General features: G+C 42.8%; 2 protein-coding genes across 3 annotated transcripts; both read left to right on the top strand.

Annotated features, from left to right (window-relative positions):
* The first annotated feature begins 761 nt into the window (after nucleotides 1–761).
* On the top strand, nucleotides 762–5785 carry nkx3-2 (NK3 homeobox 2). Its single transcript, XM_061290732.1, has 2 exons — nucleotides 762–1405; nucleotides 4967–5785. The coding sequence occupies exons 1-2, from the start codon at nucleotides 1048–1050 to the stop codon at nucleotides 5389–5391; spliced, it is 783 nt and encodes a 260-aa protein (XP_061146716.1). The 5' UTR covers nucleotides 762–1047; the 3' UTR covers nucleotides 5392–5785.
* Nucleotides 5786–9479: 3694 nt separating this feature from the next.
* Nucleotides 9480–34480, top strand: rab28 (RAB28, member RAS oncogene family). 2 transcript variants are annotated; one of them, XM_061289344.1, is made up of 7 exons: nucleotides 9480–9766; nucleotides 13525–13621; nucleotides 17108–17196; nucleotides 18642–18771; nucleotides 30847–30950; nucleotides 31032–31109; nucleotides 33309–33620. In XM_061289344.1, exons 1-7 carry the CDS (start codon nucleotides 9692–9694, stop codon nucleotides 33402–33404), a joined length of 669 nt encoding a protein of 222 aa, XP_061145328.1. In that variant the 5' UTR covers nucleotides 9480–9691; the 3' UTR covers nucleotides 33405–33620. The 2 variants fall into 2 exon arrangements, with proteins under 2 accessions (XP_061145328.1, XP_061145319.1); XM_061289335.1 differs by lacking the exon at nucleotides 33309–33620 and adding an exon at nucleotides 33671–34480 and having other exon boundaries at nucleotides 9500–9766.
* The last annotated feature ends 32926 nt before the right edge of the window (nucleotides 34481–67406 follow it).

Genomic DNA, 67406 nt, shown 5'->3' with positions numbered 1-67406 from the left:
TGTATAATCGTTCTATTTTTTTTTTTGTTACGTGTCGTTGTTTTTAATACACTGTCTTTTATCATGGACGAGATTCCACTCAGGTATACGGGACGAGGTGACAAAACGTGGAAAACAAAGTAACACAGCCAAGTGTCAACAGAAAAGTGGTTGTTGTTTTTTAAACTTAATTACTTAGACGGCCGTACATCTTTTGATTTTCTATGTTAGTAGGAAACCTCGTAATATAAAGCAGATTAACTTTAAACGGTGTATTTCTTTGAATACATTTGTGGTTGGTGAGGTGAGGCGTCCGCATTCCACTCAACCAATGGGAGGCGGCACTGGGAGACCGTCACTCACAGGTGAGTCCCGGCCAACAAACAAAACGTCATTTTGGCGACAATTATGATAAGATGCGGATTACTAAAACATAAAAGAGTGCGATTTGTGCATGCATGCACAAGTGCAGGCAAAAGAAACACATCTGGGTTTTACACAGTTGACGGATCTGAAAATTGGTTTAGGTGGTGTGGGTATTGTGTCCCAATACAATGTTGAAAAGTCGAAATCTTAGGTCGATGCGATTGATTACACTACCATTTATTCAAATATTGTTCATTTATGTTAGTAAGTAAAGGTTAAAGTTTTAAAATACGTTCGATAAAATGCAACAGCTGAGTAGATAGTTCTGATTCGTCCGAGTATCTTGAAAGCAGCGTGACGTCGCTGACGATCGCCAATCCGGAAGTGGTTTACCCTCGGCTTTCGACCAATGGTAGGCGGCGCTGGGACGCTGTCAGTCACAGGTAAAGCAGGGCAAAAAAAAAAAGAAAAAAGTTGTCTGAAAAGCAACGCAGCTCATAGAGAGCCTGAGCTGATGGCACAGCTATGCGGAGGGACAGCATCGCGCCAGCGGATTTAGCAGCGACTTGTTTCCGCGGGGATGCGAGCGAGAACGCGGCACTCAAGCGGAGCTCAAAGTTCATCCACGGATGATCTGACACCCATCTTCTCTTCCCGACCCGCCTCAAGCCGTCACTTTGTTGAAACTTTCGCAACCTGAACATGGCCGTTCGTGGCAACTCGCTCATGCCCTTCTCTATCCAGGCCATCCTGAACAAGAAGGACGACGGCAGACACTTGCCCGATTTGGACGTGTGCTTCTCTAAGACTACGTGCTGGAAAATATTCGGGGACGTGCACGCCGCTTCCGGGGAGCCGCCCGAGAAGGGCTACGACTCGGACTCGGGGTTGAGCGAGGACAACGAGGGTAAAGCGCTCAGGGTCGCGCACGGCCTGCAGCCAGAGAAAGACACCGGGACCGCATCGGATGTGCCCGAGGAGAGCCCGCAGGAGGAGACCGACCAGGAATCCGCAGCCGTGGACAACACCAAGAGTGACAGTGAGCTCAATAACGCAGCGGGTAAGAGCGCAAATGCCTCGAAATACAAGCAAACAAGATTAGATTCATTAACATGTGCATTTTTAATATAAGTGCAGGATAAGGCAGTAAACATGACGAGGTGTTCGTTCTAAATGATTTTTCTTGGGTTAATTAAAGAATAATGACGTGACAGTGTGGTGATTAATTTCCACGCAGAAAACATGATGAGACTAAAGATTTTTTCAAGTGTTCGTTAGAATTGTTTTTTGTTGTTGTTGTTTTATTTAAAAAAATAAATACTGACGTGATACTGTGGTGATTAATTTACGTACAGTCGAAGAATTCTGTATCTTGCCTAAAACGGCTTCTAACGATACATATCAGGCTTAATACTGAACAATGAGTGATTGACGTTATGCATATTTATTCTCAAAGCCTTTTTCACTTTAAAATTACGTTAATCTAGTAGATGTTTTTATTTATATACTTGATAAGAAATTAAAGTGCAGATTAAGCACATTCCCCAAATAAATGCGCTTGAAAAAGTCATTCACCTCCCCGACGCTCCGCATCATTAATTTTTTTTCAATGAGTATTAAGTAATCTGGCCTTGGAAGGATGCCACTATAGTACCACTATTTGCGTTCTAAACGACTTTATGCGTATTTATTATGGCTAACTACACTTTACTCTAGGTTTTACGCATGAGTCACGCAGATCCCCCCCCCCCCCCCCCCAGGTCATATTTGCTTTTCTTTCAAATTCTGCTGATGATTTTGTTGCTCTGCGTCGTATGACCTTCCTACAGGGTCCAGCCTGTGCATGCAACCCTAACTTTTAATCGTACTCCTCGGATGGTAATAAAGTTTAGAATTATTTTTTTATTAGATTTAAATAACGCAAACGTGATAAAATGAAAATGTGTTTCATAACAGTTTCAACAATTATCTTATTTAAAGTGAATAAAAACAACTTTTGATAGAATGTCTCTTTCAGTGATAAAGACCGTTTGTGATGTATGCCACATTAGCTCATTAATCTGATTTAAATGTAAAAAATAAAGAATTTAAAAAAAGGAATGAATGGCTGTGCACATGTATTTTCTAATTTATTTAAGACTACAAAAACAAAAAATTCAGTTCCATTTAAGTAATAATAATAATCGTGGTAAATGAAAAAGAATATACTTTTCCAAATAGATGACTTTTACAAATGCGTGTGTCCGCATGAGAAATAGTGATGAACTTGCTTATGATGAAAATGCTTATCTATTTTCTGTTATCCTCTATGAAGAAAGTGATTTTATTTCAATAATAATGACATTGAATGTATACCGTATTTTGCAATGTCAAGTTTTTTTTAGGGCGGTGGGGGGGTCACTGATTGTAACAGTAAAAATATTATTGATCGTCAAACAATATTTCGGCAAAAGTCATAAGTCACATAACCTATTGTTTCCTATGATACCAGTTTAGTGTATTTACCGTATTTTGGTAATAATATTGTTTGTTCCAAATTTTAGTCTCGAGGTTAAAAAAAAGTATCCATCCATCCATTATCTGAACCGCTGCTCCTCACGAGGGTCTCGCATGCGCCGGAGCCTTTCCCAGCTGACTTTGGGCAGCAGGCGGGGGACACCCTGAACTGGTTGCCAGCCAATCGCAGACCCTGAAAGACATGAGTCAGTAAATATTTGGACTTTGTTTGTTGTTCCCTAACTAACAACACTTGCTTTAACTTTGCTAAACTGAATTGAATGTTAGAAAATAAAAATATACGTAAAAATAAGCACAAATAAGTAATCTCATTGAGGTTTGTGGTCATATAGTGGAAAAGTGGCATGATTGTTGATGGGGACACATTCATTTCTAAAAGTGTATGGGTTTTCGAATGCATAAAAAAAGGGGTGATTATGTGATTATTCTGGGTACCACTAGAGAACAGGTGACTAACTCAAAGTCCGAGCCATGTCATTTTTTTGTGGCTCTCTAAAGTAAATAAGTTTCTTCATACTTCCTGTTTCTTACTAAATGCATTTTAGTTTGCATTGCATTTCAGCTAAAAGTCTGTATAGAACTTTTTTTTTTTTCTTCACTTTCAACAGATATTGCAAGGATGTTTTTCACCACGTCCCTTTTGAACTTAAGTCCAACAATAGTTATCCTTAAAGACATTGGTGCCTTGAGATATGAGTGACCTGACTGAATAGTTTTTCAAGATGTTGTGACTATTTATTTATTTCTTTATTTCTTTATTTATTTGAGCAAAAAAAAAATTGATATTACCCTCAACATATTTTTACACTGATATCAAAAGTGTTTACTAGTTCTCTAGAACACCAGCTTTTTTAGATATCTAATTTTTTTGTTTTTAAGTTTGACCAAAAAAGCTTGCAAAATGTAGATTTTACCATACGTTGTAATTTATAGCAATTATGTATCAGAGGGGGAAAAAAAAATTGATGGCACAATGGTGCATTGGTTAGCAGGTCGCCTCATAGTTCAGATGTGCAGGATTTGATCTGCCCTTCCTGTGTGGAGTTTGCATGTTCTCCCCGTGCCTGCTTGGGTTTCCTCCGGGTACTCCGGTTTCCTCCCACTTTCCAAAATCATGCACGGTAGGCTGGTTGACAACTCTAAATTGTCCGTAGGTGTGATTGTGAGTGTGAATGGTTGTTCGTCTTCATGTACCCTGCGATTGGCTGGCAACCAGTTCAGGGTGTCCCCCCGCCTACTGCCCAAAAGACTGCTGGGATAGCCTCCAGCTCGCCCTCGATCCTTGCGAGAACAAGTAGTTTGGAAGATGAAGATGAGGAATGAAAAAAAAATCCACCATGTGTTAGAGAAAAACAAGGGCACATTTGGAGTCAGCTCAAAACTATAATATGGAATAGTTTGCCTGCATCTCTCATTAAAAAATGTAAACATTTGTTGACCAGGCGTTTCCATTTAACCAGTCTGAAGTCATGACAACCAATCTATGGAAATCTTATCTATACCAAATTGAGTTTGACACCCCTACACAAGAAGAAGCACTTTGAAAATCACAGCCGTCCCAAATATGGAAAAAAACGGGAAAAATCTAAAATCTGGAAACATTTATATGTGGATGCCAAGCTGCATAATGCGGGGGCGACTGAAGTTTTAAGTTGCAATATCACCTAGCACCACTAGATAGCAGAGATGTCTTAGTTGCACTTAAATGTGTGTCTATTATACTGCCCTACTGTGAGTAGACCTAATATTTGTTTGCACATTTGGAATAATTTGCGGGACGAACGTAGTACCTCAATATTATTAAAAAAAATCCTCACTATTGAAATTTTGAGTGAGTTTTTTTTTGTGAAAGAATGCACAAAATGAGTTCTTGCACTTCACTTTGGTTTGCCGTTTTTAGAGGGTTTGCCGTCCTTGAATTTTTTGTTGTATGCAACAGAGCCTTCTTCTATTGGGGGAAAAATATTGTTTGATGACGTGTGTGATTTTCTTCAAAACCTCTTTAATACAGCAACAAAAAATGTATTATCAAAAATGCATGCTCTTGCACGTGGCGAGCATTCCAACAAAACTGTTCCTAAAGTGTGTATATGACATATTTTAGATTGTGGCTGCGTCGCCGACGAGAAGACCGCCGAGCAGCCCAAGGCGAGGAAGAAGCGCTCGCGGGCAGCCTTTTCCCACGCGCAGGTCTTCGAGCTGGAGCGCCGCTTCAACCACCAGCGGTACCTCTCTGGACCCGAGCGTGCCGACTTGGCTGCCTCCCTCAAGTTGACAGAGACTCAGGTCAAGATCTGGTTCCAGAACCGCCGCTACAAGACCAAGCGCCGTCAAATGGCCGCCGACCTGATGGCGTCCACGCCGGCTGTCAAGAAGGTAGCTGTCAAAGTGCTGGTGCGTGACGACCAGAGACAATACGGCCCCGGGGAGGTGCTGCGGCCCCCACTGCTCTCCCTGCAGCCCTCCTACTACTACCCGTACGCGTACTGCCTACCCGCGTGGACACTCTCGTGTACGGGGAATCCGTGAAAACACGGCGGACTTTATTTATTTGCAGACTTTATTTTGGGGCGGTGGGGGGGTGCATGAGGAATTTTGACAGCCCATTTTTCCACCCCCAAACGGAAACCGAAGCGGAAGTCAATTACAGGACCTAATTGGACATTTGTTGGTTTATATATTTACATCCTACCTCTGCAGTGATTGACAGGTGTTGTTTTTTGACTTTTCATTAAGTTGCAGACTGTGTGTTTACTCCCCCACTCCCCTCTCTTATTTTCTTGCTGTATTTGTAAAGGTAAGATATTTTCAGCACTTTTTTGAAAGCATTTACAAAGCAAAAATCCATCCTTAAAATGTAACCTGTGCTTTGTCTTGTGTTTTGAATGGTACAAAAATATTAAAACATATCAGTTTACTATCATCTGATGCAATTTCGTTTTGAGCTTTTGTTTGCTCTGTCGAAATAGAATCTGGATTCAAGGAAATTAGGAGACAAATGTCAAAGAAAAATAAGCATCATATCGCAAAAACAATTGGCAAGAAAATAACACAAAATGAGTAGAGAATGAAAGAAATATGTGGCTTTTTATGGCATGGATCCAACTTTGATCTGCTGGTTCCGTTCATAGTGTTACATCAAACAAAAAGTTTTTTTTTTTCTTTTCAATCTTGCATTAACCCAATGATGTGCCTGCCTTTTTATTTTTGGTTAAAAATGTATTTGATAAATGAGTCTTCATTTGGGAACAGAAGACAATCACCACTTAAAATTCTTATGGAGGACCAAAACTGCAAAAAATTTCAAAAAATCAAGAGAACAATATTAAGGATTTAACTTTTAATTTTGACAGTTTGGTTTGAAATATGGTTGGAAATATGGGATTAAAAAATAGTTGTGGTGCTTCATGCACCTTTGTGTTTTTTTATGATGATAGGAATATTGCTAATCACTAAATAAAATCTAACGCGCACTGCTAATTTATAGCATCAAATGTATACAAGTTGAAGAGTATAATTGTCTTCAATGGCCACTATTCACAAATAATGGCCTTTACAGCCTGGTTAATAACTTTTTTCTATTCCTGCACGACCAGTTATAATTCCTTGATCTTCTCCTTTTCCTGAGTGTTTGCTGTGGGATTTTAGGTTTTAAATCCATCAAATGTTGGATGACCAACATCTAAAAAAAACTAAATGATTAATTTTCAACATCAAAACAAGTGACATTTACCATCCAAACAAACATGGTCTGAAATGAATCTATTTTGACCCACTTTCTGACTATATTTTCTAATGTATTACTTTTGCCGTATTGCTGAAACTCGCCATCAAGCACATGCCATCTTGTGTCATAAAAAAAAAAAAGACAACAAATATACATACACAGAGGACTGTTTGTCAGGTTAAGTCATTTGCTTCTCTAAATGACAGCTATACATGTTCTTATTTGAACATATGCCCTGTGCCTCAAAATATTAAGCACAGGGCATATATTCATGTTTCCTCACGGGTTTAAATGGTTTGAATAGCATCCATTATGCTTGAATGTACGGCACCACACTCCAAATATTCTGAATCTGACATCTTCTATCCCCTCCCCAAAAATTTTGCAGAGACTCACTTTGTCATCTGAGTAGTGCAGGTGCAGAATCACCATCATTCATCCTGATGAGAGGAGAAAAGTGTTGAAGTGGGGGAGACCTAACCCTCAACCAGCACAAATGAAAAACAGTTCAATATTGCAGTATCTTGTTGCCTTCCCAGTGGTCTAATTGCAATACCCCCCCCCCCCCCCCTCAATACTGTGACTATGATTTAATATGGAATTCTTTTTTCAAGATCTTTTTCACATGAGTTAAAACAATACAAGGAATAACAAATAAAGGCAAATGTAGCATAAATTAATATGAAAGACAGTTTATTTATCCACTTCCATTTGAGTTAACAGACCAAACACTTTTTAAACTTTTTCCATGGCAGTTTCACAAAATGTTCCCAAACAAGTGTCTCATAAACATGAGTCAGTACGCCATAAATCAGACAACAATAATGTAAACAAATCTTTGGGTTTAACACTTTTCATTTTTTCATGAAACAATGATATGTAAACAGTATTTCATTATGATTTTTGATTTGATTAATTGTTTATCTCCACTTCCCAGTCATCAATATAAAAAGGAAAACTGGTTTCTCTTTCTCCATGAAATTAAGGAGCTCATAGAACTCTACTGAACAACAAGAGGCACAAAGCTGATAGAATTTATGCCTGTGAGTATTGTTGCATGCTCCATTTGTATGTGTTGCTGCTCTAGGTGTGTTAAACTAGAAGTTTGTTGAAGGCTTATAATTGCCACAACGTCTATGCTAAGTTCCTTTAGCCTGCCAATAGCGTTTCACATTATATGTCAGCATTAACCATCGGAATGTCATGAAATAAAATGGTATGGTTTGGTTTGGTTGAACACTCTGGTGTTTACAAATACAAGGATTGATTGTCTTTTGTATCATGTGTCATTGTTATAATAAACTTTAACTGCGAATGACTTATGACTTGAAGCATGCATACTTGCCATCTCATTTTAACAACGGTGATTTTATACAAAAATCTCCTCTTTCTTGATAGCGAGTGAGTGACAACAGAGGCTAAGAATAGTCTCGAAAATGGGCTTTAATAAGTTTGAAAGTGTGTTTAATGCATTTAAAGTGTGTTTTTATCATAAATCTTGTCATGGGTAAAATTATTAACATGATTTTATGGTTTCTCTAAATCGCGGAATTTGACCTCTTGCAGGTGGGTTTAAACGTAACATCGCGATAAACGAGGGTTTAGAAGTGGTTTAAAACACTCAAAAAGCTCATACACGTCCAAGAATATGCCACAATATTCATCCGGCATTCATGATAAAATATGAAACGTATGGAAGTTTATCTGTGCCATCGGATTTTGAATTCGAATTTGTAGCACTGAATTTTTTTACATCCAATTTTTAACACTGAATTTTTTTTTGCATCTAAATCAGACTTTGAATTTTAAAAGCCATCGAATTTCTAGCACTGAATTTTTTTTTCCTAAGACTTTTTTTTCAATGTCTAAAAAAATCCAGTGTCAAAAAATTCAATGTCTTAAAAAATTCAGTGTAAAAAAATTCGACATCTCAAAAAATTCAATGTAAAAAAATTCAATGTCTAAAAAAATTCAGTGTAAAAAAATTCGATGTCTCCAAAAATTCAGTGTAAAAATATTCAGCGCGGACATCCGGGGTAACCAAGGGAGAAGTAATCGATCCCTGTATCAAATCATCCAACGTTCAGCCAATCAAGTTACGCTCCATTGGTCATGTGACGTCGAAACAGGAACGTCGTGAAGTTCAAGTTCATTACAGTATTACAGTATTAACTGTTACTGTTACCTTTGAACTTCACGACGTTCCTGTTTCGACGTCACATGACCAATGGAGTTTAACTTGATTGGCTGAACGTTGGATGATTTGATACAGGGATCGATTACTTCTCCCTTGGTTACCCCGGATGTCCGCGCTGAATATTTTTACACTGAATTTTTGGAGACATCGAATTTTTTTACACTGAATTTTTTTAGACATTGAATTTTTTTACATTGATTTTTTTGAGATGTCGAATTTTTTTACACTGAATTTTTTAAGACATTGAATTTTTTGACACTGGATTTTTTGAGACATTGAAAAAAAAGTCTTAGGAAAAAAAAATTCAGTGCTAGAAATTCGATGGCTTTTAAAATTCAAAGTCTGATTTAGATGCAAAAAAAAATTCAGTGTTAAAAATTGGATGTAAAAAAATTCAGTGCTACAAATTCGAATTCAAAATCCGATGGCACAGATAAACTTCCATAGAAACGCGAGACAACGCAGAAATTTGCATCCTTTAATATTTTCTTCGATTCAAGTCGAGTTTTGTTACCATAGTAACGTAGTAGCGCGTCACATTGGACGCAACCATTCTGAAGGCTCGTTGTTGTGATTACGCTTCTCAAGCACTCTGACGCGGTTGTGACGATAACTACCGACGCAACTGTCTGTCCGAGAGCTTTAGTGTGTGCTCATTTTTCCTTTTTGAACGGACTATTCTGTTTTTTTTTTTTACCTGTGTGAGTGTTTGAGCGACTGAACCCTGCATGGCGACGGAGTTGGTACAGTCAAAATGGCGTCCGCTTGTTTTTTCTACACCGTGCTAATCCGTCAGTGATATCAGTCGGCGAGTTTATATTTTAATCCTTGTATTGAAGTATCTCTTCGCTTGGAGGTGGGTCTCGATCTTTCTGGCAGACACTGGCCGAGCACACGGCTGCGTCATGTCGGACTCGGAGGAGGACAGCCAGGACCGACAGCTAAAAATGGTGGTAATCGGTGACGGCGCTTGTGGGAAGGTGAGCGTCACATCACGCACACTTCACTACACTTCACAATAATCGGGTCAATTTTGTCCACACGTCACGGGCGTGTTAATTATTCCATGTAATGTCATGATTCCGATGTCTGTCGGGCTCCTCGGGGCTCTGCTCCCGACTGCAGTGCCTCCGTGGGTTACCATGGCGACAGACGCCAACCGACGCATGAGTTGACAACGCGAATGAGACGTGATCGTTTCCTTCAAATACAGTGATATCATTTTTTTGAAGCTATATCGTCCACCCGTAGAGCACACAGACTATTAGTTTACAAAATGTTTCAATACAGACGTTTGAATTTTGAAATCTTAACAAAAAAGTACATTAACCCGAATAGCCAGAGTTTTGGAAGATAATGAATGTTTTCAATTTTTTGGGTGGGCGCTGAAAAGGTGTGGTGTTACGATCAGACAGGATTCAGTTCCCAGCAGATAGGCTACATTAAATCCCCCCCCCCTGCTCCCCTCCTGTCCGCTCATCACTGACTTACCTGCTTGTGTGTTGGGCTCAGGAAACACCATACCTTGCACCCCCCTTTTGGATTCAACACTGCTGACTGACATCTTGAATGCCACCCCACACCTCCCTCCTCTTATTAATGTCAATTTGCCCGGCAAATTGCAATCGGATCGGTTTATTTTGGATGCCATTCTCCGGTGGTATTTTGGCCTGCGGTCGGATCGTCCATTCAGAAAAATAGCGAAATGTGGGAAGGCTTGTCCATCTGAACGGGATGTTTTTGACATTTTCAGGACTCTCCTGTGGAGTCAGAGTCTTAATATGCCGGGCTTAACTTACACACACGTCTATTTTTCCACCTGAGTGCTCAGGGTTTTCTTCAATATTTGCTGTTCCCTTTAGAAAGAAACCAGCTTTGAATGCAATGTTGAACAGGAGGAGTTCAAACATTTATAGTGGAACCTCCATCGTCGCACATGTCTCAAAGCTCATCAAATATAGAACAAAATATTTGGGAAAATGTTCCTAAAATACTGCATGTATAAATAATCATAATGCATAGTCCTAAATTCAAGCCGGATCGAAATGATCGGCTCTGCTCATTTGATCAATCGATTAATTTGGCAGTGAATCGGATGTCTTTATTTGAAAACAGGGACATTGTTTCAAATAGGTGGTGCAAAAAAATACCCAGATTCAGTTAGGAGTTAGGTCTTTGAAATGGCATAGAATTAGCATAAAATTTGATTGTTGGTTTCCAAAGTAAAATCAGAAGTATGCAAATAGTTGCTAATGTGTTATTTCAGACTACAGAAATCTGAGATTAGTTACAATTGAGGAGTTGCATTGCATGGTCGTCGCGACCGTGTTGTTTTTCTCTGCTCTCCAAGTTTCTTCTTTCAGTGGAACCTCCCCCCTATTTCCCGGCATTGGGATCACTGGTGACCCTGTGCTGGAGTGTCAGGATTACGCCAGCGTTCAAATTCACTCTTCCAATTGTACGCTCGGAAAAGAAAACTACAAAGGCCCTCCGTTTAAAGGAGGAAAGCCAAGCTACTGGGACGCCAAGACAAATGTCCGAGCGGGCCAGCACGAGCATGAGGGATTCATTTTTGCTGTCCAAGCTCGTTATTCCGGTGTTGCGGCTGATTGTTTGGGCTACCTAAATGAGCCGTAGTCTCCTTGTTGCTGTCATTATTCAGTCACTCTTGAGGGCGCGACAAGCTGAGACTGAAACAATCTGGAGGTCGGATCAATGAATGTCCAGAGGAATTAAGTTGGCGGCACAGAGAACACACCCACCTCCCAGTGCTGAGGGTGGGGGTTCAAATCCATCCTCCGGAGTTCCCGTGTGGAGTTCTTTTTCTTTGGGTTCTTCCTACATCCCAAAAACATGTAAAAAAAAAAAAAAAGTTGGCTGCTTGTCTAATCACATTCAAACATTCAACAGTAATTCTCAAGTTTGATTGGTACCGTCACTGAGGTATTGAATGATCAATATGATTGTAGTTGTACAACTGCCCTGCGGCCGACTGAGCGCTGCTTCTAATATTTTGATGGTCATGTAACTAAATAAGCGAGCATTAGAAACAACCCCGATGTTGCAGTTCAATTCCTTGAAAATGTATTTGTTGCAGCACAAGTGCTCAGATGTTGCATTGACGTTGAGGCAAGCTAATAGACATCCAATGCTTCCTGTTTCCTTCCCGCCACACATCCATCAAAATGAATTCATGTTGGCCGCGTCAAAGCCGCAGATGGGCTATTTTCTCCCTCTTGCAACGGTGACAGTGATGGAGATTTCCTAATTTGTGGCAATTATTTGGTTTGCAGTCCGGAGACATGACACGCACGCGCACATATATATATATATATATTTGGGTACCCACACCTGTTTTTGTCATTCTCACTTGACAGTTCCATCCGCACGGCGTTCCCTCAGTTGTTTGCTTTTTTAACGAGTCTGTGAAAAGGATTTAAAAATAAAGTCAACGTCATACTTTGTTGCACGGTCTCATGGACGCATGGCAGATACGCTGCGGAAAATGACTTGATATGATGAATTACATCAGACTAGTAGTTCATAAGGGAAATCATAAGGGAATGAAACTTGGTTTCCCAAATTTATGGTCAGGAGTCCTCAGAACCCAAAATTGGTTGTGTGGAGGATCACATAAAATAGGTAGTTTTAGCCAACATTTTGAATATATCATGGAATAACTTGTTAAATAGTTCATGGAATAGCTAGTTAAAATCTATCAAATATACAAATGGAAAGCCTTCTACTAACTGATCATTCATACATTTTTATATAGTAAACATACCGTATGAATTCTTTTGAAACATTTTGGTACTTTTTTGTTTTATTCAATTGCATTGTTCAAGTCAGGATTGTCGATCATTTTTGTTCCCTTTGAGGGCCACATGCAAAAACATCAACGGATGCAAGGGCCACTTTGACATTAACTTTATTAAATCCACTAAAACCAGTCACCCAAGTGATTATGTATTATAGTCATATTGTTTTTTTTTGTAGTTATTTTCAACATCTGTTAAAGGTGAGAGGGTAGTTTAGGGGTTTTCATGATTTGGGGTTGGCCCACAGTCCTGTATCCCACTGAAATAGATCCACCACTGCCCTGAGTAGATCTCCAGTCCACATCGAACCAAAGTAGTCGTTAATAAGATGATGTTACTTGAGGGTCTCAGTTAATGTGATCTTTTCACAAATGAGACAGACAGCAGAAGGTGGAGGAAAACAAATGTTGCTTCCAATTTAGTTGTTTAACGGCCTCACAGAATATTGCCATGTACGACCCTTCTTCCAATTTTGTTACCGTATTTTTTTCTTTTTAATTGTTTACAGTTCTTACCCTTTGTTTTTTATTGTGAATTTGTACTTTCTTGTGGTTGCGGTATTACTTCTTGGGCTTTGGCCAGGACTCCCCTGAAAAAAGACATCTGCGGATCTCGATGGGATTTTTCTGGTCAAATAAAGGTAAAGTAAAAATGAATCAAATAAATGATGGGAACATGACGTTACTTTGGGAGATTCATGGCTTTCCATCGCAACTGACATATAATGGCAGTGCCATTTCCAGTATTTAAAACCAAAAAATCACTTTTCATATGTATCAGGAGAATAAATGAGTTTTAATGTTCTGCACGGCCAATGGGAGTTTCTCCGAGCCAAAAAGAAAAAAAACTAACGTCTTCCAGTGACATGTTGTCGCTCCCTGCTGACTGCGGCGTCTCCCCTTTTTGCCGCTGTGTTCCAGACTTCACTCGCCACCAGGTTTGCTCAGGAGGCCTTTGGGAAGCAGTACAAACAAACCATCGGCCTGGATTTCTTTCTGAAGAGAATAAGCCTTCCAGGTGAGACACCTAACAACAATCATCTGGGAGTGTTCGCTCCCTCACTCAGGGACCGAGCTGGCACACGCGTTTTGCGCACGTTCAGTACCGACTATAGTACGTATCATCTTAATAGGCAAACATGTTAAAAACACACACTTTGTTGCTATGTAATATAAAAAAAAAAAAAATAACATAAAAAGGAAAGAATAGAAACTAGAGGTTAAGTCAAGTTTTTTTTTTTTTTTATCAAATTTCAGGTAATTGAGGACGATTTATTTTAGAGTTAAAGTAGTAAACATCATTTGACATTTTAATGCAAATAACCATCGTTTTCTTTGACAAAATGTAACTTTGTCATGTTGTCTGCATCATGACGAGCAAAAATGCATTTGATGCTTTTATGGTTGCATTGCTCTGCTTCAAAATTCAAACAGCAGAACATTGTGAACTCCGGTCAGCCCTGGTTCATTTTCACAAGACAACAGACTGAAGCTTTTTTATTCTTAACCCTTGAGGTGTTTTGACCAAATCGTATCACCGACGTGGTATTAAGACACCTTAAAAGCGTTTTAATTTGTGGATGAATTGCACAGTGTCTTCTTTAGCAAATCAAGAGGAAGGCAGCATCTTGGAACAGATTGTGTTTGACCTTAGAGGTCCCACTGTATTTTATATTTACATTTCCCATCATTTTTTGGACCTCTCTATATTTTCGTGTCCCAGCGTTTCTCGCCAGAGGTTCGGGTTAATTCTTCCCATCAACCGATCCCAGCTGAATGTGTCTTTTCTGGTGGCGCCTCATTGTAGCGCGTCTGCCACTTCTCAGACTTATTCGCTGTGAAGGCTCTTCCCTCCAGAGCAAACAGTCCACAAGGCCGGTGGACGGCTCACGTCCCGGCCAGGCCAGCCTGGGCTCATAATCCTGTGGGCACGGTGCAGAGTAAATACATGAACAGGTTTATGTTCCTGTCGTGGATCCCCAGGTTCAACCGATCTTTGTCCTGTGCCATATAAAACATTCGTGTTCTTATTTGTTAATGCCCGACTTATGGAATACTGCGCTCTGTGGCCTCATTAGATCTTTAAAATAAAACATTTATTTGCCCTGTTCTATATTTAGACATTTAGACATGACTTGCCACCATGTGAAATAGAGATATATTTTTTTGTCAGCGTCTAAAATGTCAGTTTATACTCTCTGCCAAGGCCCGAACGGCACTAGTCTGCAAAGTTTCTGTATTCTTTCATTACTAATAAAACAACATTAAGTAAAGTTGTGTGCGCAAAGTAGAGGTTATGCTGATTTGCGAGTTGGACGAAGGATTGTGTTTTGATTGTGTGTCTGTTTCGCCTTATGAGACGCGGGAGAACTGAACCCCCAAAAATGTTGCGGTAGAGCCCGAACGAAAAGAGCCGACCGTAAGCACCGTCCCGGCTCAGCTGGACTTAATATGAACTTCGACTTAATCCCACGGCAACCCCCGTTGTACGCTTCTTACTGAACCTTTGAGTGCTAAACTGCACACCTTCATGTCAACACCGTGCACATTTATCTGTATCACTGGAGCGGCAACAACACTGGCTCAACACTTGAGTTGTTAAAGGGCCCATTTTCTGGGGAATTGGGTGTTGATGAGCTGAGGAAGAGGAGTATGACTCGTCGATCTGGGTGGTCCCGAACTTCGTTAGGACCATCACCCGGCCTTTAGTTGGAGCGGTCGTTTGGGTCTCCACGGAGCCGTAACCATCCTTTGCCGCAGTGTTTGTGTGCGTGTGTGCGGCGGGGGAGTCGAGGGGTTAGCCTTTAAGCCCTCTCACCATGAAGGCCCAGCTTGTCAAATTTAATGTACATTTTCCAAGGCAAGGAGAGGTGAGTCGAGGCCGACTGGCACATAACAGCCTCCCCTGTGAGGGGACTTTAGAACAATACGTTGAACACCAGATGTGAAGGGTGGGGCAATAAGGTTGGAATTTTAAAAGCCTCTTTTAAATGGGACATACCAATAGATACAGCCATGTGTGCCTTTTAATTTAGAACCAAGCGGATATTGCCCTAAAGGTGCGATTAAAGTGGCCCAAGAATGTCATTTCTTTTGCCGTTAGAAATTACACAAAGTTGAGATTGACTTTTTTTTTTCTTTTCGAGAAATGAACAACAAATACCTACACTATAAATCATTGTACTTCTGGGAAAGGTTTGTCATCTTGTCAACTTTGGTTTTCCTGCACCAAAAGGCACATTAACACCTTTGCTACAATGCGATGTGGTACTCTGGATGAGGTAAACCAATTAAACAAATAAAATAAAAATAATGTAGCCACTAAGCCTCTATAACTGAACCACAAATTAGTGATCATTGTGTGCAAATGTTTTGTCCACATTTACTGCGCTTTTGCATCCTACGTTCCATTGCTGAGTCACAATGGTTATCGTGTTTATGCAGGCCCGTATATTGTCATCGTGTACATTTCCTCATCCGTGTGCACTTTTGCACAACCTTATTTGAGGTTTATCTGTCAGTCTGCGATGTTTCCTCCCAAGGCATAAGCAGAAAAATGCCAGTGGCGTTGAGTCAGTGTGAACCTTTTAGAACACAAATAAAGCGAGTGTCCGAGGGCGCTGGATGGGCGGGGATGGCGCGCCCCGCCGCCAAAGAGCAATTATTCATCGCCCTTCTCAATGTAGCTTTACATTGACACTGTATAGTCTAGATGTAGTGACTGTGAACCTCAACATTTCCTCTCCTCGCCTTCAAAATAAGGGGGCAAGTCGCCCAGCCGTGTCACACTGGCCGCGGAACACCACTATAAACTCTTCGCTGTCTGGTCCTCTCATCCGCCTTCTTCTGACCACCGCTTTCATTTTCCAGAGGAAGAAAATATTTATTTGGGTTTGGGTTTTTTCTGCCTGTCTTTCTCTCGCTCTCTCATTGAGCCTGTCTTTCCCTTTCCACTGACATGAGGACAAGAGTCCTCTTTTCCTCCTATTTTCTGTTCAATTATTGCCATTTTCCCTAACAGCACATAATTCTCTTCACCTTCCTGACTTGGCAGCAGCAGAATATGACACACATGCTACAATGCATACAGCTCTTTTAAAGCCACGGGATAAAGAATTCTGGGATGTCCCCGCGAGAGCTCTTTGGATAAATGACAACCCCCGGTTTATTATTTTATGTCATTTCTACTAAAAATAAGGAACTTTTAACACTCATCCAAACTCAAGTCCCAGCCAGCAATCTAAGAATCCCTCGGAATTGATCATTCTTTTACAATGTGGGTAACTTTTTAGAGACTCATTGTCATTATTGTAGGTTTTTATCAAATACAATATTACGGAGTGCTGTCTTTCCTCATTAAAATACACTTAATTTTTTTGTGAGAAATACTGGAACTGGTGAGTGCATCATGAGCGCAACAAATTCACGGCACAAATTAAACTCGTATCTCAAGACACCAGTGTATATTTTATGTCATGGTACGTTTCTCTTTTATCCCCTGTAGGCAATTTGAACGTGACCCTGCAAGTGTGGGACATTGGAGGCCAAACATTAGGAGGGAAAATGCTGGATAAATATGTGTACGGAGCTCACGTAAGTCACCATACCGTGTTTGTACTCCAACTTATAACAACACTTTTTATACCGTTACTCTTAACAATCGCTTCATCTTTCTTACGGTTTAGAATGTGCATCGTCTTTCCCCAATATGAAGGCCTCGGTCGATTTCGGGAATAGGGGAAGCGCTCATCACTGCGGTGGGACACTAATAGGAAGAACAGGAAGGATTAGTTTTGAGCCGCGTCAGTGACTCCGCTCGCGCTTATTATTACAGTCTCGTCAGACCTCCTGGCTGGAGCCATATGATAATAAACTCAAGCCATCGGCTGACACATGAACTGATGGTGAATGCAGCAGGCCGGTAGAAGCTCACAATTTGTGTCAAAGTGATGGGGCCATGGAGGAATTGGCAACATCCGCAAGCGCGGCTCGACTGGTTGCAATTCTCAACTAATCTTTCAGGGATTTTGGTTCTGTTGAAGAATAACAGTACAATAGATTTATTAACGGATATCTTAGCCAAAATGACAGATGTGGCTGACGTTAGACAGGTACGGTACATGCTTCCTTTCACAATTTTTGACAATGGGCAATGCAGAAAAAGGACGCCCATTGCCGTACTCAACCAACCTGTCCCGCTCGGTCGAAACCAGGCTGCGGTCGACTGCTCTCGTTCCCAAGTTGCTCAGTCTAAAAATGTACCCTGTTATTTGTGGCAGTAACTATGACTGGGTAGTGGGCAGCAGGGAGGCGGCAGTCAAGTGCTTTCCGTCACCTGCAGAATGTCTCTTATTTGAAGAGGCCTACTTTAAGAGCACCTTCAAAAAGATAAATGGCCCTCCACACACCCTACAACAATTGCACATTTGCGTCTCATCACAAGTTGTCACGCTGGTTTAATGCACAGAACTTTCCCCCCTATTGTTCCGCCTTGTGCATCCTGTAATCAATCACGTTGTGTCTGGAAGGACGGGCGGTAATCGCAAGCGTCGTGAGCTGTCGACACCGACCGCGCAGATTGTGACAGTGCGTGTCTGCTGAACAATCCCCTTCAGTCATGCTGCGCAGTACAGTAACGGAAGAAAAATTCACCTTGCTGGCCCACATACTGCTTCCATGTGCAAATGTCGAAACCTCTGTTTCAGTGCTCCCCAAATTATTTGGACCACTTTGAAGAATACTTGGCTGTCGAAGCACCACCGTGTAATGCTTGATATTAAAATGCAAAGTGGGCCCAAGTGTTCATCAAAAACACTTATGTCCAAATGATTCCCGCATTTGTTATCTAATCTCTGTCATTTGATTGTGTTTCAGTTTTTTACTACACATCTGATGAACAATTCAGTGATTCTTATGCATACCAGTAGAGCAATCCCACTAGTGGTCCTCATCATACCACACTGAGAATCTCTCCTCTCTTTCAAACCAATTACAAACTTGTGTGTGATTGTATTCTGTTTTGTTCCTCTCCAACCTAGGGGGTTCTCCTTGTGTATGACATCACCAATTACCAGAGCTTTGAGAATCTAGAGGATTGGTTCAGTATTGTGAAAAAAGCCAACGAGGAGTCCGACATCCAGCCTATCGTTGCCCTGGTTGGAAACAAAAGTGAGTAACTTGTCACACACGCAAAAACATTTGTTGAATAACCCACAAGTGGGCAAAGATGTTCAGTAGTTTACGTACACTGGATGAGTCCTTCATTTGCTTCACCCTGTCCCACATTTCATGTTACGTGTCTGTGGGGGAGTGAGTCTTTGATAATAGCAGACATAGTTGAAGTAGCGCTAGATAACTGATCTTACTTGATATGTCTGTCGATAAGAAGGTAGCTTGGGTTCGGAGCAATGGGAGTGTTGATGTTTGTGAACTCTGGGGAGTCAGCACCGATGATTTAAGTCCGGCAGACCCATCAGACTCCAGGAGAGCACTTATCTGCGTCTCCACTGTCTCACGCTCAGATACCTCTCGGACCAACCCTCCTCCCCTGAGCCTTCCCGTTCTCGAATCGTCGATCAGGCAAGGTTGACATTAACCAGACGGCTGAGCTGCTGTCTCCAGAATAATGGCCAATAATCATGACATCCCACTGGACAGATGTGTTGTCTTGGGTACCGCTGTGTTATTGTGAAGTGTCAGCGTGTACATGACTGTCCACCTTGTTGGACGATGACGAACCGATAGCAGAGTAGTGTCTGCACACCGGGAGCTCGTGAATGTTAACTCATGGGGGCCACAGGTCACATTTTAAGTCTCCTGCACAGTGCACATTCTCTTGCAGCTCCAAGAAACGGCTTTAGAGGTGGGCGCCGCTTGTATTTAGACTGTAATTTTTAAGTACGTACATCCCACCGTCATGGCCCCCTTCTAATGGCTCTCTTGCTTGGAATACCCCCATGTGTGTTTTCTGACCAAAAAAGAAAACTGCAATCCCACACAGATTGCTCCACTAGGAGCTATCAATCACCTTGTGAATCCCCAGCACTTCCCTGGCTTCATTTTTAAGACGACGTGAAAGCTTAGTCAAGTCTGCGTTTTGAAAGCTTCTCACATGTAGCGCACTGTTTCGCCTGTACTCTTTAAGGGGCTTTTACGCGTCACACATTGCTCCTATTTGGGTTTTTCCAAGCCGAATTCTTGCTTTGCAACAACAATGAACATGTGATTACGTGGCATTCTTTGTGAGTTGAGATGTCTTTCTCAGCAATTCCCATGATGTCGAGCGAGTTGGGCAACATGTTTGCGACAAACCGAAATAGATGAGCAGACATAACAAGGAGCTTGTACAAACATGACATATTTGTGTCTGTGAGGACCTCGCTCGCGGGGATTGGGTGTTTTGACACCCGGGGACATTTCCACTCAGATAAGCTTGAGGCGAATAATCAGCAATGGTGGGAAAAGAAAAAAAAAAAAGCGGCGTCCTTTTAAGAGATGAAACTCGACAGTTAGTCGACTTTATGTCGCTCATGACACTGTTTGGGCGGTTTTCAGGCGGTTGTTGCCAGCAAATGAGGTGTATTGAGCGGGCCGAAGTGCTCGGGGTGTTGCCGAGTTGGTAAAGTGACAGCGGACATGCTTTAATACATACTCAATTGCATTCCTTTTCCAATCACATTAGAGAAATAATTACACCAGTGCCTTGAGATACAACCTGTTGTTGGAAGATTTTTTTTTCATTTGAGCTACAAAGACTGTAAAAACACCATCTACATTATAGATAATAAATATTTTTGTGAGCCCCGATGGCTATTTTAATTGGAATACAGTCCTCACAGGGTAATTTGTAGTAATCAAGCTTAGGGAGCAGATGGGTTTCTTCATGAAGGTAGCCTTCCTGTTCTTACCTCGCCCCGAGTGCCCTCTTGTGCCATTTCAGTCCTGGGGAACAACCTTCTCTTTCTTCTACATCGAAGCATGGCCGGCCGGCTGTGTGCTTTTCGGTGCACCGGCATGCGTCATGCTCCTGGCCCTTACATTTTGCCCATATCCTTGTATTGAAGAACAGCACCACTTGTAACAATTCAGCGAGGAAGCCGGTGTAGTATTTTGATGAGGTTTTCCGTACATGTACTCTGCACAAAATCCAAACAAGCCTTTAGATAAAGCAGCTGGGTTACATGAGGGCTGAAGGAAATCTAATTTATTTTCTAAATTGAACTATAATTGTATGTTACGTGCGTAGTCCGGACGTGCTTCACACATTTAGTTTTATCTGTCATACAACTGACAAAATTCTGAGTCTATTTGGCTACTTCACTTGAGTACAAAACCAAGACTTTTGAAAATCAGATGATGGGTTCCTGGAAAAACTGATTTTCTGTCAATTCGCCGATAGAAAAGTGGTTGAAAAAAACCCCACATTCAAATTAGAATAAAATGTTAATCCTATTATTTCCTAATGTAGCTCAGGGGGAATCTTTACTCACATTGGCTAAGTTCACAGTAAAAAGATCCACCAATAACATCGTACGTTCAAAATTACTGTGATGTTTCAAACTGTGTTTCCTTAAAAAGTCAACCTAAATAGTGCGAAAGGAACTTTAACCATGAGAAGAGCAGTATGAGAAAAAAATAGGTCATGCACTTCAATAAACAAATGTTTTGGGGGGACTGTATGGAGTATTTTAGAGAGATTTGAAGTTCTCAATCCATGTTTTTCTATTTTTAGAAAATTACAGATAATGGCCACTTGTCAATGTCGATTATTTTAGACCATGGCTCAAAACTAACGTTGGGAGGACTAGTATATTTATTATGTTGATTTTATAGGGCACCGTGCCCATAAGTACATAAGTACTCAATGTACTTTTTTAAATAATTTGCCATAACCTTTTGCAATTTTTTTGCTGACCCCTAAATCGGCCTGAACTAATTCATCTCAGTAATTGGGGCCAGTTTAAGTAGATTCTATTCTATTCCATTCCATTGATTGCATTGCATTGCATTGCATTTGATTCCATTCAATTCCATTGCAGATCTTACTGTCTGCATTTCTAAAACATGTCACATGCTATCATTAATGCGACCCAATATAAATGTCCTCTCTGCTTATGTTAGTACTTCTATAGACATGCAGTCTGCATCATTTATCAAACCGATTTGTTTTTATTAAGTAGGGATTGCAGGACCCTGCTCGCTCCCTAACCATCACCCTTCCCATCGCCGGTGCTCTCTCTCCCCAAGGAGCTCCAGGAACATCCATCACGGGCTTGCACAGCCCTTATTTGGGGTGACTTAAATGGGTTCAGTTCTCTTAACCCCTCCTCATCACTCATGGGGTTTCTCCACGGCCGACCGCTCAGGTCCACCATGGGAAACTCCTTATGTCTCAGTCAAGTCGTACCTGCCCTTGTTTCTTTTGCCCTGCTTTGTTCGCAATGTTCCTATCTTGCACCATCACATTCCTGCACAGATGCTATTTCAATGACACACTCAGACTTATCTCACTTTCTTCTGTGTGGACTTTTGCCGTTGCCAACCTTCCTCACAGTAATGTCTTTTCATTGGCTCCTTGTCGTTGTTGTGTCAAACAACACGCGCGTGTTTGCCTTGTGCACGCCGCGGCGGATCGCTCCGCATGTCTTTACCCATCACACTTCTCTCCAGCCAGCCATGTGAGACTCAAAGAGTCAAAACACGGACCTTCACACAAAACGTGTTCTCACCACCAACATTGTCAGGCTTGATTTGTTTGTACATTTTGCGATGCTTCGGGTGAAGTTGAAGCCAATGCCGTGAACCCTTCCACGCCCCACCCGTCACCTTCATGCCCCTGTAAAGCTGCTACAGTTCCTGTCTGTTCAGAGTTGGCCTGCACATTTCTCAATAGAGAGATGCTCAGAAGTCCAGGGGTGCAGAGGAGCTCAATGCGCTTCTGTTTTTGGTTTAGCTGAAAAATGTTTTTCCTGGCTCAACCCTCTCCTACTTAGGTCCTCTTACAACAAACTAAAAGGTCCTAATTGCCCCCGGGGGAAAGGTTTAGCCACAATAGACATGTGGTGGGACAAAAGCCCAGTACTCTTGTGCCCTCACCCCTCCCCAGATTGAAGGGATGAACACGTCAGCAGTGTCTGTGTCGCACGGTAGGTTGTGCAACCGCAGCTTTGACGCTGTATATACACTATATAGAGCTAGTTAAGGCATGGTTTACGGATGGATAAAATCCTGGAATGTCTGCCGTTTGCGGCAAATCCAGCCTTTCCTTTTTCTCTTCACTTTTTACTCGCACTCAAAAGGTCAGCACAGACGTATCGTGTTGTCTCGGTGACAGCGCCGACGTTTTTTTCAAGTGATGGAAAATGTTGAATCGCGTTACCACTGGACTAAAGTGGGATGAATGAAGAAGTCCAGCTGTCTTACATTGCGACTGATACTTGGCGTAACACTCCCCGCGGCCAGCGCTGGGCTGTGTGACCAGCACTGATTAAGAAATACTTGCCAGGGTTTGTTTAAGCAGATTTGTGGCACACGGAGCGCCGCTGCAAGAACCCTTCGAACAACTGTAATCCAATTGAACTAAGCACTATGATTTAATTGTGACAACTCAATGCTGTGGTCCCCCCCCACCCACACACACACACACACACACACACATACGCACACACACAGCACTACTCATCTCTTTTGACTCTGGTGCCTGTTAAAACATGGAAAGTCCTCATTCATTCTAGCCATCCATAAAGCAAATATTGTTGCACATGCAGCTGTTGATCAGTCTTCCAATACCGTCTTGTGTGGTCAGTCATGGGCCATTTGAGTTGCACAGCACGGCTTAGCCACCTGACCTGAATGCATCCTGGAACCCTCATCCTTCTCAGGCTCGACTTTATTTCCTCACTTCTCCACAACATTGATATGGAGGAATTTGTGGACGGGGCTGCGTTGACGCATCTTTTCATCTGTGATTTCCAAAACCCGCTTTGAACCTTGAAATCACTGGCTCTTTTTACTCCAAAACTCCGCACTTTTACTCTTTTCTGTTCAAACATCACCAGCAGGGAATGAGCGGGTATATACCTGGCAGTTGTTCACGTTCAGCCGTAGTAATTGGGCCATAAGAGCGCCTGAAATTGAGTTCTCCTGCCCTATAGCATCACACACACACACGCACACATACGCACGCAACACACACGTGTGGTAATATTCTGCTTCAGTGTTGTGTTATTACCCATAGTTTCCATGTCAATGGTGAAAATACAAATAGTGTGAGCAAGAATGTAATAGACAAAATGGTAACAATGGAACATGACGTTGTAGCTCATTTTTCCAGAACCGATGCGAATTGGGATCGTTTTAATCATGTCGTTCAAAAATGCAGTGAAAGCAAACCCAAGAAGAACTTTTCTTTTACCAAGTACAGGGTTCAGATTGTAGGCAAGTTTATTGGTAGTGATGAGGCTTCATATGCTGTACATTGCATCAAAAGTCCCGGTGAACCCAATAATTATGAATAGACTCATAGGGATGTGACGAGTCCGATGATGAAGGCTCCCCTGTGCTCTCCAGAAATATTATAGTACATAGTTGTGCTTCGGGCTCACAGAGACACGCATTACTGCTTAGCCATAAAAGTCCACTTAGTTTAACAGCAGCAGGAGAGCTCGGAGGACACTGCCAGTGAAAGCCCAGGCAGCGTCTTGTGCGGTCAGCTCAGTACTGGGCCTTTTGTTCACTTTTCATGACTCCTGAGGGCCCGCTAACACAGCCTGCGAGGCCCTTGGACCCACGTTTTAGTAGAGCTCTGACGGTCACGCACTCCAGCTACCGCCAGACATTTACATTCCCCAACTTAGGCGGTAGGAAGACCACATTGTAGCTTGGGCCACCATAGAGGAGCGTGTGATTGCACTGCGAGGTGCGAAAGCAACGTGTGTGTGACACGCACGTGTGCGTCCGTACGGGCTTTCATGAAAAACGATCGAATGACAAGATGAGCTGTGATCAATGAGCTGTCGACAGAACACTTCTGACCTAGTGGAAAGCAAGTCCCCTGACGTTCCCGGCCGGTTTCAGGCCACCGGGGCGGGGGGCGCCGCCGCACAAAGAACGCTCTGTCTCTGTCAGGATTCCCCTGAGAAGCCTCGCGCAGGCCTCGCTCACCTTCCGCAACACCAGCCTACTAACAGCACTTCATCTGTCTATATTTGCTTGAACCAGTCGTGATTATGTTATTACCCAAGCTTTAATATGCTGCTGATTGGTTCTCATTATTCTGTCACCAGTTATATTCACGTAGATCCACGGGGACAAGGAATTAATTGATTGCGCAGAATTGCAACCTTGTTGTGGACTACACTGACTGTGCAACAGAGTTTTCCTCTGCGCCGGCTGAAAGAGTACAACAGTTATCGTATAATTCAGGCACTTCTATATTGATGTCGTTAAAATAATAACGTTTCCATCTGAGGAAAATAAATAGTGCTGAATGGTGTCAATGGTGTCACTGTTACAAATGAATTTTCCTCCAAATGACAATTTGGCTTGAGATTAACTCACTGCTTGGTGTCCCTCCATAACACTTGACAAAATAACACTTTGTAGTTTTCGGAATGCAAGTCCCGTAATCGTCGAATGATTTATTGTACACTTGAGAGAATCTTGTAGGTTGTAAAGTATCATTGGCCAGCTTGTTCTACACCATTTTTGCAAAAATTGAACGCCACATCAATTACCTTTATAGATTCTCCTGAAAAGCAATGGAAATATGGCTTTGTGAGCACCAACCACACTGAAGCCTCGTTACAATGTCTTGGTCCTAGTCTGTGAGCTGTAAAGGTTCTGTGGAGCAATAACGAAGCTTTAAAAGTTGTTTAGTTTGGTTTTGTTTTGTTTGAAACATGATTTAAAACAGCTCCCATACACTACAGGTTTTTGAGATAGAACAACTTGGAAGTCAACCAGCATTACTGAATGGCTTATGTTTCACATTGGAGGTTCCCCTGTATTATGCAACACAACAAATGCAGAACCAATACCACAAACTTCCAAATTTGTCTCCTGAGCCCATTTGATTCAGAATGGCTATTGATATTTCACCACGGTGCAAGTGAACGAGATCACTTCTAATTGCTATTTAATCTAAAAAGGCTTGCCAGATCTTGTAGTCGATGAAAGACAGCATGGAACACATCCAACCACCACACGGCTGATTTACTTTGTGCAGACAGTTTCTTTCGCAGTTTGTTTGATAACCTTCACGTCACCATATGCAGTCTGCACTTTTGTCACTGAGGGGGGAAACTGAAGAAAACCCAGAGGGGTCTTAAAGGCCTGCTGTTAGGTAATGTTGGAAGTGATAGGCCCTCCCTTGGGGTTGATTAGTCTCAACCGTGTAACTTTCTTTTAATAGGATATGACCCCTCTGCGCCCCCTGACAACAAGCGGCCCACCATTCCTATCGCATTCCAACCTCAGCCCGCAGACTCAGCCTAGCTGCTGTTTAGTTTAAAATGCCAGCAATTAACTGTGCTATGTCAGGCATATTCTCAGGCCGTCCATTGCTGGGAAACTTGTTGCAATTGGTCCCCAGCAGCGTACTTGCAGGACCAGTAAGTGGGTGTCTATGTTATCGCAGTATGCTTTTAAAAAGCCCACTGATGATTACAACAGCTATTAGTCGATTGTTTGGCCTTGGCAGTCAGTGCAGAAATATGAAAAGTGGATTGCAAAACATTTTGGATTATTGTTTAAAATAACAATACTATTACATAATTTGTGGGAATGTTTTTGTTTGTTTTACATTTTATTATTTTTTTAGCATTTGAACTGATATATCCTTTTTGTTCGCGTATGGGACTTTTGACCAAACCAGATAACTTTGTCTTCTGAAATTTCGCTAGTTTAATGCTAACACAACGTACAATGGTTTAGACCAGGGGTCACCAACCCGGTGCCCGCGGGCACCAGGTCGCCCGCGGCGACCACATCAGTCGCTCGCAGCGACCACATCAGTCGGCCATAGGGCAGTTCTGAAAATAGTTTACAGTACACTGGTGAAGAGCATGCAATGCCAGGCTTCCCACTAACATTAATGTTCAGTGTCTTCACATAGAATATCATTAATAAAAATATAAAATTAAAGGTACACTGTGTAACTTTGTTATTTCAGAAGTGTATTATCAAAGTGGTCGCCCTTTGCATTATTCGGTGCCCTTAATTAAAGTAGCGCCCAACTTCAAAAAGGTTGGTGACCCCTGGTTTAGACAGACTAACAAGACTAACATCGGTTGCATTTTTTGTTTGCTAATTTCCACCCCTCCTACACACACTCACACACACTAACACTTAAGACAAAGTTAATGACAATCAAATTATCTTTCTCAAAACAGTTGAGCAAGGCGTGTGAACCAGAAGGAGCAGCACAATGTTAGTGGGAATTTAAACCTTTACATTCTATTTATTCATTCAAAAACCTTATTACATAAGTTTGCGTTGGTGTCTTTTGGGTTCTGGAACAGATTAATGGTATTTCTATTCATTTTAATGGAGAAAGAGGAATTGGGATGGTCATGGATTGAGACTCCACTGTATTATTTACAATAGATGATTAAACTGTATGGCTAAGTAATGCCACCACCATTTTCATTACTCTGTTGATCCCCTTTCCATGGTTGTGTGACTAAATGACATATTTTCAATCATGGAGCTATGATGCCAGAATTTTTTTTGCCCTCCACAAAGGAGACACTAACAAACCCGTCACCTAAATAACAACTTCTTGCGGTAAAAGCCTCATATATCCATCAAATATTTATCTCCAACTGCTCACTCAAAATCCACCGCATTGGCATGCAGATATTTTAAATAAACACTGACGGTGACCAGAACAAGGGAGCGCCATCGCTCTTGACGAGTGATGATCCACTCCACTATCTCTTCTGCGCTCGGAGGCCTAAACAGTTTAAGGTCGTGTTTGCAGTCACTTCCTCTGGGTTGTTAAGCTGATGTACAGTTTGACAGACATAGAAGGAAACCAGAACATGGCGGGAAGATTGTTTTGACCTGATAAGTTGAGATGGGTACGTTTGGAAGACAAATTGAGCAAAGCACTAAAACGCAAGGATTAGTCTCGTATTCCGACTAGCTAGACAGATGCCACATGCTAGTAAATTTTGAGGACCCATCTTTACAGTCTCTCCATGGATCTTGACTGATCATGTTACTTTCAGGTGCAAAATTGCACTGCATCACATTGATGTGATATGTCTTTTAATATTTTACCCTTCATGTGGTTAAATTTAAGGGAATCAACATTTGCAGTATATAAACTTTTCATTTTAATCATCATTTTAAGTTGGGTTGGTTGTACTGACGAAAATAACAGTTTTATAAATCCACAAAGAACTTAAAGAGAGTGGCTTCAAACAGCAGTTGTTGAGTCCCAAGTGTTTTCACACCTCACTTTGTAAATATTGTGAAATAAAAGCCGAACACCTGATCTTATGTCTCTTGTACTGTATATAGAGCTTGTTATTTGAAACCCAAATATCTGATGTATACAACAAAAACGAAGGAACTGACCTTGCCGTCCCACTACTTTTGGAGACGTCTGTATCTACCAAACGTGATGATGCTCTCTGCCTCATATTTCTTTGTTTCTTATCTATGGACTTCTTTTAGTATTCAGACTGAAGAAAAAAACACATAACTGAAATAGCTTGTGTTACAGCGGTCATTTAACTCAAATAGATGTCAAGACTGTCAGGAAAAACATGCACTCTGGTTTTAAAATGTCAGTGATGACAAGCTGTTACTCTAAAGTGTTGTATTTGAATGACGCCTAGAAAAGTTCTTTAACAAGAGTTGATTGACAAGACATTTTAACCATCCCTCGGCCTAAGCCGCAGGGTTGTCGAACTCATCTTTGTTTTGGGGGACAGCGTAGTTATGGTTTCCCGTGTGGGGCCATTAATGACTTAAATAGAAATGAATGGCCCCTCATACTATCACATACATACAAGAGAATCCAGTGATAACAAGTTCAACAATTTTCAAATTTATTTTGAAAGTGGGATTGTGACAAAAATTATTGCAATGTCTCACTGTTATTAAAAGGAAGACAATTTACAGCTTTGATATTTTAATAAGAAACATTGAGTTGACACATGATTTGCCTTTGGGGGCCACATAAAATAATGTGGCGAGCCGGAGCTGGCCCCCGGCCCTTGAGTTTGACACCTGTGATCAAGAGCTCAATGAGGCAAGCATAGTTCACTTGTCAAGTCTTGCCACGTCAAGTTTCCCCTTCAATCAGGGAATAATTTTGTTAAGTTTAAGTAACATACGTACCTCATTACTGAATTTGCTCATTTCAAGTGCATTTTTTTAGAATGTAGAAAAACCTCTTTATGATGCTGTGCAGTTTGAAACTAAAGACTAATAATAGGCTGTTTTTTTTTTCCAATGTACAATCCGAAAGCACTGCATGTGTTGCTTTCACTCTCAGCTTTCAAAATCGTACCAACTATTTATTTTTTACTTAATGTGCATCTCTACTCTGGAGCCAGTCCCGATGTTAATGTTACTTAATGTGACACTGACGCACGATTGACCTCTCCCAAGTGCGCAGGATCCAAAGGATTAGCAGTGTTTACCTCTAGTAGCATGGAGGTACCGTTGCATGTTAAGGATGGGAATTAATAACCTGCTGACGCCCAAGCGATAGCTGTGTTTACTCCCGGCCTGAGACATGACAGTCTGCCCCTTGCCCTGAAAGGTTTGTGTTTATGTGTCTCTTACGACCATGATAATCTGCTTCTAGTGGAAAATCATTCCTCCCGAAAATATTTGTTTGGTTTCTTTCTATGGCTTGCCTGCTGGCATTTCGGGGGTCATGTGACTTGCTGAGATATTAATATTACTCAATAAATGCAGTATTTATATTCTCCCAGACTATATATCTGTCTTTCTGGCTGCAGTTCTCCCTAGCACATGCTCCCAGGGCATGAGAACACAGTAAATCTTTGACAACCTCACACAAAGAATAAAACTCTTGGACGGGGGTAGAGAGAAATGCAACACCTTACAGTAGCCTGACCTTCTCCAGGTGCCATAGACGTGCATGCATCAGATACCGGGTGTGGCCGCCTTAATGCACAAAGCCAGAAATAAAGACTGAGGCTATTGCTTTTCAGCAGCGAGACCCCCGGGTGACCTTCCTAATCGACCCCAGTATGACCCCATGCTGAGGAAAAGGGAGAACCGGAGCAGTCGGTATCACTGCAAAGGAGTCAGATGCACAGGGAGTGCCAAGACAAAAGTTTAAAAGGAGCCGTTGTCATTGTAGCCTCTGTAAATCAGCAGCGAGGTGACAGTCCCATTCCTTGGATCGGTGTGCCCATCTTGTCTCCTCAAAACTCCTTCTGCATTAGCGCTCTTCCTGCGACTTTAGCCTGGAGTCTTTGTCCACTTATTGTTCCTGATTATCTTTTCTTGTGGTTTGTCTGCGTCAGGTCAAATAAAGGTTCTTGACTTCAGAGTGGAATGTGTCCAAATGGGTTTGAATGCCAGGTTTGGGCTACTGATTCAAATGGCAACAATCTTACCTGCCAATGGACAAAAGTAGAAGTGATGTAAAGAAAGAGCAACAGTGAAGGTCATCCAGCCACACAAGATAAGACACGCTTGGAAATTACGTCAAGTGATTTATGTCCTTGCCATTGTAGTCCTCATGCCATCTGATTCTTTGTCGATCATTCAGTGGGATGATAGCTAGCTCGAGAGACAGATGAAGATAAATACAGTTTACTTATTCTACTATGGATATTTGGGAAACTAGGCTCTTCATCTCTTAAGTAACACAGGCTTGATTGTCCGTCCATCCATCCCTCTTTTATTCTCTTGGCCAGGGTCACAAGAGGAGCTGAAATGAACACTCTGAAACTGATTGCCAGGCAGGTACAGAGTCTCTGTGAACAGGGGGAATCGATCCTGTTTATCACCAATGACCTCGCTATTTACAGTCCATGGGTCATGAGCAATTTAACTGTTTACTGTTGTAAACATAAAAACTAGCGGTGGCTGTCTCTTGGTTTGACAGCAACGTAACTATCGAGTTATGTTTTGTCAGGCTCCTTGCGTCTCTGGCTTATGTAAACACTTATCCGTGCTGCTGATGTTGATATATAGGTGAGGTGACAAGCGCCAGCCTGCTCATGTGTCACGCTTGTGTTTCGTACCCAGTTGACCTGGAGCACATGAGGACGGTGAAGTCCGACAAACACCAACGCTTTTGCCAAGAGAACGCCGTCATCAGCCAGTTCGTGTCTGCCAAGACGGGGGACTCGGTGAGCGTTAGACACCAACAGATGCGTGATTCTGATCAAACTTGGTCGGGTTAGTGTTTCACGTCATATTTCTCTCTTCAGGTGTATCTTTGTTTCCAGAGGGTTGCGGCTGAGATTCTTGGTGTGAAGCTGAACAAAGCGGAGATAGAACAGTCCCAGGTGAGTCATTCAAGTTTCAGATTTCAACAAAGTCTCTCCTAACAAGTTTTGGATGTTACTTTCACCGCCTTCCTGGATTAATTAATTGACCCAAGAAAAATGGTCAGTCACGGTATGTAACATTATGCTGTTTGTAATGGAGGTCACTGGGAGTGTGTTAGGTCAGCGGAGGTCACCTCACGCTGTAAATGACCTTTTCTTGCATAAACACTGGTTTGTTGCGTCTGCCGCAAGTGATGCTCTACCTGCCAATGAGGCTGCCCATCTGTAAATAAGACCCACATTGGCCACATTAACGCGTGCAGTCAGAGGTTAAAGGTATGCTTTTGCAGGGGTGAGAAGGTTACTTTGGCTGGTTGATTTATTTGGTTTATCTTCCCAACACGCTATGTTGGCCTAAAAGAGGCTCAGGGCCTGCCAGTGTGACCGGGTTGCCCAAATGTGGCAGCTGTAGGATTTACAGGGTAACCTCCCCCAGAAGCATTAACCCTCGCAACGATACGAGCGGTTGGAGCCACTCTGGCTGGGTAGTGCTTGATGAGCTGGGGCCTGCAGGGAGGTCACGGCCCCGTGAGAGGAGGAGAGCATGTAAGGAGACCACTGGTCAGATTCTCAAGCCCATCATCACCACTGCCACTACCGCTGCCTACTGACTAATGGAGCCGTCGATCTACTTTGCCCTTCCTCCCTGCTGTCACAAGAACAAAGTACTTTAATCCATGTTTATCTAGCGCAGTGAGAGGCTGTGTGAAGAACTGAGTGATAGACTGCGGTTACCTTAATTAAGGAACACTGCATTGTATTAAAATCCCTGTAAAGTGAAAGTAAATGTTTTGTAAATTTGCAGGACAGAGGTGGTAAAAAAACTTCCAAATTTGAATGATTTCGGAAAATATTTGAACTGCAAAATATATCTTAAAATCTCCAGTGGCTGGGTTATATTCCCACGCTACGATGAGAGGCGCAAACCACCAAGCTAGCTTGCAAGCTAATAGGCCTGGGCCTAGTGAATAATTACAGCCACGTTCACAACGCAGGTCTTAATGCTAAATTCAGATTTTTCGTGCAGTCTGATTTTTGTGTGTGTAAGCGTTCACATACCATATTTAATGCAACCTCAGTCAGTTTGGTGTGTGAACATAGTATCCGGCTCCAAAATGCCTGTATGTGCAAAAGAAAGAGATGTCACTGCTCATATCCACAGAAGACGTTGAATCATGACTAAAAAGAATTAGAAGAAACAAAAAGGTGAAAAACAGATTATTTATTTGTTTTTTTTTTGTTTTTTTTTTGTTTGTTTGTATCTGTGAATAGAACTAACCAATCATATGTGCAATGCTGACCTGAATATATCTGCAAAATTCAGCACTCCAAAATTCTTTGCGTTTTTAGCAGCAATATCTCCAGATTTTTAATGTATTTTTAAACAAGTGTTTGAATTCACTTTACACATTATTGAAAACATAACAACAACAACAAATCTCAAAAATACTTACTATGGCGGAACTTCGAAGATTGTTTCGGAACGTCTGAGATTAACTGCTACATTGTTCCAAAACTAATAGAAAAAAAAAAAAAAAAGAATTTGACCTTAACTGTAATTCGTGTAGAATCAAATGTGAGTCGGTTTACGGTACACTTGGGGTACCACAGCGCTTCCTGTTTAAAAAATAATTCTTTAATAATAATGATTTTAATTTTTTGTTTTTGAAAAGCAGTTCAGAGAACGGATGAATGGATGGGAGGTCTGCTCTCGGTGCTTGTTTAGGGGTAGAGGAATTGGCCCAGTCAAGCCTCATTATCAGCTGTCATCTGTAGCAAACTGAACACAAGGGTCACGACCCATGACAGAATTATATCTGGCCGGCTGCCCCTTCCATCTTGCTCCTCTGTCTTTGAGATCAGATAGCGAGCCCTCAGATCCGTCACTGGCTTCACCACTGGGCCTCAGCAGCTCATTCATCAGCCGGCCCAATGTTTGCACGCTACTAATGGGACATAGCTGCTGTTTTCCTTTCACAGTGATGTCATCTGTTTTATATTTCCATCCTTCATTTTTTTATTTATTTCACACCCCGACCTCAATGTACCTGCCTTCATTCTCCATTCTTGCCATCACTGTTTATTTTCAACTCATTTCAATCATTTTTTTTTTATCCTCAATCTTTCTGCTGCCTGGCATGTGTCGTACCTGCTCAGAGGATCGTGAAGGCCGAGCTGGTCAACTACCCTCAGGATGAAGGCCCAATTAGACAAGAGAACCGCCAGCAAAGCAAAATATGTTTGGTTCAATAGTTTGAAGTACGTGGCCACAGTAGCATACAGTAGATGAGTCTCATAGATGATAACGTAGTATCCCTGTTGTAGTGGACCCTTTAAATCCCAAAAGAATTCTTGGACTTTCAAAACCATAGGATTTAGTCCAACAATATGAGCTGTGTTGTGCTAAACAAACACTACATTAATGAATTGAATTCAACCTTGAGTGGGTTGTCCTGGAATGCAGTCATGAGAACAATTACGTGACTTACTTGTATATTTATTTTTTTGCATTTTTGCAGCGTGTGGTGAAAGCGGACATCGTAAACTACAGTCAGGATACGGTGGCCCGAACGGTCAACCACCCTCGCAGCTCCATGTGTGCGGTGCAGTGAGTCGACGCAAAGCCACCATGATGACATCTTGTCAATCAGTCACTCAGTCAGTATTTTCCTCTCATGCTGACTTGTTCAAACTGTGTCATCTGCACTCGTGTGTGTTGAAAAAAACTATCCACTCTCATTTTATTTCTGCGATTCATCTGCTGATCAGTGCGTGAGACTAAGAGTAAATGAACTCTGGCATCTGTCGTTACCCCGCAACAACAGCAGAGTGGATTCTTGGTTTAATGACGAGGTGAAAACCATCAGGGTCCCACTACAGTTTTGAGACAATTCTGAATGTGGTGCTAAAATTAACTAGCGCTTTGTTTTCCACAGTACACATATGAGCATCAAGCAAAAATTAAATGTGTGTATATATTTCTTTAGGATTCTAGTTAAATCATGCTCAGCTATTGAAAGTATTTCCTCTACAGATTTGTCTCGACACACTTCCTCCAAATTCAACGGTGACACAGTGTTGATAAAGCCTTAGAAGAAATGTTTACATGTATGTATCGTTAGTGAAGAGTGATGTAATTAGTAGTTTATACACTATATGTAAATGTTGACATTTAAGCTTGTCATCCGTTAAAAGCTCCGCCGTACCCATCGACGACAACAGAAATAATTAAATGTAAATAAAACGAGATCTTGCATATGTACAGTTTAAACTGATGAACATTTAGCTGGTTTGTGTTTTGAATAAAAGTTTTATGTTGAAAATGAGAATTTGCAAGTGAATATGGTTTCAAGTACTTTCAATTGCAAATTATCAATAGTTTCTCTGCAATGTTTTTCGCTCATCTAATCCATGCTAACAGTGAACTAATAGGGATGTTGAAATTTAAGTACAAGGACTGAAACACGACCCTCCCTATAAAGACCTAGCCACGCCGCTGCTGGGTAATGATCCACCTTGTCTTTGTTCTGTAAATCTTCGCTAAAATACTGTCTAAATCCACTCTGAACAGATGATACAAACACCTTATAAACGCTTGGAAGCTCTATTAATTACTAAATAGACCAGCCGTTTGCTACAACACGGTCTGGGTCGACACCCCCCCTTTTTTTTTCGCCTCATCAGTGTCACTGAAACCAGCAGTGGATTAAGTGCCTTTGAAACCGCACGGATAAACAAAACAAAAGACAGTATCTCTCCAACCAGGTGTCGGCCCCAGTGCACACTCCAAAAAGGTCAGAAATGGTTGGCCCAGCTGCGGTCGCACAGGCTCCACGTGCATTGTTTCGCTCGACTGGACGTCTTAGGAATTGTCTTGGCTAGATTTTTTTTTCATTGAGAGCTGTCACCAGTGTTGACAGGCAAGAGTTGCCCTTGGCTTTGCCGCTGTTTAGACAGGTGTTTTTGCAAAGAAAACAACCGCAGCTCATTTCCAAGCTCAGACCCGCACTATATTGTCACGTCTCTACAGACGGAAGCAAAGAATATCAGCACAGGAATAATGCTGGAGAAAGGGCGAGGCTTTGCTAAACTGGTGCACGTCAAGGTTGGATGGCTCAAAACGTTTCTTCCTGTTTGTGTGAGGCATTTTTGATAATTCCACAAATACTTATACCTGATGTACAAGTTCAGATCTGGAGCGCAATAATTGACATTATGTTTTAAAATAAAATATGGCATGAAAAAACATGGCAGAGCAAAAGTTTCTGCAGACAACAATTCTACTTCCCAATTCTCGATTTTCATTTATTTTGTTAAATGTATGTACTGTATGTCGACACATCAAACTGTTGTAAATAATATTTGGAAAAAGAAAAAGGTTTCTACTTCTTTTTTGGTGAGGTGTTGTTCATATGCTGTAGGCTCCCTTCATCGTTTGGGGGAATATCAACTACAGTGGGGTCAAGTGCGCAGCGTTTAAAAGGCTGCAAAGGTTGTGCCGGCTGAATCCCGCCCGTCTCATTTCCGCTCGAAATGTACATGTACTAAGCTTTCTTCTCACAGTGAGTTTTTTTTTTACATACTGTTGCTTTCATGTCTTCTTTTGCTTAGTTCTTTGCAGTCTCCGAACATGACGGCTTTCATTGTGAAACAAACACATCTCTGACCTTTCCGCCAGTCCATTCCGCCTGCTTATCCTCATCTTTTCAGTCTTTGCAGGGACTTTGCAATGAGTGAAAAAAGTCCCTAAGAAATTAAAAAAAAAAAAAAAAAAAGGCAAGTAAGCTTGTAAGAGGCCCATAGTTGTGGGCTGTGCAATTTTCTTGCGTGGGCAGTGATGGGCCAACACCCTGGTGATTACCCACTCACCCATCTTCCATTCTGCACCTGTGGCAGAGTGGTGAAGGAGTAAGTAGAACACACGTCAACCCTTCTGATGAGCCGCAGTCTTTTCTGTTCCTGCGATCCAGGCGAGTGACAGGCCATTTTGGACGTTAGAGCCTGTCAAGGGAGTTGTGAGGTGAGCCAGCAGCACCGTTCCCAGGGAGCCTCAGTGGGTGTTCCCCTGTTCGTCGTTTGATCGGTCAATTGGGATCTCAGCTTGTCCCGTTTGCTAGGTGCTGCCTGCCTGCTACAGCCGAAAAGCACATGATTTATTTTCGGGGCGAGGATGTGGGCATTCAGAAGGGTCGTATTTATAGTGTGCTTGGTCTGGTGGGAGGACCCTGCCAGTAAAAACAGGCAGGTTCGGAAAAAGCAGACCCAGGGACAGAAAACTGAAAGTCTTTCTGGCTTGGACGGGCTGTTGCATGAATAGCACTTAAACTCAACAGCCTCTGGATATGCCTTTAGATGTAGGGGATAAAAACAAAGACGTATCTCCTGTAGTGGCTGTCTGAAACACTAAAAAATCAGCCAGAGGCATGAGGTAAGTGTTAGAAACGTTCCAATGAAAACCTTTCAAAACCACAATTTGAACCTTAATTGTATGTATTTTATGTCAAAGAAAGAACCCTATTAATTGTGATGCTTGTCAGACCATTTTTAAATGTGAACAAGAGAATCACTCTTGAAGTTTTCGTTGAATGCTAGCCTTGTATACAGAAGAATAATGTTGCCTGTTAGCGCCGGTCTTGGCGGATGTAGCTCGGAACTTTCCGTGATGCCTCCTTGTTTGGAGTTCGCCTGTGCTTACGTGTGAGGTTCATCTGAAGACTCTAAATTGTCACTTGGTGTGAATGTGGGTAAATATTTGTGCGTGCAATTGACTGGTGATCAGTCCAGAGTGTAGCCTACCTCTTCCCCAATATCAGCTGGGATAGGCTCCAGGTCACCCGTGACCATATTGAGCATGGCTCAGTATCAGATTCTGGCAATACGATCCCCTTAGGTAAAGATGTCATGATGTTGCTGTATTGAAATTACAGTTCTAAAATGTATTTGGAGAAGTTTGGGTCAATACTTTGTTTCTATTGAACACAATCCAATGTATTTGTAAACTAGAAATTTGATAAATATTGGGTATCTTAATGAATATTAGTAGCTACTTATCTGATGGTCACCGTTTTGTGCAGTCATGTCCTACTGGAAACAAATTGACCAATTGTAGATACGATAACTCTCGTAGCTGTTCCTTTAAAAACAATGTTATGGTAATCAGGGCTATCTTGAATCAGCTAGCGCTCTCGGAATTGTGATATCATAGTGGTAGTATTTCTGTCATGTTGTCAGGGTTTTGTAGATCGTTTTGTTTTGTCATGTCCCTTGGGTGTTCACTTCCTGTTTTATTTTGCACAGAGTATGGCTCCTTCCCCTGCACAACCGTCCGCTTGACCTCCCCGGGATGACAACCACATACACCTGTGTCATCAGCCCTGATGGTCTGCACCTGTGTTCACCCTTCCCCGTAGATCTATTTAGCCCGCGCTGTCCCATCGCCTTGTGCCAGTGCGTCTTGTTTACCATGACCACCAGCGAATCCATAGCCACAGTTATCTCCCGAACCTTGCCTGTGAGTTCCTGCCTTGTTTTTTCCCTCAAGTAGAGGCGCCTTTTGTTATCCCCTTTTTCCTCGGCTTGAGGCACTTTTTGTTGGCACTTTTTCCCTCCTTGCGAGGCGCCTTTGGTTCGGAGCGGCCATCCACAGAGACAATAAAGCCAGTGAAGTATCCAACTCTGCGTTCGAGTCCTCTCCCTGCTCTGTCCGTGACAGTACGCACTGGCCAGACATGGACTCGGCAGAGTCAGAACGGCTGGCCTCCGCGGTGCGCTCCCAGGCATCGACGCTAGCCCAACACCAGCAGCAGGTCGAGGCCCTGGGAGTGGATGTCCAGGAGATCCGGAGGAACCAAGACGACTTTAGAGCGGCGGTGGCGGCTCAGGTGGGATCACTGAGCACGCAGATGCAGGACATTGTCCGATTACTGACCGCTGGACCAACAGCGAACCCAAGCCCCCCAGTGTTCCCCCCGATCGATCGGCCGGCGCCCGCGCTCATGGCAATGGGTGTCAGGTTGGCCCCTCCAGAACGGTACGCTGGAGAACCTGGGGGCAGCAAAGCCTTCGTAACGGAGTGCCAGATGCATTTTGAGCGGTCCCCAGGCGATTTCCCCACCGAGCGCTCCCGGGTGGCCTACATGGTCTCCTACTTGACTGGAAGAGCCCGGGCATGGGCAACGGCAGAATGGGCCCGGGATTCTCCCACGTGCCACACTCTTTCCACGTTCGTCGAGGCTCTGCGCACGGTGTTCGATCCAGTTTCCTCGGACCGGGAAAAGGCGCGCGAGCTCTTCCAGCTGTCCCAGGGTCGGGAGTCCGTCAGCGACTATGCGATCCGCTTCCGCACTCTGGCCGCGGAATGCGGGTGGAACCAGACGGCCCTGTACGACCTCTTCCTCAAAGGTCTTTCGGGAACCATCCAGGACCTACTCGTTCCGCTCAACCTCCCCCCGGACCTCGACGCGCTCATCGCCCTGGCAGTCCGCACCGACAATCGCCTGCAGGACCGGAGGAAACAGCGCGCAAGCCGGAGCGCGACCGTCTTCCCCCCCGTGGCCAGGTGGGCATCTCCGCACCGCGAGACACACCGCCAAGGGTCGAGCACGGCACTACTACCGCCCGGGGCTGAACCCATGCAACTCGGCCGAGCCAAAGTGAGCGCCGAAGAGAAGCAACGCCGGTACCGGGAAGGTCGTTGCTACTACTGCGGCGTTCGGGGACATCTTGTCGTCTCCTGCCCCGAAAGAAAGACTATGAAGGTAAGCGCCTTCTCCGGTAGCCAGCAGAAGGGTCGAAGCCTACCCATCGGTACCCTTACCTGTTCCGGGAAAAGCCTCCAACTCGGAGTGTTAATTGACTCCGGGGCGGACGAGAGCCTAATCGACTGGGCTTTCGCCCGGCAGTTAGGAGTAAGAACCGAACCCCTAGCCAAGACTGTGAAGGCCAAGGCACTCAATGGGCATGCGCTATTTGACATATCTCAAATCACGGAACCCCTTTCTCTGTCATTCGGTAACCATCATGAAAAGATCAGGCTACACGTGGTTACCTCTCCCATGAGCCCGATCATCCTCGGATACCCGTGGCTATCGCGGCATAACCCCATCGTGGACTGGGGGTCCGGTGAGATAAGGGAATGGGGATCCCGTTGCCACGGGTCGTGCCTTACCCCTTATTCCCCGATCAACCTTACCCCCAACCCTAGTTCAGACTCCGAAACCCCGGACCTGTTAGGGGTCCCCGCATGTTACCACCATCTCGCGGAGGTCTTTAGTAAAGCTAAAGCCAGCTCGCTACCACCCCACCGTCCATACGATTGCGCTATAGAACTCCTGCCTGGGGCGGCAATACCCAAGGGGAGGCTTTATTCCCTTTCCGAACCCGAAAAACGAGCCCTGAATGACTATTTAGACACCTCGCTCAAGGCCGGATTAATCCGACCCTCGTCCTCCCCTGCAGGGGCGGGGTTTTTCTTCGTGGGTAAAAAGGACGGCACCCTACGCCCCTGCATAGATTATAGCCCCCTCAACCAAATCACTATAAAGAATCGATACCCCCTTCCGCTCATGGCGACGGTCTTCGACCAGTTGCAGCAAGCCCGAGTTTTTACCAAGCTCGACTTGCGTAATGCTTACCACCTCGTGCGCATCAGGGAGGGAGATGAGTGGAAGACGGGGTTCAACACCCCCCGCGGACACTTCGAGTACCTAGTGATGCCATTTGGGCTCACCAATGCTCCTGCTGTGTTCCAAGCGATGATTAATGATGTTCTGGGAGACTTTATAGATCATTTTGTTTATGTCTACTTGGATGACATTCTAATTTATTCGCCGGATATGGAGACCCATGAACACCATGTTAAGTCTGTCCTACAACGCCTCCTGGACCATCGCCTGTACGTGAAGGCGGAGAAGAGCGAGTTCCATGTCGACACCATATCCTTCCTTGGCTTCATCATCGCACCCGGTAAAGTCCAAATGGACCCGGCCAAAGTAAGTGCCGTGACCCAATGGCCCCGACCCGATAGCCGTAAGAAAGTGCAGCAGTTTCTGGGTTTCGCGAACTTCTACAGGCGGTTCATCCGAGGCTTCAGCGCCACAGCGACCCCGCTGCACGCTCTGACTTCCCCGACGACCCCCTTCTGTTGGAACACGGAGGCAGAGGCCGCCTTCCAGGAGCTTAAGAGGCGATTCAGCACCGCCCCGATCCTCACACTACCCGACCCCACTCGCCAGTTCGTGGTGGAGGTAGACGCCTCCAGTCGAGGAATCGGCGCCGTCCTCTCCCAAAGGTCACCTGAGGACAACAAGCTTCACCCGTGCGCCTACCTGTCCCGACGGATGACCCCCGCCGAACAGAATTATGATGTAGGAGATCGGGAGCTGTTGGCGGTGAAGCAGGCGCTGGAGGAGTGGAGACATTGGCTGGAGGGAGCCCAACAACCCTTCCTAGTGTGGACGGATCATAAGAATCTGCAGTACATCAAAAATGCCAAACGGCTGAACTCACGCCAGGCACGGTGGTCGCTTTTTTTTAACCGTTTTAATTTCACCTTGTCGTACAGACCAGGGTCCAAGAATGCCAAACCCGATGCCCTATCACGTGTCTACAGCCCGGACCCGGAGACCAAGGAGCCCGAATCCATTCTCCGCCCTCGCTGTGTGGTGGGGGCCGTGACCTGGCCCATTGAAGAGCAAGTAAAGCAGGCCAATGGCGACGCACCACCCCCTGACGGCTGCCCAACGAATCGCCTTTTTGTGCCACCCCCGTTGCGGTCCCAAGTCATCCACTGGGGGCACACCTCCCGGCTCGCCTGCCATCCCGGCGTGCAACGAACCCTGTACGTGGTACAGCGGCGCTTCTGGTGGTCCTCCATGGCGGCCGACGTCCGGGAGTACGTCGCAGCCTGCTCGGTTTGTGCGCGCAACAAGAACACCCCCGGCGCCCGGGTAGGCCTTCTACAACCTCTCCCCATTCCCTCTCGCCCCTGGGCTGACATCTCAGTGGACTTTGTCACGGGACTTCCCGAATCCAAGGGTAAAACGACTATACTCACAGTGGTGGACCGATTTTCCAAGATGGCCCACTTCATTGCCTTGCCCAAGCTGCCCTCGGCCAAACGGACGGCCGAAGTCCTCATGGACCAGGTCTTTCGAATACACGGGTTCCCAAGGGACGTGGTCTCAGATAGGGGCCCCCAGTTCGTGTCCAGGTTCTGGAAAGAATTTTGCAAGCTCATAGGGGCCACTGTAAGTCTCACTTCAGGCTACCACCCAGAGGCAAACGGCCAGGCCGAACGAATAAATCAGCAACTGGAAACCGGCCTCCGCTGCCTGGTAACCCAGAACCCCTCCACGTGGAGTAAAAACTTGATATGGGTAGAGTACGCCCACAACTCCCTCCCGACCACGGCGACTGGTATGTCCCCTTTCATGTGTGTTTTCGGCTATCAGCCCCCGGTCTTCCCCGCCAACGAGCCGGAGGTGTCGGTGACCTCGGCGCGCGCCGTGGTGAGGAGATGTCGTCGCATCTGGGCAGCCGCACGAGCCACGCTGGTCCGCCAGGGGGACCGAGTTAAGAAGATGGCCGACCGGAGACGACGGCCGGCGCCCGCCTACCAGCGGGGTCAACGGGTCTGGCTGTCCGCCCGGGACCTTCCCCTCCAGGTGGGCTCCAGGAAGTTGGCCCCCCGTTTTGTGGGGCCGTTCCCGATTGCTAAGGTCGTGAGCCCAGCGGCTGTACGTCTTCGCCTGCCCCGGTCCCTCGCCGTGCATCCCACCTTCCACGTGGGGAAGGTCAAGCCGGTCAAGGAAAGTGGGATGGTGCCGGCTCCCGAGCCGCCTCCGCCTCCGCGTACTGTAGGGGGTGGGCCGGCGTACGCGGTCAAAGAGCTGCTGGACGTGCGCAGGAGGGGTAGGGGCTGGCAGTACCTGGTAGACTGGGAGGGTTATGGGCCAGAAGAGAGGCAATGGGTTCCTCGCAGATACATCTTGGATCCCGGCCTGCTGGAGGCCTTCTACGCTGCTCACCCCGATGCTCCTGGCCCGTCTGGGATCCGGTCCTAGTGGGGGGGGTTATGTCATGTTGTCAGGGTTTTGTAGATCGTTTTGTTTTGTCATGTCCCTTGGGTGTTCACTTCCTGTTTTATTTTGCACAGAGTATGGCTCCTTCCCCTGCACAACCGTCCGCTTGACCTCCCCGGGATGACAACCACATACACCTGTGTCATCAGCCCTGATGGTCTGCACCTGTGTTCACCCTTCCCCGTAGATCTATTTAGCCCGCGCTGTCCCATCGCCTTGTGCCAGTGCGTCTTGTTTACCATGACCACCAGCGAATCCATAGCCACAGTTATCTCCCGAACCTTGCCTGTGAGTTCCTGCCTTGTTTTTTCCCTCAAGTAGAGGCGCCTTTTGTTATCCCCTTTTTCCTCGGCTTGAGGCACTTTTTGTTGGCACTTTTTCCCTCCTTGCGAGGCGCCTTTGGTTCGGAGCGGCCATCCACAGAGACAATAAAGCCAGTGAAGTATCCAACTCTGCGTTCGAGTCCTCTCCCTGCTCTGTCCGTGACAATTTCCTCCTCTAGCAGCCACTTTTGGTAAGATCTTTTTGCATATCCTTATTCGATCAACTCACTGCTTGCAACAAAAATATGCTCATATCACTGCTGAACAATTTTGTGGTTTTAAAGTCATAATTTCTTAAAACCCGTGACACTGTATACCTTGAAACGGGTAACCTGCCCATGTCTAATGAGGATACCGAAAATGGAGGGCTTGACTTGTAACAGTATGCTTTCAATCTATACGCCGTCACCTGTTCATCATTGGTCCGTAAGGCATCACGCTGTGCCATGGTCAGAAACACCTCGAAGCCAGAGAAACCCAAGCCTCCAAGCCACAATGGCCGTGTAAAGCATCTCACACTGGCCTCTTCAGTGTAGTAATTAAGCTGCTTCTCACCTCGCTGTCCGCCAGCATCTACAGAACAGCGTGGCAATCAGCAGACACTTCCCCCAACAACCGACACACTGGAACCTGACCTCACCTCTATTGTCATTCTTTTCTCGCAGCCACTTCTCTCTCCAAACGACACCGCCCGGCCATGCTTCGGTCGCGCAAAATGTCATCGAGCTCCGTAATGGTTCCATGACTTGACATATCACCGTGAAGCGCTACTTATGTGTGTTTTTACAAAAATCGTTGGGTGACTCAATGAGTGGCTCCAGTTTGTCCACTGGAAAATTGTGTTGTTTTTTAATACCGGTCAAGAAAAGGAAATAGACCAAACAGCCAATAAAAGCAAAAGCTCTTGGCGTCGGCAATGACAAAAGCAGCCCTTAAATCACATGTGAACAACTTGGCCTTGTTCAGATGCGTCAGAAGTCTGCATCAAGCATGTGTGGAGTGCTGAGCTTGTGGGGCCGTCCTGCTCCTTCATTTCCATCAATAATTTCCTCTTCGTGGCTGATGACCTCAGAGCCCTTGGACCAGACTGGTTCTGATTAACTCAAGTGTGTCCTAAAAGTGTGAGCAGCGGGGTCTGAGACGTCCTGATGGATACTCTGAGAGAACTCACACCAAACTGTACAGCCGTTCCACACTGGTCGCATTGTGTTGACTGTAGAAAGAGTTTCTAACGTCACCTTGCATTATATCAATGCTTTCTCCCTGCTCAATATGAAGTTGCCACTTCTTCCAACACTCTATTTCTGTTCTGGCGCTTCGGTGTGACGAGATGGTCTGTTTACACCAGGAAACGGCCCCGGCACTGTCCTGATACATTTCAAGAAAAGATCCTTGATTCAAGCCTTAAGCTTACCGTGCCAGAAACATGCAGTATTTGACTCGATATTGTTGTTGGCTGGTCTAGCAGAGAGCGAGTTGATTGGTGTCACGGTCCTTCGGCTAGAGCTCAATTCCCCCTGACAGCCCGATTCCTCCCTGCTGGGATGCTGTTTAGTGAGATATGAAAGTAGCGGGTGCACTCGAGTGAGGCTCTACCAACCGCCTTTACTTTTCTGCTCCTAACTCTGCTTTCAACTTTGTCGTCATTTGGAGTTGCAAAAATTGTGTCTTGGAATGGGGAACCGCCATGTGTCACAGTCTACCCAATCAGCACGATTCTGTTACATAAACTGTCCTCGCTAGATCGCGTTTCATAGTCTCAGCGGCACCTGAGGCAATAACGTAAGCCCCCGTCAATGGGCTGTTGTTGGTCTGAACGCCAGCTTTGAGATCAGACTACATTATATCAGCCTGATACCTTTCCAACATGGAGGATTGGATTGTAAAATTGATGAGCGGTCAATGCAGTTGCCAACTTTGTCACTTTAAAAGAATCCAACTTTACTTCCAAATTTGTCAGGGTTTTCAGGTCTGATCTTAGAAAATGAGAAAAGAAATCAAACGTTTAAATAACCACCCAAAACCTGTTGTTATTCTTTGTTATGCTACACCTACACAAATCAGACATTCCTGATAAATTGTGGTCTAGAATAGACTCATTTCTTTACTCATGCTTTAGCTTGATCAAGTTTAGATTGTGCCTACTCCCAATTCCATGTTTCTATTTGGGCTCTTCAAAATAGAACGATATTTTGTTCTTAATACATTCCTAGCTGATCTACAGCTGTGTCAACCTTCTGACACCGGGCAGCACGTTTCGCTCGAGAAAGCAGTACCGATTTAAGACACGTAGTGCCAGCCCTGAAATATAAGCGAGCCTCCTTTATGTTTCACAGTAGGCACAGTGTTCTTTGCGTTTTTTTTTTGTAAACATATAGCTGATTGCGAATCCAGTTTTGTCTCATATGTCCGATCGACCTTCCCTCACAAGCTTTGTGGCTTGTCCAAATGCATTCTGGCAAATTGAGCAGACTTGCCAGCTCCAGGTTATTTCTGGGCCCATTGTGGGTTTTTCTCGTCATTTCTACATTATGTTTTTTCCTTATTAAGGGAACATGCTTTCACCTTCTTTGAGAAACACCACAATGAAGCATCTGTGTCCACATGGACTTTAAGTATCACGACCCTTCCAGTGTTTCTTGTCGAAAGACTCCTTTAAAACGTCATCTTTACACAAACGTGCGCGTAATGAATAGCGCCGAGTGCCTGTCATCTCATCGTTTTGTATTGAAATGTCAAGAGAACTCGCGTTGAGTAATGCCTCCTTCATACAATATGGCCGTCCTTATGAACACTCTTTTGAGGGTATACCAAACTTCCAAAGTATTGACACCCAACTCTGGTCGTTTCGTCTCTTTTGTTGAAGGACAGGCTAAGCTCAGGTGTTGACAAATTCCTCAGGTGTTGGATCTTTGCTGTGGTCTGAACATGATGATATCACTGTCATGCCATGATATCAAATATTGCTCATTGTAAGATGCAGTGGCCTTCCAAGAAGAAATTTGAGCTATCTGCACTGGAAAGGCCCATTTCTAGTATATTACTGAAAAACTGGGGAACAGTATTTTTTTTCTGGTTTGTTCCAACACACTCAATACAACAGCACTTAATATCCCATGTATGGGTGTTTACAAATCCCCAAATATAAAGAATACAAATGAAGTTGCTTGTGATTTGGGGGAAATAATCATTTTGACCTGCAACACAAACCAAAAGTTAATATTATATGATTTATTTCTTATCAGTGCGGTTTAGCCAGAAACTCTTCCATCTTGTGAATTGTTTCATTTCTCGGCCTCCGTCAAGGAAGTGATGTCTTTAGCAGGTTTGTTTGTGTGTCCTCTGGATTACACCACATGAGTCAGATATGTGACCTCCTGGGAGGTCACAGAGGAGTGTATTTGCAGAGACCTCTCATGGAGTCCAGCCCTCCTCTAAAACCATTTTAACAACAAAGCATCTATCCAGAGCAGCTTTTCATTCAATTCTTCATGTTCTTCTTCCCACCATTTTTCTTTGGACAAATGGTCACTTTCCGCACGCTCATTTGTCAGACCATACAGAAATCTCATTAATGTATTCCCAGTGGTCACTTGTGCAGATTTACTTATACATATTCTGTATCCAAGAATGTACAGTTTTTGCCAGTCTCATGAAACCCAAGACAGATTTCCTCCTGAACTCGCAACATACTACAATACAATTGCATTCTAATGAAAATTACGCTCTCCAGAATTTGTAATTATTTTTTTGAACTGTTGTTCAACAGGTGCTCCTCTATTTGTGTCCAGCATCAGCACAAGTATAAGGTGGCTTTCTGCCATCGCTCTGTTTCAAGGCCTAATCATGGAGTGTGTGGTTCGCTGAACATGGTGTTGAGTAGATCCCACAAATGAGAATTTGCTAAAACGGAATAAGTTTAATATTTACAACTGTTGACTCCGACCGTTTTTCGAGAAATCACTCAACACACTACACCATAGGATAATCATACAGGACAATAATGTCGAGACATCCGACAATTGAAATAAAAGTGCTTCAAATTGTGAGAATTTGAAAAAAGTTTGTAATAGCCTATAGAAGCCGCAAAATTGTGACAAAGCCCTACTTTTGTCCAATCAAACCTAAAATCACAAATTTAGTTTCTTCGCACTGCCACAAGATGGTGATAAAGCACTACTTCTGTCTAAATGAAGCTCCTCAACTCACATTAACGTATGTCGTTGCCACCAGAAATCCACAAGGTGGTGCCAAAGCACTACTTTTTTCCAATGGAAGCGCTTCAACTCCCTAAACTATACTTTTATTGGTTGAGCAAACCTAAAAGTGTTACAATTTCGAGCTCAACTAAAAATACGCTGCAGTTATATGCCTCAGTGTATACGCCACTTTAGCCGACGGGGCACAGCTCAATAATTCACCTTGGATGGCGTACGAAAAAGAGAAACGATGTAGCGCTCGGATGGGGCAAAACCTGATCCACGCACGGACAAGCGGCGTGGCATGTGACACCCAAGCCCGCCATCTGTCATCATTATAAGTGGCACCTGATGTGCACCACTTAGGTGGAACCTTGAATCTTTGATGCCTGCGCCAATTAAGCTGAGCCAATTAAGATGTGAATTATTGAGTTGAAATTGGAAAAAGAAATCACTTATTCATATATAGCGGCGAGTTGGCTCACATGATGAGTGTCATCAGCGGCTGGTTACTAATTGATATATTTTGATGAGCTGAGCTCTTTGCTTATTCATATAACCCACTCGGGACAATGGCAAACCTCTTCAAACTGCCGTCAAAAGTCACGTCTCAGGTGTTGGAAGGGAGAATGTCAGCTGAAAGGTTATCGCCCCTCAAAATATTCCCTTCTTTTTGTCTCTTTGACAGCACCAAAGAAGCACTTAACAAGCCTTCTATCTTTGCAGGTTCTATTTTTCTCCATGATGCGTGTGCACATTAAATCATGCAACAGGGGATTAGATGACTTGTAATGTTTCATTCCAACAGGAGTCATTAATATCAACAGGATTTAGTCACTAATCCCGAAACTCAAGTGAGGGATGCTTTCAGGTCCAGCGCTTATTAACACTGACTTGTGAACAAAAATGATGCATATTGTTTGTTATTCCTCCCAATATCAGACCCTCAATGTCATTCATTGTAATGACAATGTTTGTCATTGTAATTCATAATGTCAAAGACTATTGGATTTCACAAGAATCAAGTTATAATGTTTGAAGCATTCTCTCTGAACGTTACAAGAAGAAATTTTATTTTAAATTTGACATGACTCAACACTGACTCAAAAGTCATATTTTCATGTTTCAAAAATAAAATGCATTGACAGTATATTGTTGTATTATGAGACGATGAAAGTTTTTGGCAAGGTTTTTTTTTTGTTTCGAGAATGCAGTCCAGTCCTAATATGACATTCACCAGTAGAATGACAATACACATAGAATATTACACAACAAACTTTTTTATGAGAATCAAGTCATCCAGTTAAAAAAAGAATCATGGCATATTGTGCTTTTTTTACAAGAATGCACTTGTTATATTCTGAGACTAACAAACACTGTTACAGAATCAATGTAATGTTTTTGGCAATGACAATGTTAAGACAAATTCATACTTTTGTCAAGAATAAATAGAGATTACGAGAAAAATGTTACAATATTATTTTTTTCCAAATGGCATATTTTCTGATATTCAAATCATACTTTCACAAGAATGTACTAAAATATCAAGATAAAAAGGCACCATCTTATGAAAGTCATCATTTTGGAGAGAATAAATATTTACATTTTTATTTACATATTTCATTTGCAATAAGAAAAAAATGAGGATTTGATAAGAATAAGTCACCTCTGCTTGTCCAGTGTGCCTGGATGACTTGACAGCAAACTTAATATTTGATGAGACTTTAGGACGAAGCAAAGGCTGTTCTCTCTCGCTCTTTCTCTTTCAAGAGAGTGCGACGATGCCTGGGGAACACCCAAACCCTCATCCATTGTTTACCCGGCCTGTCCTGCCCGCCATCCACACACCGGAGAGACTCGAGACAAAAGAAAAGACAATAACAAAAGGCGGCCATACCCTTCTCATCACGATCATGTGAGCGCCTCGGAAATGACTTGATGGACACCTTAAATGGACCAGAGGGGCTTGTTGAAGTTTTTGGTGAATATTAGACCTGTTAAGCAAATGCAGCAAAGTGTGACAAAGAAGAAGAAAGATTAACTTAGACCTTACTATTTGCATTGGAGTAAAAATCTGCAATCCACCTTAAAAAGTGTGAAACAATATGGAATTTACAAAATTGTGACATTTCAGCCCGATCGATATATATATAATATAGTAAAAGATTTCAGTTATGGCTCACAAACAAATTTTCGGCTCTTGGGTCTGTAAAAGTCTTCTGTAATTCAAGAACCATAAAAAATACAGACATACACGACATTTTTGGGGTTTAATAATTAATCAGTTCTTTGTTATAAAGGAAAGACTAAACTTTTGGGTGGACATTTTGGATTTTGGACCTGCCATTGTTGGTTTTTGCATGGCCACTGGAATCTTTCTAAAGGGTGAAGTTTTAAGATTACAAGCTTGTTTATAATAACTTTCATTTATCTGTTGGACTGAAATATTGTTATCTTAATGTCCTGCCAACATAAACAAACCAACATATAAAGGACAACGTTGTAGCCTCCACTGCGGTATCGCATATCCTGCAGGTGTCTGCCTCTGGCTGCATTGCCATGTGTGGGATTTAGTGGCAGGCTTAGAGGTGTGCTCCCATCTCTCTTTAGCTTTCCTCGTTCCTGACAGGACATCCACGAGGGAATTTTGCATTGTTGAGAAAAACGCTGAAAGTGATCCTCTTTCCGCCTCTTTTCCGTCTCCATTCTTAACCCAGACAGCTTTCCTGGGTGATCGGATTGAAGATTTTTCTGGCTGACATGCGTCTGGTTTATTGCCCGGCAAAACACATATTGCTGTCCATTGAAAGTTTTTTTCATCAATGGGGAGCTGGTGTCCAGGGCCCAGCCTTTTCACCTTTGCACGACACTGCGTACAATACATTTTTCATTTATGTAAGTAAAAATCAGTTTTAACTGACATGCAGGACATTTTCATTCAATCCAATTCAATGTAAATACACAATTTTTTTATTGTATTTACTCGCAATGTTAACGTCCAAACTGTGCATAATGTTTCTGTGTCTTATAATATTATTGAATGTACTTGTCTGGAATAAAACCTTTGCATTTTTTCGTGAAACAAATAGTGAAGTATTTTCTCAGGTGGTTTGATGTAAAAAGCATTGCCAACTGCTATTGTAGACCGTGATACCAGATTGTTGCGTAATAAACAGATTTCTGTAGTAAATAGATGGACAAACAAAACATCAACAGAACTTTTAAGGAAAAGTCATAATGATGATTTTGTATTACCAGGTTCTTGTAGTATGACTTGTACATTATTCCAACATTAAATTAATTTGAACTTCCATTATTTTCTATGGAGAAACACAATCTGATCGTAACAAGTCCTCTTGTGCTCGAGGTGGGAAGATCCACCGTGCAGTTACAGCGTGGACCTCTCTCATCGCTATCATCTTAAAAGGCGCAATTTTTCATACCTGACATCTCAATACGCCCTTCACTTTTCTTCCTTCACAAGAGTGTCCAATGTTCCTTGGCTGCTGGTCATTTCTTTTCCCATTTCAACAAAATCGGGCGCACGTCCAAGCATTACTAGTAACATTAGTGTCAGTAATTTAATGCTCAGGTGTGAATGGATTTTCAAACAAGCCGTAAGCCCCCTCAGCGGGTTGGCGCTGCACTGCTGAGTTTACATAAATACATTGCGGAACAGACGTGAAGGGTGGGTGGGTGAGGGTGTAGGAAAGCTGTGACAAGATGGCTGTTGGGCAATGAGACCTCATAGATCTGCGGGAGAAGTTGGAAAAGTCAAAAAGGTCTAGAGACACCGCCAGAAACAACTGGTGTCAACTTTGGTGATGCAGAACTGCCAGTAGATGGCAGCGAAGCCTCATCATAGATTTAAGATCAAAACAATTTGTGAGTACACGAGAGAATATCGGGGACAAAATGGCCACACTCGCACAACAGGTTTGATGTGAGATGAGTTAAGGCATTTTACATTTGAACCGAGTAGGTGTTTGTATAGTTTTTGCAGAGTATGTGTGGGACCACTACGAGTATATTCTCGTAGTGCAAGATGGATGTGAATATGAGGCGTTCAAACCCTTCTAAGCGCAGCGTTCTCTCGGGTGCGAGTACAACAGTTGTCGCCTGCGGGCGTGTGCGGGGCGTCTGACACATTGTTTGACTGTTAGCTGGTTGCTAAGGACCCGCTGACGTTTGAACTTGAGAGGGTGCTCAGGCATGAACACCTGCGTGCCCCCCTCCCGCTTTCCTTCAGGAAAAAGGCCTGGATACCTTTCAGCTTCTCTCATTTGACAGCACTCGGAGAAGAAAGGAGTATCGAGTCAGAGAAAGGAAAGTATCCGAAAGACGTCTCCTGGGTTGTCAAGTCGCAGGTCAAGGGTGAAAGGTTGGGGGGGAGGGGCCATGTCAGGTGTTAAGTGGAGCAGACAAGCCGGTGGAGGGCTTGTTAAAGTTGCTCACCTGCAGCCAGGTGGGAGCACAAAGAGATAGGCTTTTCCTCTTTAAATGACAATACACAAATAAGAAGGTTTGTGTGAAACTGTATCACTCATAGGAAAAGAATTAGTCATGCAATCAGGAGTTTATGTCATTTGTCAAGAAGGACTCTTGACAAACTAAATTGTAAATAAAAAATGATGCAGACAACATTGATATTCCAAAATGGCTGCCTCCTGAGATGGATAAAAATGGGTGTCTTTTTCTCACAACATCCCCCTATAGGTGCGTGTTATTTATTCATGTGTATTCACAATGTAGAAGTCCAGTAAGATGAGAACAGTTCAAGTCAATATGAGGGAGAAAATCTCATAAAGCTCTATGCTCAATAATAGGATCGTTTGTTCGGCACGACAATTAACAGGCCTGAGCACAAAGAGAAGATGCATATGTTATATAAGGTCTACTTGATGCGATTCAATCCCCAAACCAGTCGGTTCAGGTTCTTTTGTGGCTTCATAAAACACTTCTGACAGCCAGTGGATTGGCAAACAATTTCTTGTGTTGTGTTTTAACACCCTCGGGCACCGCACCGTCCACACAATAACGCCACGGTGAAGACAACAATGCCTTTGTACACGCCCTTACAAAGCCAAACACAATTATCAACTCAAATAGTGGTCAAATTTGCACATTCTAAACTTGGGCTGAACAATTCATCAAATTCAATTTGACACCGCATTGTTGTGGTCGCAAGGCTGCGGCTTGTAATAAAGATTCGTTCATTGCTTGTTTTTATTAAAAAATACATTAGACGAGGACCTTGAAAAATATAATTGCAATTGCAATATTGAGGGAAAAAATGCATTTTGAGTATACTCAGCTCTGTTTTAAATTGACGCCAGATTTAGAGATACAAATTAGGGTATCTAAAATGGCTTGAGAAACCAAGGTTAGGATTTCAAATTATGATTAGGGGACATAGGTTAGGGTTTCAAACATCAATTTGAAAATGAGGTTCAATTAGTAACCTTAAATTGGGCTTTTAAAACAGGCTTAGGATCATAGAAGGGTTTTAAACAAGGGTTACAATATCTAATTAAGATTTCAAGGCAGATTTAGTGATTCAAATCAGGAATTAGGGTTTCAAATAGTGGTTTGAGAGCAAGGTTATAGTTTCAAGCCTTGATTGAGGTGTCAAGCAAGGGTTAAGGTTTCAAATTGGGCTTTCAATTTTAGGTTAGGCTTAAGGGCTTCAAGACAATTAGGGTTTCAAATTGATGTTACATGCCAGAATAAAATTAGGATTTTTAATCTGGTTAGGGATTTGAATTAGGGTTTGAAGACAACACTTAAAATAGGATTAATAACTTCTAGGTTGTGTCACGACTCGTCCCCGGTTGTTTTATTATGTGTATGTTACCATGGTTTCTGTTCGTGTTGCCCCTCCCCTCCTGTGTTACCTCACAATCAATTTCAACACAGTCACCTGCCTCTTGTTACCTGTTGTGTATTTAAGTCCTGTCTGCCCCTCACTCCCCTTTTCGGATCATTGATGTCTTCCCGTCTCATGTCTTTTGTCTCACGTCTCCGTCGGTTAGTTCAGTTTCTGTTAGCCAATCTGTCGGACAGTCAGTGAAGTTATTTTAGTTTGCCAGTTTAGTCTGTCTGTTCCCACTCATCTTCCCTTCCAACTCCCTTTTTCCTCAATAAACCCTGTTCCAAGCTGCATTTGGTCGCCCTGCTCCATTCCGATCCGTGACAGGTTGGGTTGTACATTAAAATTTCTCATCTGGGTTAGGGTTTAAAGAAATAGATTAGAGTCTCAAACCTGAGCTGTGACACTTTGATAAAATCAACTTGTGTTTTTTGTTAGGCTTGCAGGTGCGCTTGCGCTCGCGCTCATCTGGATCAGTTTGAACGCGCCACTCCCACGTTCGGTTAAAGGTTAGCAACAGTCTGATCTGTGCTTAGAGTCCGAGAGCGGGGAGTGAGCCCCTCCCTCGCTATTGTTGACGTGATTGTGGCCCCGCTCTTTAAGTTCTTCCAAGCAGGAAATGTTAAAACGCAGCTAATTAGTGGATATTCCCCGCAGGATGTGTCTCTGGCACTCCTTCTTTGAGGCTGATCTGACAGGAGTCGTGCCCTCTGGGGGTCCCGCCGATCAATTATGGGGGCTGGCCGCGGAGGGACATTTTAGTGGTTGTGTGCGTGCGGGTGTGTACGCGAGTGTATGTATGTGTGTGGAGGGGGATGTTGGTGCTCCTCAATCCTGAGCTTGGCCTTCGCCGCTTTGGGATTGACTTTGACTTTGAAATCAACTCAACGGCTGGCTCTCTTTATCAGGGAATTAGGAGCTCTGCACACAGGGTCAAACGCATGCACACGTACACACCCACTGATTTGACAGCACGGTTATTGCATGATTATTGGTCAACTCAATTAAATGGACATGCAAGGTTGCTGGATATTGACAGGGAGTGGAGCACGTAGTCCTCAACGTATATACGAAAATCCAGAGCATCCCAAACATGCTCAATGTGTGACATGGCCGGATGTCCAGTGAGTATGCCGTCATGCAGATAAGCTTCCATGAGATGGTTTCTGAAAGTTGGTGCAGAAATTCTTTGGGCATACAAATTGATTGTTGCAGCAGTTTTCTGGAGGGCTGGTCTCAGACGATCTTGGAGGGGAACATGGTGAATGCGAAGACCTGCGGTTGTGAGGCCAGTTGGAGGTACTTAATTAATTGTACTTTTTTTTTTTTTAAAGTCCCAATGATCGTCACACACACACCTGGGTGTGGTGAAATTTGTCCTCTGCATTTAACCCATCCCCGTGTGATTTTAATCCATCCCCTGGGGGAGAGGGGAGCAGTGAGCAGCAGCGGTGCCGCGCTCGGGAATCAGTTAGTGATCTAACCCCCCAGATCCAACCCTTAATGCTGAGTGCCAAGCAGGGAGGCAATGGGTCCCATTTTTACAGTCTTTGGTATGACCCGGCCGGGGTTTGAACCCACAACCTTCCAGTCTCAGGGCGGACACTCTTTCACTAGGCCACTGAGCTTAATTAGGTACTTGATTAAAACTCTTTGTCTGAAATGCTTTTGAAGACCCCTTATGGTGGAGGACTGACAAGGACAAATGCTCACTAAAACAGATTTGGACAGATTTGTTGACAATCTTCTTTTATTATGGATCATCTGGCAGCTCTGTGTAACGTATGTGTGTGTTCTTGAAAAAATAAAATAAAATAATATATGTATATACACACACACACGTGCACGCACACACACAGTTATAATTCTTCTGAATGAAACAGCACTATTGTTCTGCAGGGTAGCCGGTTTAATTTGTCCTTGTGGAAAAATGTGTGCCACAAATTATCAAAAATGTAAAGACAAACACAAGTCAGACATGTGTCACCTTTTTTTGTTTTTAACCAATTATCATTAATAAGAGTCGTATTTTTGGGGAAAAGCCAAGAACGCAAAACACTCTGTGCTGCTCGTTGCTGCCGAAATTAACTTGTCATTGGAGCGTCTGCCTAAATCCTGCACGCTTACACAGGGAGAGTTCAGAGTGCTGTGTACCGTTCAATTACAATTTAACAGATGACTCTCTATTAGTCGGTGTCCATTTCAGGGTTGGAGGCGGGGGGTCACGACCCACCCCTCTCAAAGTCAAGCAGGTGCTTATGTTTGACCCCCCCCCCCCCCTCGCCAAAATAAAACGTACAACCAAAAAGACAAATTAGAACGCACCTGGCTAACAGCATGGACACATCATGCTCTCTAAGTGAGCTTTATCCATCACACGCACGCGCACACACCAGCTCGAGTGGAAATTTAATCTGACAGTCAACATGTCAAATAAATATATCCTCCCCACCCCCAGCTGGCCCTTTTTGTTTTGAAGATATTAAAGTAATTTCTATAATTGTTCCAAACAAGTCCACTTTTCCTAATTCCCATCTGCGTCCTTGACAAGGAGGTCAACGTTCAGGAGCCCTCCTCGGCTGGTGAGAGACAGCGCAGGCCCGAGAAACCAAAACGCAACCTGCGGAAGACTGAAAGAGGAGACCAGATGAGTCTCCAAAACACACCGCAAGAATTGACAAACTTCCTTTATTCATCCCCTTCCCACCACGGAGGAAAGGTTGGTTGCAAAACTGTGTGCACTGTACTTTCACTTTCTAATGACACGATGCATGGCTGGGAAAGACAGACAATCCCAATGGGCACTGTCCTGAACAAATACAATAACAAATTGTTCAACTCAATCATTAAGTTCCATTAATAAGGGCAGCAAGAAGTTTCCATTGATTTGAATGATGGATCTTCTCGTTTCTTGACACACACACACACACACTTGTACACATCTTGTTCAACTTTTTATCACAAGTCCCTGGCATTTGAACAGGGGTGTGTAGACATTTTGTATGCACTGTGTATACATAAAAGTTTCATTGCATTCACAACAATAAAACATGAAATGAAATGGTAGTAGTTTCACACCATTTCAGGCAGCACCCTTGGGCGACCGTAAGGTGTGAGAAAAGAAAGTGCATAAATAAAATGTTTATGTAAGTTGAAACGTTGTCCATGCACACTTACACTGGTTCAAATGAGGGCCCTTAAAACAACATAGTGCGGCTGTTTGGAGCAAGTAAAGCAGAGAGAGTGACAAAGCACTCAAGGGCTAACGCGCATGAGACACAACACACAGTCGCGCTCAACATCCGTGTCGCCGCCTCTTGGCCACCGGAGCCAATCTGGTTCTTATCTTGCGTAAAGTCAAATGTAACCAAACAAGTGGAACACGTGTTGGCTCCCAAAAAGCTGCTTGAAAAATAAGCAGGCGCTACACGGTTGACATCTGCAGCTCCGGAGGGAATTCCTGAAAAAGCTCTGACTATATTCCTCAAAGTTCATTTCAGTGGCTCCAAAAATTTAAATTCTAAAAGTCATTCAAAATCCCATAGATTTACTATGTGTCATCTCGAATGGCAATGAAATTGTTATGACATTTTTTGCTGGTATATTATGATTTTCTATATGGCAGTGAATATCAACTGGCTATTTGATGAAAATAATCACAACTGAGATTATAAAGGCTAAAAGCTCAATCAGTTTGGTAATGAAATGGAAAAAAATATACAAACAATAAAAATCAGATAATGTCATGGCAAAATTTTACTTTTCAATTTTTTTGAGGGTCTGGCCTCAAAGGTAACTGACTGTCCAGTAAAATTCTGGTTCTCTGACAAATACAGTTAGTGATCCCTGCCGTACGGTATTTATTTTGCATATGTGCTATCCCACCAAGTATTCTTATGTCATGTACATTCATCTTATTGCATATTTAATAAACTGAATTTTAAAGATTAGAAAGATAAAATTAGACTTTAGTATTAAACATATTTTAAATCTTTTAGATATTTATTTGTTTTTACATTCAGTATTTTGTTATTCGATATCACAACAATATTGTAAGTTAGTGGTTTCACTGTAATTTAAACAATACAACAAAATGTGCAGATGTCTAAAATATACTGTATAAAGTATGACAATGTTATAATTAATATGTTAATGAATCTAATAATTTTACATATTGGTTGCCCACCCTTCTCGTATAGGGTTGGAAAACACCTGCAGAGTTGCTACAAGTCTGGAGTCGTTTTTATTTTGAGTTAAAAGTCATAGAAAGTCACCGCTTGCTTGTGAAAACCTTAAAAGCAGTCCATGTATGAAGGTGTTCATTTATAAGACTTCTTGTCTATACGTATGGTGTATATTAATCTCATCCCACATTTATCATGTACAAATAGACTCAAAATATTATTATTATTATTATTATTATTATTATTATTATTATAGCTTTAAAAAAATGACAAGAACTTTTAATAGGCTACTTAAAATTTTCTCTTATGTTGGGTTGCAAATATTAAAAAAGGAAATTTTTATTTAGATTGAAACATAATATGGTCAATATGCCACTGTTTATTTGCAGATAAATTGAGGCAATCCATCTATGTCAATAATAAAATTAAAATAAAATGGTCAATTTTCACAAATAAAAAAAAAAAGAATTGTCAATGTTATGTTAAGAAAACCAATGGCATCATAAATGTTATACAAATTATCCAGACATTTATAATACAAGGACAAAATAAGCCCCCCCTCCACACACACACACACCTGATCCACACTGTCACAGCCGTCGTCACATGCAATCATGCATCTTTCCATCTCTCCTGCCCGGTGGAGGCCTGGTAGCTGTTAAACAGCCTAAATGTCTGTCCAGCTGCAGGCGTCTTTGATACGCAATGAGGCTGAATGACGCTTATTTGATCATTTCATTAGAACATTTGGTGGAGGTGTCAAAGAGGTTCCCTATGTGTGTGCGGCGGCTATTAGGCTCAATTACAGCCGTTCGAAGGCAGCAGAACTGAGCTGGCTCTGTGCGTCGCCTTCAAAACGGCCCTAAAGAGCCACTGAGAGAGTCACAGAAATTGCCATTCATAACACTTAATAGCTTATGAATTAGGTTTTCCCTCTCAATCATTCGTAATCACTTGTCGGATGCAAGAAAATGGAAAATGGAGCGCCCGAACAATGAAAAGGATACAAACAATCACAGTAGCGAATTCATACTTGTGTGAAATCAGAGTAGTGGCTGAATAATCAATCAAATTCAAATCAATATTGCAATGTACTATAGTAGAATACAACTTTCAAAAGGCTCAAATTTAGATAAAAAAAAGAATGTATTTTATTTATTTCTATAGTTTTGTTTTATTTTTCTAACATGAACACTGTCCTGTCGTGTCAGGTAATCTTCTAGCAAGGAAGACAGCAGAAAGAAACTCGGTCCTAATTGTATTCCACCATACTACAGTCTCCGAAGAGGAACATCTCAGGATGACATACGTGTACTAAAGAATGATTTAGAAAGGAAGATGATGTCGTAAGTGAAGAAAAAACGAATTTTGTCCTAAAATAGACATTTACGTGGAAAAAAACTCAAACTTGAAATCATTTATGGCAACAATGTTAATGAACGTAACCAAGCAACTAAGTTGTTTTTAGTATCACTAGGTTGTGGGTCAACAACTGTTCTGTATACTCTTCAAAACATTTTGTTGAATTGATCAACTTGAAATTTGATCGAAATGTATTGCCTTGAAATGTTGAGCTGGAGATGACCCAATGTTTTCTTTTTACAGTGTGGGAACGAATGTAGGCGCCGAGAGTTCCTGGCGTCACCTTACAAAGAATTATAGCCAATTTTGGAGGCTTCTGTCACCTTGTGCAAAGATTAACAGAGAGAACATGGCAGCAAATAAACATAATTATATGGTATAATATACACCATAATATACACCATGTAGTGTCTTGCTGAGTTTACACAATCCATAACGTGTGCCCCCCTGAGGAATAACAGTTGGGGCCGCGTTACCGTTCCTGATGTTGATGTTCAAAATTGCACACATGACGTATGCACACATATGCATTTTTTTTTTTTCTTTCAATTTTAGAACCACCGAGCGATTATTTGTAATGGACGTGCCGGGAAATGTGCAGCAGGAGGAATGTCAACCACATGTTCAAAAATAAATAGAGCGGCGAGAATTGAAACAAGCACTCGGAGGGTTAATCAAAGCTAATTTCTTCATGGTTTCTCTTCGCGGCAGCGCTCCGCCGCCATTTCCCCTGTCACTATTATTGCAGTATTTCTTTCGGGGGTAACGCTAATCCGGGCATAACTAGCTGCTGCCATAAAACATTAGTGGCAAACGGACGCAGAACAGAGTGAGAGGGGGCGACCTACAAGTTTCACCAAAAAAAGGCTTGAATTACTCAAGAATCTACATTGTGTTTGTGCAAAAGAAGTGAAACTTTTCCAGGCTGCACTCAGAGGGGTGTTAAAAGGGGGGGGGAGAAGTGACGGGACTCCCTCAAGCTCCCCTCTGTTCTTCTAATGGACTCCTCCGTCGACATGCCGGGGTTAGAAACATCATAAGTTCATATTCCCCACACGAGACTTTGCTCCATTTAGCGGTGTTAGCTTTCACATGCCTCAATGGCTCCATCTTTCGCAGGCCAAAGAATCAGAGTCCTATCAGTGAAATCAAAGGCGATTACACAGCTCGCCAGTCACGTCGGATCTCTGTGGCTGTACTAAGTATGTAGCGCACGCCGCAGCCCCCGAAGTCTCTGTTTATTCAGTCAAAGTGCTCTGTAATTTATTTAAAATAATCTATTTTAACAAATAAAGAGGTCATTGAGGGAGCGCATGGCTGCAGGCGCACATTTGAAATGGCTCTTTAAGAGGCCGGGCCGAGCGGACCGCTCCCCCGGAGGAGGATGCCGTGGCCACGCAAAACCCCAAAGAGCAACATCTCATGCGGAGAAGAGCGCGAGCACTTGCCCTCGCCTCATCTCACTCACTTCTTGTCGTCATGGCGACCTCCTTTAGTGGTCTAAAGTGGCGTCAAATTTTATAGCTAAAAAACAGTGGGCCACCAACCACTTAAGTAGACTGCATGCTAGAAAAAACTACTTGCATGATTTCTTTTTTAACTTTTTATATTCAGAATTCAATTTACTGAATCACACAGATAAGAAACAGTCTAAGGCAGGAATGGGAAACTTAAATGTGGGAGGGGGGGGGGGCACAGCAGTCCTACTGGGGGCCATTTCCTAACCGCACATATGACAAAAATGTTATTCTAAATTTGGACAAAGTATGTGCATACGTGCGAAATATGGGTTCTAAATACATTTCATTTTCAAATGCATATAGAAAAGCTCCACTATCCAAACCCATCAACAAAGTGTTTGAAACAGAACAAAATAGCCGCATACTGTATTTGTTTAATCAGCATAAAAATGACCATTCAAGGATGGCACAAAACAGCTGAACAACAAACATTAAGAGCAAGAACTTGCAAAACTCACACAAATGTGCACACCCTCTTTTTGTATTCACTGTGCCTTTTTTTTTATTGCCAACAAACATAGTGTATGTTCACCATATACTGCTTACCATGCATGAGCCTTATTGTGCTTTTCTTATTGATACTGTATCTCCAACCCAGAGCCTTGATACTTGTTTGTAGACAGGGTGGGCTCACGCAATGGTAGACGTAAATATAAGGACATGCTAAAATACCACAAAAGTCTAGAAATAGAACATCTTTTCCGACCAATCACCAACCAGGTGCTCCATGTCTACGTGATGCCTCCTTCTGCTTGATGACATGAAATTTGCACCATCAGAGGAGGTCTGAGTGAAGTGAGGGAGTCCAACTGTAAGAGGCCCGCTTGTATAAATGGAGCCAAAGTACTTTGCTGTATTTGGACTTGTTTGGCCTTATTTGTTTGCACACCACACAGCTTGGTGAGATGCAGGGCAACGTTTTTCCCTCCCACTTGAAAGACCAACATGTTGTTGATGCTGGATGCCGGCTTCCAAAACCACTTTTTTTTTTTTAATATCCCCCATCGTTAGCCCTGCTTTCACAACCTTTCCGTAATTCAAAACCATCAATTACGGTGGAACCTATAAAATGGAAGACAATCTGATCTGGGATCCTTTACCTCACATTTTGTTCATATTTCATATTTCTTTCTTTGTAAATGATGTAAACAAGTAATGGAGTTATTTCACTTGAGCAGTAGCTGATGTCGACCACAACCCACACCCGGACACTCACGAAGACTCGCAAGTATTACACGGCAACCGGAAGTTAATTATTTATCTTGAAATATGACTAAAATGTGCAAAAAAGTCTGAACTCACAGTTGTATAATGTCCTTCACATAAAATTGGGTAAATGACCACCATTGTTTACAATGTGTCATTTATACCTAGTACGCCTCAATTACAGCAAACAGCGGTATTGGTAAAATGACTTAACACTCCAGTCTGTCGGCCTTGTGAGGAGTTACGAAAACAGCACACTGGCTGACCTTTTACGAGGCCTGTTCATGTATATGTACAGTGTATAGATGAATTTCACCAACCGTCTTCAGAAAAACACCGGTAGAAACCTTGACTGGCCAAAGAAAACCCGCTTCAGGGTAACCATCGTGTAGGACTTTTTGCCGTTATTTCTGCTTGTGGCTTGAACTTCAATTTTTACAGCTTTTATTCTTGGGAATTCCGTGAATCCGTCCATTCCTGATCTTTCCAGATAATTTTCACGCTGCTCTTTCAAAAAGTCTTCTCCGTATGTTTTGGCCGACATCTTGGTTAGGGTCAGTGAGTTGAGGTCAGACTGGTGGATTACTTTACTAATGATTTTGGTGTGAGCAGGAGGCTTGTTTTCAAAGAAGTTTGAGTTTCGCAGGTTGTTATGCTCAGAGATCTTCTCATTGGGCCAAGAACTGCCTTTTGATTATTTAATGTTCTTGTTTTACAAACCGGTTTAATCTTCAGAGCAAAGAAACAAGAAATCCTATCGTCACGGTGCATTTTCAGGACTCTCGGGCTGAGTTGGAAGGTGCGTCTTGCCCCGTAACACAATCCATCGCTTCCCATTGAAGATGTTTGCATGTACTGTAGCACCCGGCGGAAAGATGGGCTCCGTGATTGAGGCCACCCACACTGCGGCGATGTGAGGGAGCGTGCCCCTCAACTCCCATTGGGGGCAACAAGGTCCTGTGTCCACATTTCAAGCGCGCCTGTCACTCACAGTAGGGGAGCGAGGGTCAACACTTATGTTCTCCAGCTAAGAAAGCAAGGCGGAGAAGCTCAACACAGCCTCTTTGTGCTGCTCCTCACTGGAGGAGGATGGACACAAAGTGACCAGAGTGAGAGACAACTCCAAAAGGTGAGGTGGGAAACACACCTCTTAATGAATTCATTGTTCACTCAGGTGTTGGACTATACTCATGAATTGTAATTCTTCATCTTATAAAGAGGTCCTTGATAGCCTGCTTGGATGACTTTGGTGAGGACGAACGTCCCAATCAACCTTGATTTTACCTTCATGAACAAGAAGATTATGCCACAGACACACTCCAGCCATCTTACAGTTATATCCAGTTTTCCCAGAGGACTTGAAGCAGTTACGGCTGCACAAAGGCCAACTCCAGTATTATGCTTCCTGTGGGTGACCCAGTACTTCTGGATCATTATTAAGGATTTTTGGGGGGAATTTCAAGTTTTTTATAGATAGATAGATAGATAGATAGATAGATAGATAGATAGATAGATAGATAGATAGATAGATAGATAGATAGATAGATAGATAGATAGATAGATAGATAGATAGATAGATAGATAGATAGATAGATAGATAGATAGATAGATAGATAGATAGATAGATAGATAGATAGATAGATAGATAGATAGATAGATAGATAGATAGATAGATAGATAGATAGATAGATAGATCTGATTCTCATTCCCACACTTGCACTGATGACTGAGCTTTGTTAAAGGCAGCATGTCTGCTCCTAATTTGTTCCCGTTTGAACCTTTAATTGAGTTATCCGGGATTAGCATGCATAACAGCTCTTTAGGTGAGGCAGCAGGAGATAAAAGAAGGCGTGACTAGAAAGCAGCTCGACGTGCTGTCACCTCTTAATGTAATTTAGAACACGGAGCAATGAGTTTGGATGGGTGTAGAGTTTCTTTTAAGTGCCTAATGCCTGTGGTGGGCCAGCACCCATGGGGGACAAGAGAGATCAGTGTGTTTTTGCTGGGACGTGTGGAGCGGGCATGGGGGTGCTTCCTGTCATTCACCGGCTGGCCCTCTGAGCCCAGGTAACCTTTGAACCCCACACAGTCTAGCCGGCCACCTCATCCTCTGAGAGATGTAGGAGTAAAAACTCATAGGGCAAAAGCATAACTGAGCCACTACTTAAATAAAAAGTTTTACATGCCAGCTGACATGAACAAATGTATGCTTTTTCCAGTGGTGTCCTCTCAGATTATAAATTGTCTTATTTTTTCTTATTTTTAATATCTTATGTAACGAACAAAATAATTTATAAAAATAAAAAATCTCATCATTTGATGATAAAATCCATCAATGAATTTGACAAAAGGTTGCAACATTGAAGCTTTTTAGCAAACTGCTGAACAACAGCAAATGACAATAAGGCTGTCACCACTATCAAAATGTATTGTATACATGTTATGTGTAATTATTATAACAGACCTGTACAATTATTACACTTATCCCTTCTGGCAAAGTTGCAGGTCAGAAATGTTTTGATGTGCCTTTGTGGTGAAAGATCCTCTAAAACCCAACTTAGTCCCATTAATCATTTAAAATGTGCAAGGAAGGTTAAAAATATACCGCAAAATGAAAAAAAAAAAAAAATGATGCAGAGTAGAGCAGCCAAGTTTTGGGTCACTTGAGGCTTCCAGCGGCTGCCAGTCATTCCTTGAAACTTTCCATCCCGGCCACTGCCTCGTATTACGCTCCATCATTGATATGATATGCTTGAATGCACTTTGCTCAAGTGGCAGACAGCTGTCAATAATTATTGCTTGGTCTCCGTAGAAAACTTGTGATATCTAATATTTCCTTGTCACTTGAACAAATAAGACATAATAACTAACTGCAAGGTACTTGACCACAGGGGGAGTTGAGCTTATTGATTTTGCGTTGGTTAACCCATTTTAACCATTTCCAATTACATGATATAAAACAGGGAGTGGAGCGCGTTTTACTTTTATAAAGAGCCTTCACTGCCACAGTAATTTTATGGAAAACATGATCCAATTGTTAGACAAATGTGTATTTGTGAATTGAGTGGTTTATTTTTTTCATAAGAGTTCTTTTGAGGTTTTATTTGGTCGCAGTTGAGTGGTATCTCCAAAACTCTAACTTTTAAAGAAAGTACACCTTTTTGACCTATTAATTATTCCATCAAGATTTTCAAGCTTTAGGTGGTTAACATTTAAAAGAAAACAACAGTTTTCTTCTACCCAAGTGGTAGAAAAATACGAAATCAACCCAATTTGGACGTTCAACTATCAGCGAATTGCATGGGGCTGCTGACAAATTCCAGGTTAGAATAGAATCGAATTACTTTATTGTCATTGCACAGCAAGAATACAACAAAATTGACCGTATATACATAATCTACTGTATAATAATCAACACAACCAGCTCCATGTCACAAACATGATAAATCAGTCCCTCCAAAGACAATGTAAATACTCGCACACATTGTAAACACACACACACGTGTCCTTGCATATACACACTCAAAGTTGATGCGCTGGCGAGGCGCTGTAGAGCTGCAGAGCATCAAGGGACATTCACAAAACACTCATTAACTTCCTTCACAAAGCCGCCTTTGTGACCTGCCAGGTCCTTGCTACCGCCCCTCTGCCCCACACACACACCCACACACACATGCAAACGCGTGTACATACACACACGGCGAACCCAATAAGAAAATACATAAACACTAAATGGAATTAAAGTCCAAAGTGTTACAGCTACCACGATGGTGAACCCAGGGCCTCCTCCTTTGCACAAGCCTTTAGATAAAAGAACCAAGCCACTTTTGCAGCAAATGCACAAATGTCTGAGAGCTACTCACACTAATGTGAAGACAGCTAAAACGCATCTGTTTCCAAAAGATATATATTTTCGTTATTTATATTCTCTTTACTTTATGTACAGCATTTTGTTACAATCGTGGATGTGTTCGTGTTCTATAAACAAACTTGAGAGTTCCTGTGGGGATGAAGGTTCTTTGTTTCAAGTCTGTGACATATTTAGTATGACAAGCCTTGCCCCTACAACACTAATAAATCTAACATCCAAGCGGGCAACCTGCTCGAGTTTCAATGGCAGATGAGCTTGTTGGTGAAGAGGTCAGTGTCTCACTAGGGGGAACCACTCTCAGAAGGTTATCCAAAGACCACCAAGGGGATCAGCAGATGAAACTGCAGCACGAATTCTGAGGCAATCCTGAAAATGTCATTTTTCTCATAAACTTACTTTGTAGTAATGACAGACCTCGGCACGTCTGACTCAAATTCCGCAAAGAACTGTTCTTAGAAACTAACACTGGCCACTGCACTTTAATGTTTTAGTCATTTTCTAAATCTTCTGATTCATTTTATGTTGAAAGTCAGCACTGTGTCACAGCTCAATTGTCTTTGCCTCTGTGGTACATTTGTGCCCGCTTCATCTGCAGAGGATCGCACATTTGAATAAATTGTTGTTTAAACCGAACAGTAGGATATAATTCAGCCACATGTCTTATGACACAAAAGGCAAGAATTGATGTCATAATCATTGACATGCATGTGAGCCTCCTTTCCAGGCAACTTTGACAGCACCAGCCAGATAAACACAAGACCTAGGAAGGCATCCTGCATATCCTGCCATGACAATTTGGCTGCCCTGAATATTTCCTGCTTTATTTTGCTCATTATTGTAATAGTGTGTGACAGGCATTAATTAGATAAAATGAAAGAAAAAAATCGTCCTGTAATACAAATGCAACATTTAACGGCCAAATGAGTTGAGGATTGATTCTGTTCTTGGTGACGGTTGACAACCCTTCGTCCGGTAGGCAGGTAACCAAGTAAATTTGCTTCCTAGAATAGTTAGCTAGATAAGCCATAGCTGGTTAAGCAAACTACTTTGATAGTATGATTGCAAGCTAAAACAATAATCGGTGGAAGTACTGTTATAGATTTCCTTCATATCAAAGACCCTATTTCACCATCTTCATTGAAGAGTTGCTGTCCGCCATTTACATTCAATAGCCCACTGTACCGACATGAGATCGGCTTGAGGGGATTGCGCAAAATATTCTATAAAGACATACTTGTTAGGTTCAACGTAAGGAACATTTCAGTCAAGATGAGAGGTGCATGATGGATGATAGAGCAATAAGTATTTGGGCCGAGGGGGGAAATTTCTAATTACGAGAAGCGAGGCACACGCTCCTTCACAGGAGGTGGGGGTTGGCGTCATGAATTGCATAGTGTGGCGAGGATTCCCGGGATGGACCCAAAGTGGCACTTTTTTGCCAACCACACTCCACCCCGACCCATCACATAATCAAGTCCTTCAAACAGACACATTTTAATACGCCCCGTCTCATTTATTACCTCGTTAAAAAAAAAGTTTGCTAAAATGTGCATGCTGGTTTTCCCCCCACATAGAGCTCCATTCATGGCCGGCGGGCGCAGCAGTACTGCTCTTACACTTCCTGTAAACGGAGTGGCATCCATCCAAAGCTTGGCATTAAATATGAAAAGAAAGCAAGACCCTACACATTTATACAGCCAGATGCATATTTAGGTTATCACATAAAAGTGTGCCTGTTTTTGTCTTCTCCCTAAACAATTTCTCTTAATTTACGATCAACTCTGTGAGTCAAGGATGCTAAATCCGTACATATTGGCACAACCACGCTCAATCGCTCCATTCTACTATAGTTATGGTTCATTATCTGTCACAGTTTGTATTGGACATAGACTAGGTGCTTAAGCTTCCTTTCAATTAATATTGAGATGAAATTAGGTTGATCATCTAAATAAATACAACACACCCAGAGTTCACTCTGACTGTTCGGAAACTCAGAGCGTTAGTCAACTTTGACCTTCAGTTATTCAGAGCGCACCAAAAACGGAGTGCCAGTGCACGCACTCGATGCTCCGACGGGACACCGTGCACACTTCCGAACACACCCACTCTCAGGGTAGTGCTCGGGCATCAGAGTAAATTTGCGAATGTGCCCTTGATGTATAAAGTCGCTTCGCTCAAAAGTCGGGAGAACATGGTTGTCACAAGGTCAACGGTTTTCATTCGTTATCCATGTATATTTTTGTTTACAGCTTCCAGGAGAGGTATAGTAGGTGCTAAAACCTACAGAAAGTAATCTGATTATCACATGGAAACTTGGTTTTAAAGGAATTTGATGTTGAAGTTAAATAAAAATAAATGAAAGCTTGGAAAGGCTCACCCAGGGCCTTGACCATGCTTTCTCAAAATGGGCACTTGTCCAGCAGCTACATGTAGTCACTTGACAGTTAGTGTTACAGTACATATTGACATTTGAAGTTAGCGTTTTGAAATATTGGCTAATCAGGTATTTTCATAAGACAAATGTGAAACTCGCTGAGTGTTTCTGGTTCGGGGGGAATGAAAACACGATCCCGTCCGCGGTCATTTACAGTAATGTTTTCCCCCCCAAACGGTGCGTTGCGAGCGCACCTCCACGAGAGA

The sequence above is a fragment of the Syngnathus typhle genome, linkage group LG1, assembly GCF_033458585.1.
Source record: "Syngnathus typhle isolate RoL2023-S1 ecotype Sweden linkage group LG1, RoL_Styp_1.0, whole genome shotgun sequence".
NCBI lineage: Eukaryota > Metazoa > Chordata > Actinopteri > Syngnathiformes > Syngnathidae > Syngnathus > Syngnathus typhle.
Note: the sequence above shows the minus strand (reverse complement) of the source record. Positions and strands in the feature narration are given on the sequence as shown.

Coding starts and splice junctions, on each gene's coding strand:
- nkx3-2 (XM_061290732.1), top strand. CDS start 1,048: ATGGCCGTTCGTGGCAACTCGCTCATGCCCTTCTCTATCCAGGCCATC. Junction 1,406..4,966: donor TGAGCTCAATAACGCAGCGG/GTAAGAGCGCAA, acceptor GACATATTTTAG/ATTGTGGCTGCGTCGCCGAC.
- rab28 (XM_061289344.1), top strand. CDS start 9,692: ATGTCGGACTCGGAGGAGGACAGCCAGGACCGACAGCTAAAAATGGTG. Junction 30,951..31,031: donor CTGCCAAGACGGGGGACTCG/GTGAGCGTTAGA, acceptor TTCTCTCTTCAG/GTGTATCTTTGTTTCCAGAG. Junction 31,110..33,308: donor CGGAGATAGAACAGTCCCAG/GTGAGTCATTCA, acceptor GTACCTGCTCAG/AGGATCGTGAAGGCCGAGCT.